Raw genomic sequence first — 72,089 nt, 5'->3', positions numbered from 1 at the left:
AAGCCACAATAGCGGCAAGAGTGGGGCCCCCCCCCTCCCAAAAACTTTTACTTCTGAAAAGCCCTCATTAGCATGGCATACCTTTGCTAAGCACCACACTAGCTACAACAAAGCACAATCACTGCCTGGATGACACTCCACTGCCACTTCTCCTGGGTTACATGCTGACCAACGGCCCCCCCTCCCCCCCACAGCGCACACCAAAGTGTCCCTGCGCAGCCTTCAGCTGCCCTAATGCCACACCACCCTCATGTCTATTTAGAAGTGCGTCTGCCATGAGGAGGAACCGCAGGCACACACTGCAGAGGGGTTGGCACAGCTAGGCAGCGACCCTCTTTAAAAGGGGCGGGGCGATAGCCCACAATGCTGTACAGAAGCAATGAGAAATAGAATCCTGTGCCACCGCCATCAGGAGCTGCACACGTGGGCATAGCAATGGGGAACCTATGTGCCACACACTATTCATTCTGTCAAGGTGTCTGCATGCCCCAGTCAGACTGGTAATATGTACCTTAACAGTAACCGCGTTGGTGGTAATGTGGTGGTGACTGCGGACCTAGTAGCGCGGTTTTATTTTGTTGGTTTTCGGAATGTGGCCAGGATTAAGTGGGCCGTGGCGGGGGGATGGTGGGGGGGCTCTCTTGTAGTGTCGGTAAAGGTGAAATTCTTGGACTGGCACCAGACGAACCAATGCAAAGGCATTTGCCAAGAATGTTTTCCCTGTTGGAGGAGGAGGGGGATGTTTTTGAGGCACTACGTGTCCTCTCCACGTGTCTGTGGTTATATGCACCTTAACAGTAACCGCGTTGGTGGTAATGTGGTGGTGACTGCGGACCTAGTAGCGCGGTTTTATTTTGTTGGTTTTCGGAATGTGGCCAGGATTAAGTGGGCCGTGGCGGGGGGATGGTGGGGGGGCTCTCTTGTAGTGTCGGTAAAGGTGAAATTCTTGGACTGGCACCAGACGAACCAATGCAAAGGCATTTGCCAAGAATGTTTTCCATGTTGGAGGAGGAGGGGGATGTTTTTGAGGCACTACGTGTCCTCTCCATGTGTCCGTGGTTATATGCAGCTTAACAGTAACCGCGTTGGTGGGAAATGGCCTCGCCGCCATCATGTCTTAGGGAAGCCTCTGTTTCCACACCCCAGAGACATACCATTAGCAGCGGTATAGGCAGAGCCCATAATTCGTAACATTTCAGCCGTAGCATTAGGACAGGCCCCACTAACATATCACTAGCAGCATTATAGCGGGAGCGCAGTCTTCGTTCAATGTCAGCAATAGTAGCACTCAAGACAGGCCCCAGTAACAATTCCGAAGCAGCAGTATAGCGGGAGCGCAGTCTTCGTTCCATGTCAGTAATAGTAGCACTCAAGACAGGCCCCAGTAACAATTCCGAAGCAGCAGTATAGTGGGAGCGCAGTCTTCGTTCCATGTCAGTAATAGTAGCACTCAAGACAGGCCCCAGTAACAGTTCCGAAGCAGCAGTATAGTGGGAACGCAGTCTTAGTTCCATTTCAGTAGCTGCAGTATAGCCAAGGCCCAAGTTACATTTATGTAGCTAAAGTGTAGGCCAACCCCATACACACTTCTGTACCATGAGTGCAGCCGAAGAACATACAAATTGCTATGATTACACTGTAGGTAAGGGCCCCAAAAAATTGGTGTACCAACTGTACTAATGTACCTCAGTAAAAATTGGCCATGCCCAACAAAGATGGCAGGTGAAACCCATTAATCGCTTTGGTTAATGTGGCTTAAGTGGTAACTAGGCCTGGAGGCAGCCCAGTTTAACGAAAAATTGGTTCAAGTTAAAGTTTCAACGCTTTTAAGAGCATTGAAACATATAAAAATAGTTTCGAAAAATTAGATGAGTGAGCCTTGTGGCCCTAAAAAAAATTGCCCGTTCAGCGTGATTACGTGAGGTTTCAGGAGGAGGAGCAGGAGGAGGAGGAGGAATATTAGACACAGATTGATGAAGCAGAAATGTCCCCGTTTTGGATGGTGAGAGAGAACGTAGCTTCCATCCGCGGGTGCAGCCTACGTATTGCTTACGTATCGCTGCTGTCCGCTGGTGGAGAAGAGAAGTCTGGGGAAATCCAGGCTTTGTTCATCTTGATGAGTGTTAGCCTGTCGGCACTGTCGGTTGACAGCGGGTACGCTTATCTGTGATGATTCCCCCAGCCGCACTAAACACCCTTTCCGTCAAGACGCTAGCCGCAGGACAAGCAAGCACTTCCAGGGCATACAGCGCGAGTTCAGGCCACGTGTCCAGCTTCGACACCCAGTAGTTGTAGGTGGCAGAGGCGTCACAGAACACGGTCATGCGATCCGCTACGTACTCCCTCACCATCCTTTTACAGTGCTCCCGCCGACTCAGCCTTGACTGGGGAGCGGTGACACAGTCTTGCTGGGGAGCCATAAAGCTGTCCAGGCCCTTAAAGACTGTTGCACTGCCTGGGCTGTACATGCTGCTCGATCTCCGCACCTCCCCTGCTACCTGGCCCTCGGAACTGCGCCTTCTGCCACTAGCGCTGTCGGATGGGAATTTTACCATCAGCTTGTCCGCCAGGGTCCTGTGGTATAGCAACACTCTCGAACCCCTTTCCTCTTCGGGAATGAGATTGGGAAGGTTCTCCTTATAGCGTGGGTCGAGCAGTGTGTACACCCAGTAATCCGTAGTGGCCAGAATGCGTGCAACGCAAGGGTCACGAGAAAGGCATCCTAACATGAAGTCAGCCATGTGTGCCAGGGTACCCGTACGCAACACATGGCTGTCTTCACTAGGAAGATCACTTTCAGGATCCTTCTCCTCCTCCTCCTCCTCATCCTCCTCAGGCCATACACGCTGAAAGGATGACAGGCAAGCAGCAGGGGCACCGTCAGCAGTGGGCCAAGCTGTCTCTTCCCCCTCCTCCTCATCCTCCGCATGCTCCTCCTCCTCCTCCTCCTGAATGCGCTGAGATATAGACAGGAGGGTGCTCTGACTATCCAGCGACATACTGTCTTCCCCCGCCTCCGTTTCCGAGCGCAAAGCGGCTGCCTTTATGGTTTGCAGGGAACTTCTCAAGATGCATAGCAGAGGAATAGTGATGCTAATGATTGCAGCATCGCCGCTCACCACCTGGGTAGACTGCTCAAAGTTTCCAAGGACCTGGCAGATGTCTGCCAACCAGGCCCACTCTTCTGAAAAGAATTGAGGAGGCTGACTCCCACTGCGCCGCCCATGTTGGAGTTTGTATTCCACGATAGCTCTACGCTGCTCATAGAGCCTGGCCAACATGTGGAGCGTAGAGTTCCACCGTGTGGGCACGTCGCACAGCAGTCGGTGCACTGGCAGATTAAACCGATGTTGCAGTGTCCGCAGGGTGGCAGCGTCCGTGTGGGACTTGCGGAAATGTGCGCAGAGCCGGCGCACCTTTACGAGCAGGTCTGACAAGCGTGGGTAGCTTTTCAGAAAGCGCTGAACCACCAAATTAAAGACATGGGCCAGGCATGGCACGTGCGTGAGGCTGCCGAGCTGCAGAGCCGCCACCAGGTTACGGCCGTTGTCACACACGACCATGCCCGGTTGGAGGCTCAGCGGCGCAAGCCAACGGTCGGTCTGCTCTGTCAGACCCTGCAGCAGTTCGTGGGCCGTGTGCCTCCTATCTCCTAAGCTGAGTAGTTTCAGCACGGCCTGCTGACGCTTGCCCACCGCTGTGCTGCCACGCCGCGCGACACCGACTGCTGGCGACGTCCTGCTGCTGCTGACACATCTAGATTGCGAGACAGAGGTTGAGGAGGAGGAGGAGGAGGAGGGTGCTTTAGTGGACGAAGCATACACCGCCGAACATACCAGCACCGAGCTGGGGCCCGCAATTCTGGGGGTGGGTAGGACGTGAGTGGTCCCAGGCTCTGACTATGTCCCAGCCTCCACTAAATTCACCCAATGTGCCGTCAGGGAGATGTAGTGGCCCTGGCCGCCTGTGCTTGTCCACGTGTCCGTAGTTAAGTGGACCTTGCCACTAACCGCATTGGTGAGGGCGCGTACAATGTTGCGGGAGACGTGGTCGTGCAGGGCTGGGACGGCACATCGGGAAAAGTAGTGGCGACTGGGAACTGAGTAGCGCGGGGCCGCCGCCGCCATCATAGCTTTGAAAGCCTCCGTTTCCACAACCCTATACGGCTGCATCTCAAGGCTGATAAATTTGGCGATGTGGACGGTTAACGATTGAGCGTGCGGGTGCGTGGCGACGTACTTGCGCTTGCGCTCCAACACTTGCGCTAGCGACGGCTGGACTGTGCGGTGCGAGACATTGGTGGATGGGGCCGAGGACAGCGGAGGTGAGGGTGTGGGTGCAGGCCATGAGACGGTTGTGCCTGTGTCCTGAGAGGGGGGTTGTATCTCAGTGGCAGGTTGGGGCACAGGGGGAGAGGCAGCGGTGCAAACCGGAGGCGGTGAACGGCCTTCGTCCCACCTTGCGGGGTGCTTGGCCATCATATGTCTGCGCATGCTGGTGGTGGTGAGGCTGTTGGTGGTGGCTCCCCGGCTGATCTTGGCGCTACAAAGGTTGCACACCACTGTTCGTCGGTCCTCAGGCGTCTCTGTGAAAAACTGCCAGACCTTTGAGCACCTCGGCCTCTGCAGGGTGGCATGGCGCGAGTAGGCGCTTTGGGAAACAGTTGGTGGATTATTCAGTCTGGCCCTGCCTCTACCCCTGGACACCGCACTGCCTCTTGCAACCTGCCCTGCTGCTGCCTCCCCCTCTGAAGACCTGTCCTCAGTAGGCGTTGCACACCAGGTGGGGTCAGTCACCTCATCGTCCAGCTGCTCTTCCTCCGAATCCTCTGTGCGCTCCTCCCTCGCACTTACTGCCCTTACTACTACCTCACTGCAAGACAACTGTGTCTCATCGTCATCGTCCTCCTCACCCACTGAAAGGTCTTGAGACAGTTGGCAGAAGTCCCCAGCCTCATCCCCCGGACCCCGGGAACTTTCCAATGGTTGGGCATCAGTGACGATAAACTCCTCTGGTGGGAGAGGAACCACTGCTGCCCAATCTGAGCAGGGGCCCGAGAACAGTTCCTGAGAGTCTTCCCGCTCCTGAGCATGTGTCATTGTAGTGGAGTGAGGAGGCTGGGAGGAAGGAGGAGCAGCAGACAGAGGATTCGGATTTGCAGCACTGGACGGCGCAGAACTCTGGGTGGATGATAGCTTGCTGGAAGCACTTTCTGCCGTCCAGGACAGGACCTGCTCACACTGCTCATTTTCTAATAAAGGTCTCCCACGTGGACCCATTAATTGTGCGATGAATGTGGGGACGCCAGATACGTGCCTCTCTCCTAATCGCGCAGCAGTCAGCTGCGACACACCTGGATCAGGAGCTTGGCCTGTGCCCACACCCTCACTTGGGCCTACGCGTCCTCGGCCGCGTCCACGTCCTCTAGCCCTACCCCTACCCCTACCCCTCAGCATGCTGTATTACCAGTGATTTCACAGCCAGGAAATAAATTGGCGCAAGCCTGCAGGCCAAATAGAATTTTTTCCCTGGTTTTTACAAGGAACACCCACACTGCGTGTATTCAATGAATACTAAGTTTAATAACTGTGTTGTGGCCCTGCCAATTTGTCCCAGAACTGCAGTGATGCAAAGTAATTCGCTACCTACAGCAGATCAGGGATTTCCCATGCAGGAAAAAAATTGCCGCACGCCTGCGGTAAAATGTAGCTGACTGCGTCTGATTTTTTCTGAACGTTCAGCGCACAGCACACACGTACACAGAGCCCTGAGTACTGTCAGAGGCAGGCCAAATAGAATTTTTTGCCTGCTTTTTACAAGGAACACCCACACTGCGTGTATTCAATGAATACTAAGTTTAATAACTGTGTTGTGGCCCTGCCAATTTGTCCCAGAACTGCAGTGATGCAAAGTAATTCGCTACCTACAGCAGATCAGGGATTTCCCATGCAGGAAAAAAATTGCCGCACGCCTGCGGTAAAACGTAGCTGACTGCGTCTGATTTTTTCTGAACGTTCAGCGCACAGCACACACGTACACAGAGCCCTGAGGACTCTCAGAGGCAGGCCAAATAGAATTTTTTGCCTGCTTTTTACAAGGAACACCCACACTGCATGTATTCAATGAATAATGTATGTCTTCTGGCCCTGCCTACACAATTCTATCCCTGTAGTATTAATGCCGGGTGCAATGCTCTGCACAGCCGGTTTTGAGAAAAAAAAAAAATGCAACACTGCTAACAGCAGCCTGGACAGTACTGCACACGGATAGATGTGGCCCTAGAAAGGACCGTTGGGGTTCTTGAAGCCTACACTAACTCCTAACACTCTCCCTGCCTAACCCCCACTTCTGTCCCTATTGCAGGGCGCAATGCTCTGCAGATCCAATTTTGGAAAAAAAAAAAAAATACTGTGCTAACACAGTACTGCACACTAGTAGATGTGGCCCTAAGAAGGGCCGTTGGGGTTCTTGAAGCCTACACTAACTCCTAACGCTCTCCCTACAGCAGCTCCAGCACGATAGTACTTTCCCTCAGCTAAGTCACAAGGCATGTGTGGCGAGCCGCGGGAGGGGCCGACTTTTATACTCGGGTGACATCTGATCGCCCCAGCCACTCACAGCAGGGGGGTGGTATAGGGCTTGAACGTCACAGGGGGAAGTTGTAATGCCTTCCCTGTCTTTCAATTGGCCAGAAAAGCGCGCTAACGTCTCAGAGAGGAAACTGAAAGTAACCGGAACACCGCGTGGTACTCGTTACGAGTAACGAGCATCCCGAACACCCTAATATTCGCATGAATATCAAGCTCGGACGAGTACGTTCGCTCATCTCTAATTATTACACTTGGCGATGGCAGTGATGCAGAGATTTAAGGTGATCTCTAGAGCACTGTATATTGGGGCTTCATCGGGTATATTGAAACTCGCTGTTACGGTGGATGATCAACCTCCTAGATTTCTTCTACTCGCTATCACGGAAGCACCAAGGGAGCGGAAAGGAGAGCTCGCGCAACCTCAGGATGACGAAGGTGAACTCCTCTCTCTCCTGTCGGGATCTCCTCCTCTGCCGACACGACTGACTGCACTCTCTGACACTCTGACTGGCTGGAAGTCAGAAGCAAAAAGCCAAAAGCCCAAAAGCTTCTAACTGCTCACTCACTGCTGCTTTTATGTCCTCTTATCATTCCCGCACTTTTACTACTCCTCCCACTCTGCATAGGGACTTGCGGTGTTGTTTTCTTGCCCCTGGACTCTGCACCATTGAATTTGAGAGCTGAATGTCAGCCGATAGGGCACCAGCTGACGTCAAAGCTAAGCTCTAGGCTTAGTAGAGAAATGGGGAGAAACAGGATCTCTCCTATGGACAGCATCTTCTATGTCCAAGAATAGCACATATATAGGTGTTGCTGTGGGTGTACTGTAGGACCCGCTGGGCCACTACACTGAGAAGTGTTAAGGAATTATTGAATTGCTATGAGACGTGAACCAGATTGGGCTCTAGGAGCGACCCCTCTCCTATTTTGGCATGGACGACTCCTTTGCTTCCTCCGGTAGGTATGAACAGGGCCCCCTTTTTAGGGAGTGAAATAGTGGCAGATGTTCAGCAGATTGCTGGGGTAAGGGTACAGTGCAGATGGAGAAGGATGGTGACATAATACAATTAGATGATAAAGTGAAAGAGGAGGCCCCACTAGGAGTGCACTTTAAAAAGAGATCAAAAATAATATTTAGCAGGACAATTATGTGGAGACATTCTCTCTGCTCCCTTTGGAAAAATTTTATTTGGACAAAGGGAAGAGGACGGAATCAAAAAAGGAGGAGAAAAAAAGATGGCAAATAATCCTGCTGGCATTCCCCATTTTAGCCAGTGTTAGGGAAAAGGTGCCAGACAACTGATCACACCTTTTTTACTACATAGATGCAATAGAGGAGGCGTATGGAGTATATGGCAGGCAGACCTGGCTACGATATGACGAACAGTTCAGGCAAGAAAAGTGGTTCGCCAAAATATTAGATGGGACCGCAAGGACATTGGCCTGCGGTTGAAGATAATGCTCCCGGGAAGTTTTGGGCAGTCCTTTCAAGGGGAAGCTAGGTCATCTGGCTTGGACAGTACTTCCAATGCTTCCAGGCAGCCTGATCAGTCAGCAGGGCAAAAGACAAGCCTGTGGTGGCAATTTAATGAAGGCCAATGCATGTTTGCTGGGAACTGGAAATTTAAGCACATCTCTTCCCACCGTAGCAGGGAAAAGGAACATATAATATTGAGCAAGGGGACAACTCTGGTGAAACTTCCAGAGATGGTCCAATTTCTAAATAGGTTACCTGATAGGCTTAAGACACAACTTCTCTATTAGGGTTTTCACTATAGTATTAGGATTCCACTCCCTCTGCAATGAGTTCCTTGTTCCAATAGAAATCTTCGGTCTGTCCTTCTGCATCCGGACGTAGTAATGGACAAGGTGCAAAAAGAGGTGCTCTTGGGTCGCATGTCTGGGCCTTTTAGAGATTTCTGGATTTCATTGTTTCCCCTTTAGGTGTGGTCCCCAAAAAGGAGCTGAATACATTTTGGCTTATTCATCATTTATCACATTCAAAAGATGCATTGGTCAATAGCAGAATATATTCTGTGGTGCATATGTCATTTGATGCGGCAGTTACTTCAGTATGGAAGTATGGTAGGGGGGCACTATTGGCGAAGGCAGATATTGATTCAGCATTTAGGCTTCTGCCAGTTCTGGAGAGCATTTATTTGTTGGGGTGTTATTGGCAGGGGTCATATTTTGCTGATTGGTGTTTGCCTATGGGTTTCATGATAGGCAGACAAATTAGACTCCCTGTGCCAAGAGATTGGTTGGGCCCGTCACATTAATTAAATTAGGCTGAGGGAGTTACAATCCCTCTTGGGTAAATTTAATTTTGTGTGTCGGATTATGCCCATTGGATGGGTTTTTTGACATCATTTGGCAGTGGCCACAGCGGGAGTAAAATCGGCCTATCATTATATTCGTTTGAGAAGAGAACACAAGGCAAATTTGGAGGTTGTTAAAGACTGTGAGTGTAGACCCACCATGCCAACCTACAAGCTAGGCTTGGCAGCTGACCCTCAGTGGTCAGAGGGGAAATCTTGCCCTTTGATAGTCGGGAAGGTGGAGGCACCCCTGCCTAAAAGCGGGATAGGAGCCCTAACAAGGACTGTCCACAGTCTTTTTCTTGGACCTTACTATCCCTGATAGGACACAGGACAGGGTTATAGGAACCACAAAGAAAGGAACAGTGCAGGGACAGGAAGGCAATAAACAAGTGCACACAGACAAGGGCAAAAGATAGAGGGACAGACCATGAGAACAAAGGCAGGATCTGAACAAAGACAGGGAGGCAGTAAACAAACAAATACAGATATGAATCCAGAGTAAGTGCAGAAAAAGTAGTGGGAGAAAGGACCTATGCTGGGTGTCTGAGACAAGCACACACAAACACTGAGGCAATCAGGTAGGATTCCCAGCTCAGCTAAATAGTGAGGTAATTATTATCCATGCTCTACAGCTGAGCTGGAAGCACTGGAGAAAGTAACCTTTCACGTGCTGGCGAGAAGTGTGCAGCAGTTCATGTTATGGAGAAAGCAGAATGACACCCGCGTCTGCCAGAAACAGCAGAGGGAAGGCAAGTCTGAGAAACTGGCCTAATGGAGTTATGGATGTCTTTTCTTGAACAGTATAACAGGAAGTCCTTGATGATGGTGGAGACATTTGAAAATTTGAATGGAAATTATTTACTGATGCGACGGGCAGTTCTGGGTTCGACAGGTTTTGTCAAGGGGCAGTGGTGCGTTGCTCGATGGCCAGAGACTAGGGTTAAGTCAGAATTGGTCAAAAATTTTGTGCTTCTTGAGCTTTTCCCTGTTTTCACAGTGGCCGTGACACTATGGGGCGAATGGTTTTGCAATGAAAAAGTTAGATTTCACTGCAATAATTTAGAGGTGATGCAGGCCATTAGCAGCACAGCAGCGTTCTTTCTCCTGTAGTTCGTATGCTCCATCATTTAGCACTGCAATCTTTGTCTTTAAATGCTTGGGTGGTCGCTGTTGGTGTTCCGGTTATTGAGAATTCAATTACGGACTCTCTGTTTTGTTTTAAGTGGGAGCATTTTCAATACTTTGCTCCAGAGGCAGAAGAGAAAGGAAGGGTTTGCAAACTGGTCAATGAGCAGCTAGCCATCTGCTTCATTTATCGTTGTACATCGACAGCTTATGAGACAGTTTGGCATGAATGGGAAGCTTGGGTGGTCTTGTTGGGGACATACAGGCTGATGATGATAGTTGGGGCACTATTGTATTAGCTGGGCAACGCATCTACTGCGGGTTGGTCGAATTTAATCATTTAATAGTGGCTTTGTCTATTGGTTTTAAAGTTAGGGAGTTTAAGGACATGACAAATTGTTTTAGTAGGCCGGGCCCCGAAGGGTTTCTGATGGGGTTAGGTGCGAATAAACAAGCAAAGGCCCGTCTCTTTTTATGTGTTGGATCAGCTGGGAACTCCATTAGATGGTATGTATCACAAATGTTTATGAGGCGGTTTTATTTTGCCTAGCTTTTTTGTTAGCCTATTGCTTCTCATTCTTATTAGCTCCCTATTTGTTTCTCATTCCTTCCGGCTGAGGCAGCAACAGTAGTGGCAGGTTGTGGGCTGCGTCCGAAGGTGGTAAAATGGTTTGGTAATTGGAAATCGCACTGATATAAATCATATTCATCCGCACTTGCTATGAAGTTAAAGGAGTAAAAGGTGAAGCTTGTGAAATGGGCGTCAGTATTGGGAATTTTATTGCTGTTTTACGTTTTGTGGTATGTTGTTTTCTTATATTGCAGGTCAGGATTTGGCTCTAATTTGGATCTTTGGCCATTACTGTATTGGGGTAGGGAACAGGCAAAAATTTGTTCCAACGGTAGATAGCTGGGTTTTTCTTGGGACATCCCTTCGGTTCGCTGGTTAGGATTTCATGGCATGCTCTGGTGCAGTTTTATCTGAGGTACAATGCTTTGCTCATTTGGATAGGGCCCCAGACATTTTAGTGTTCCATGAAACGATTTAGGAAGACATCCTTTTTGGGAGTTGATGGCAGATATCTGATACGACATTTTGAGACTTTGGTCCATGTTCCCTGGTCTTGTAATACTATGGTCAGAAATTATTCCACGTAAAACATGGTGCAATGCTCAGTTGATTGAGAAGATTAACAAGGCCAAGGTGAAAATTAATTGAGCGATTATCCAACTTGTAATGGGGGAGTGGGAATGAGGCACCCGGATTTAGAGTCAGGACACGGGAACTACTGGCTCAACAATGGGATCCATTTAAATGCAGTGAGCATTGATATGTGGGCTTTGGTGATTCAGGAGGGTATTGAGAGAGCTTTATTATTGTGTGGAGCTTCATTGGCTTGAGGTTTCAAGTCATGCTCTCAGTGGTAAGTGGGGCGTCCTTGGAGTCAGTTGTAAATTGGTTGGAGGGAAGTCAGGGTGAGGATATCCTACCTCCCCTCTTTATTGGAATAAGTGTGGTAGAGTCTGGTGCTTTGCGGCTCTGAAGGGGAGGCTGAGGGGGGGAGAAGTCCCTCAGAGCTGGTGGACTTGTATCAATTAGCTCTACAGGGGCTAGTGGCGCCTCCAAACCTGTGGTGGTTGGCTGGGGGTAAATAGGATAATTCAATTGAAGTTGTGGTGCCAGATTTTGAGGCTCAGGGGTCCCCCCCTCATTGCATATAATGTTAATAATAATATAGATATTTTTAAAAATAATTATTTATGTTTACTGCTGCTTGTAGTAAAATGGCTGCTGTGTCCAAAATAATCTAACAGAAATAGTTTTTTTTTTTTTATTAGAGGGGTGCGCACGAATGTGAGGGATGTTAATCGTGGGCAATGACAGCAGTGGTTCCGCTGTTTTCCCACCTCACAGACGTGGTGGTGACAGTCAGAATAATAAAAGTCTCTAGTTTGGCATATAAAGGGTGCTACCCGTTTGTTTGGCAGGGTATGGTGGTAAAAATTAGTAATTAGTTTGTGACGCCAGCCCTTGTACCGGACCCCAACCGGCTCAGGGCAAAAATAAAATAAAAACTTGGGAATTGTCCATTTTCCCTGGAGGGTGGTGTATTACGCTTCAGTGCTGATGGTAAAGTGGTGAAAAGTAAACTCCAGGAGCCAGGTTAAACAATAAAACAAATTATTTTCTGAGAGGTCCTCAATTTATCAAAATCATACAGTGGACACTTCTGGGACTTTCTTAGTAACATAGACAGGCTTTACTTCTGCATTTCATCCTGAGGTGAGTAATTACAGGTATCACATCTTTACTTCACATTTATATTTTTTCTCTCTGTATATGTAGATCTCCTTTTACTGCTGTCCCTTTCTTTATTTATCGATTTATTATATATATATATATATATATAAATAAAAAAAATCCTTGTCTTTATAACTTTCATTTCTTAATACAACCCTTCTTTCTATATCCTTCTTCGTTATGCTGCCTTTCTACATTTTTTTCATGACAATCTTTTCCTGTTACTTAATACACCGTTTCTTTACCACTTTGTTTTCCACTTTGTTTCGCTTCTGTCTGCGCAATGGGCAATTCACGGATTGCTGCAGGGGATGACTCTCTACCCACGCATATGGCTGGAGTTGGGAGGGTGTAGTGAACCTGTCACGGTGGCACTTACCAACTCTTGGTCCCGGAGGAAGTTACCGCAACAGAGGGTAGGGCCAGTAGTCCTCAAGATGAGGTGGGTAGTAGTTGTTAGGTCCGGACGCCACCGTTCCACACACTGGCATTCATACATGGCAGATTAATAAACACTCGACAAGTGTATCGTACCTCGGGTTCTCAGGAATGGTAAAACTTACTTAGTTCAATTTTTCAAAACAAGTAATTACAGGTACATTCACAGCAGCAGTTACAGGCAGAAGCTCAGAGGTTGGGAGGCAAAAATGCACAGGAACAAATAGTCCACGTTATCTATATGTCACCGGTCATGGACATGAAATATACTCCGGAGGAGGTAAATAGACAAGATCCTCTCCACATATTCTCTGGCAAGACAAAATTACTTAGAAGAAGACTTAGCTTAAATGCACCCCGCGTAATCTCTGCGTGGGTGTCAAAATCACGTACCTCTGTGTGATGATCCTATTGGCAGATGGTCACACAGGAAAAATGAGTGCCTGTAGTTTGAACGGGTACCTGAATTGTATGAAGGAGGATGATGGGGGTTGTGCACTCTCTGTCTCTGTATTGGACTCACTCCGATTACATCCATTCTACATGCACTGCAGGTAGTCGTTCCTCTTCTTCCATCTTCACCAGCATGGAAGCTGATGGTGCTCCCATGCGAAGATCAGAACTCCGAACCCCTTCCCGCACTCAGACACTCACATTTATCACTTCACTTGTACCACATGACACAGTAAGAATAGATACATTCAGCAGCAAAGCTGACAGGCAATGATTTTATGTGTTAACCCTTCAGACGCTGTGCAACACACATACAGAAAATAGACATGACAACTTTGCAGAGTGCATCCACATAGGACAATACATGTATGACAATTATGGAGGGGACCAGGATGACGTTCTGGAACACTACAGTTCCCCCTACTTAAAAATAAGCTGACCCCGGCACCTCTAAAACAGAGTGTATACATTTGGAGATGTGCCATCTTAAGTGTATTACTTCACTATCACTGAGAAAAGTTTCTGTGCAGTCGCGGCTTGTGCAAGGCGACACCTGTAAACACAATTTCCATCCTCTGGTTCCCTATATCTAAGGCTTAACCAGTACTTCCAGTGTACTAGTGACTAAAGGAAGTGTCATTTTCGTGTAAGACTTTGCGTTTATGACAGCGTGTAAGAAAGTGACTTGCAAGTACTTTGTGAAAAATCTACCAGGGTGGACAGAATCCAAAACCTCAGGTATTGCTATGGAGCATCATGCATAACTCTTTTGCTCCAAGGACCAGTGAAAAATGAGATCAATGGAATGAACATCACTGTCCCGTTAAGAGAATGAAACACACTGTGGGACCTACGCAAAAAATTGAAGAGGTGACTGCCAGGGAAAGAACACAGGATGTTCCTGAAAAAAGAGAAAAAAAATCATCAGAACAGTCAGTAGCTTTAGACTATACCGCTGTCTGTGACTGAAAAAGTGGTCGATCAAAAAACAAAGGACCATGGCACTCACAAAGAACCCCTGCATAAAAAAAATTGCTTGTAGGGGGCGGAGACAAAAAGGACCGCAATTGGTCCACACACATGCAGAGCCAACTTCGGGGCTATGCACAAAGAACCCCCGCATAAAAAAATTGCTTGTAGGGGGCGGAGACTTTTCTCCATATAACTGAAAAAGTGGTAGGAATGCCCCGCCCCCTGAGACAGGCTGATGGCAGGCTGCAAACACAGAAGAGTGAACTAAGGGGTACACAAGAGACCTCCAGTCATACACATTGATCTTTCATTCCATGCATGCAGTCTCATAGACATGGTGACTATAATTGGGATTTGCATAAAATTATCATTAAAGGGGTTGTCCCGCGGCAGCAAGTGGGGTTATACACTTCTGTATGGCCATATTAATGCACTTTGTAATGTACATCGTGCATTAAATATGAGCCATACAGAAGTTATTCACTTACCCACTCCGTTGCTGGCGTCCCCGTCTCCATGGTGCCGTCTAATTTCTGTGACTTCTGGCTGCTTTAGACGTGCTTGCGCTGTGCGGTCTTCTGCCTGGTGAATGGGGCCGCTCCGGCGCACTCGCGTCGGAGAGCTGGTCTGCGCGTCGTCATCGTAGCTCCGCCTCCGTCACGTGGTGCCGATCAGCCAATGAGGTGGCTGTATCGGCAGTGGAATGCAAGAGAGATGAAGAAAATCCACGGTGCACCATGGGAGAAGACCCGCGGTGCATCGTGGGAGAAGACCAGCGGCGCCATCTTTAAAAGAAGAAAAGAAGAAGCTGCAGAACGTGGATGCAGGTAAGCAAAATGTTATTTTTAAAAATTAACAAATGCATTCTTTTTAACAGGGCATAATGCAGGGGTCTATTGAAAAAAAAATTTTTCGATTTCGCCGCGGGACAACCCCTTTAAATTGACTATATTGTACTAAACATGAATTAGGCATCAATATGCAATTATTTTAAATATGCAAAAGTGACTTTAAAAGAGAGCATAAGCACATAGACTTTTAACTGAATACGCCTTTACTAAACTCCACCAGCACATTTACTTAAACATTGCATAACTTTATGAAAACTTTTGAGTCCTTGCATTAAATGTCTCTGGTAAACATTAGCAATGTCTCTGGTACGTTAGAGTGTTTTTGGACAAAGCATGAAAAACAGGAAAAATATAAAAAACAAAATAGAGCAATGTCTCTTAAGCAAAGAGTTCTTTCAGTATACAAATCTGGTCTTGGATTTACTGAAGGTTTAAGAAACGTAAATCTCCCCAGTCTCAGATTCTGTAGAGCAGCCCGAGGGACATGGCAAACTTTCCCACAATGTGATCCCCATGGACGTCACTGAGGAAAGACTGTTGGGATCACTGCGTTGTCTCTGTGCCTTCTTGGACAGTGTGGCTGGCATGTCTTTTTGATTTCTGGAGGCCCAGACACTCACATTTATCACCTAATTTATACCACATGACACAGTAAGGATAGATACTGTAGCAGGGCGGTGTCAGACTAGCCTACAGAGTGTGCTAGATAGGCATTCTGACACCTGCAAAAGGAGAAGTAAGGGTTAACACCTGATGGGTGTGGCAGGAAATTTCTACAAAAGAGCGAGTTCCTGCCAGAACCAGAGAGACATTGGCTGAGAGAGTCAGAGAGGCAGTGAAGGGAGCCACATCAGGGACTTGAAGCCTGAGATCCGTTGCTGACCAGTTGGGTCTGTCACCCTGTCTGACGGAGGAAGACGCACTCCAGACGTCCCAGGAGGGATTAGTCATAGAGTTATAGTTACAAGAGCACTTCAAGTTTAACCCCAAGCTAGAGTCTTCTGCAAATATGGGGAAGGTGAATCCTGCACAGCCGTAATGAGAGTGAACTCCACACTTCTCGTCACACAGCGGAATAAGATACAGACGGCAGCAGAGTGGCTAAGATGCATAAAAACGTGCCTTTATTCGATCCTTAAAGCGATGCACACTGCGACGTTTCGACCACTCAGTGGTCTTTATCAAGCATACATCAATATACAACCCACCACCTTAAATACTAAAATGTATATGCTTACCAACCAATTAGTGGATTGTTCACAAACTCCACCCCGTTACCTATTAATGATTAATCAAATGCAGCTGTGATTTAATCACGGGCAGGTGTCCGGTTTCCATATAACAGAGTCTATGGAAGTCCCCTCCATACTCAGGCACGATACCTCATCCATTGTAACTGCACCGAGGCATATCTGCGGAACGTCATCACGCCACGCACGCTGCATCAACACATCATCCAGCCGTGACGTATGACGACATCACGCCACGCACGCTGCGCCAATGTATCATCACACAGTAATGCGTGCTGATCCCGCCGCATGACGTCATGACGTCACCATATGTCACCGCGCGCACCCGGCGTCTCAACATCATGTGACCCGCTGTGTCATAGCTCACATCTGAGTCTGCGCCCATCAACCTTTATTGCGCATGGGTGGAATGCCTCAACCCCATATAGGGACGTATCCTAGTCTCAAATCTATTATGTTATTCACACAATGCAGATAACCAATGCACTTTCAAATCTGATAGATCAAGCCCAATACACAGGTAATGATCAAAATTAAATAGAACAATACTGATCCACCATAATCTGTAAGTAGAGTAGACCAATGTTTAGAAAGTATAAATGTCTAGGGAACAGTAATCATCCTACAATCGGCCTCCTAAATTATTTTCTGCTCAAAAGCCAGGAGACAATCAATCTGATAGGTGAACCACCACATCAGATCTAGCCCATCCATAGCTCTGATTTCACCAGTGCATATAATTGCACATCCTTTCAATTTCTTCAAATGTCAGCAACTGTTTCTCATACAACATGATGCAAATAACAAATGTGTAACATGTCAACAAGAAATACACATTCCAATTTCAACCTGATAAGTCATTTTATTATGCAGTGAGAATATTCCAATCGCGTGACATCACAGACTAACTGAACCCGACATATATATCAGAGATACAAGCAAAAGTTGGTACATTGTCCACATCCGGGGTCAATAAGACATTGGTATAACTCTGCAATAGGGAACCCGATCAGCCACCAAACTGCAAAAAAACGAAAAACGTTTTTTAGAAAATTTTTTTTTCAAGTATAACAAGGTAAGCATATATACTTAAAAACATAACATTGACAGACCTGGCCTAAATATGCGGTAAATAACTGTACTCCACATTGAGCTCTATGCTGCATAGTATCTAGTGTGTAGATCCACCTGAGTTCCTTTCGTTTTAGTAAAAGGGCCCTATCCCCTCCCCTCTCTGAATCAGGGACATGATCTATAACCCTGAAACAGAGTTGATTGATGGAATGTCGAAACTCTAAAAAATGCTTAGGAACCTGCAGATCCTTCAATTTCGTGCAGATCGTGCTCTTGTGCTTCGAGATCCTCTTCTTGATCTCTTGGGTCGTCTCTCCCACATAACCCAGTCCACAGGGACAGATCAGTAGGTAGACCACAAAACTTTTACTGCACGTATATCTTCCCTTGATGTGAAATACCTGTCCTGAGTGGGGATGTCGAAAAGAATCCCCTTTAATCATATTTCCGCAACAGGCACATCCTAAACAGGGAAAGTTGCCCTTACGTAAGGGAGTCAACAAACCCTGCTTAGGACCACCATCTACTTCCACTACAGTACGTACTAGATTGTCTTTAAGATTCTTCCCACGTCTGTAGGCCAAATTCTTGAACTCCTCTACAACCAGTTTGAACCACGGGCCAATGTTTCCTGAGAATCCCTGCAAGTTTAGAACGCATATTACTATACGTTGAGACAAAAGGCATCCTTCTTGTTTCCGCTCTGACTCTTGGTAGCAACAAGTCATCTCTGTTTACCCTCTTCAGTTTCTCTTTCACCTCATCCAATATCCTTACAGGGTAACCTCTCACAACAAACTTGTGACACATTTGTTCGAGTCTTTTCTCTACTACGCTCTCATCTGTGATGCGTTTGACCCTCATCACTTTGCTCCACGATAAGGACATTAACATGGGTCTCGGGTGAAAATTCTCAAATCGTAGGATGTTGTTGCGATCTGTGGGTTTTGTATAGATGTCAGTGATAAAGCTGTTCTGTTTTTTTTCTACCTGGACATCTAAAAATTGGATCTCTGTTTCTGAGTGTGCGAGTGTAAATTTCAATTCAGGGCGGACTCTATTCAAAAAGCATTGGAACTGCATGAATTCCTCCACAGTTCCATCCCAGATGACGAAAATGTCATCGATAAAGCGCCTCCATGCTCTAATCAATGACCAAAAAGATGACGTACACACAAAATCCTCCTCAAACACCCTCATGTAGATGTTTGCATATGTTGGGGCTACGTGGGACCCCATAGCGGTGCCCTGTCGCTGCCGGTAATACACCCCACCAAAAACAAAGTACTTATTGGTGAGAATGTACTCCAGCAGCGACAGGGCGAAGGCCACGCAGCCCACTGCCATCTCAGATAGTTCAAGATAGCAACCAACTGCCTCTAGACCCTTTCTGTGTTCTATCGACGTGTAGAGAGCCACTACATCAAATGTGACAAGAATAGTTCTATCTGTTGCCTGTACACCCTTCAACCTCTCCAGAAAATGGTTGGTATCACGTATATACGAGTCTGCATGAGTAGCAAACTTATGCAAAATTTAATCTAAGAATTTAGAGATGTTAGAGAAAAGCGAGTCGCACCCCGATACTATGGGGCGACCCGGGGGGCGTTCCAAGCTTTTGTGTATCTTGGGAAGCGTGTAAATTATTGGCGTCCTGGGGTGCTCTATGTCAAAAAAATCTAACAATGCTTGATCTATTATGCCCTCAACTAAGGCTTCATTGAACAAGATTCTCAACTCATGCTGAAAAGCGGCCGTCGGAATCCTATCCAATTTTTCATAGATTTGTTCATCAGCCAATTGGCCAAGCAATTCTTGCATGTAGTATTCTGTGCTTAATACCACCACTACGCCACCTTTGTCCGCGCCCTTATAATTATATTTCTATCTTCCGACAATGATTTGATAGCCTCTCTTTCTCTTCTTGACCTGTTATCAGCTTGTATATTACCTCTTCCAGAGCTTCTAGACCTAAGTCTATTGACATCCTCCTCAACCAAGTTTACATACGTTTCAATTGAATGGTTTTTGGTGGGTGGTTGGAAACGGCTCTTGTTGCAGAGTCCAACACCCCGGAGGGGTTAGTGATAGGACCCTGTGGGTTGTGAACCCTAATGCTTATTTGGACTGTGTATGATTTGTTTGATGTGCTGTGAATAAAGGCTGGCAGGCGCCAGATTTAAAAGAAAACTTCTGACTGCTGGAGCATATTTGTGTGCAAGGTGTGCCACTTCCTGACCGTGTGGACGGCGATCCAGAGGCGAATGAACCCCCTTGTTACAAAACATTCAGCAGCAGAGCTGATAGGCAATGATTTTTGAGAGTTAACTAGAGATGAGCGAACGTACTCGTCCGAGCTAGATACTCGTTCGAGTATTAGCGTGTTCGAGATGCTCGTTACTAGAGGCGAGCACCACGCGATGTTCGAGTTACTTTCACTTTCATCTCTGAGACGTTAGCGCGCTTTTCTGGCCAATAGAAAGACAGGGAAGGCATTACAACTTCCCCCTGCGACGTTCAAGCCCTATACCACCCCCCTGCAGTGAGTGGCTGGCGAGATTAGGTGTCACACGAGTATATAAATCAGCCCCTCCCGCGGCTCGCCACAGATGCATTCTGACAGAGATCAGGGACAGTGCTGCTGATGCCGGAGCTGCTATAGGGAAAGCGTTAGGAGTTATTTTAGGCTTCAAGAACCCCAACGGTCCTTCTTACGGCCACATCTGACCGTGTGCAGTACTGTTGAGGCTGCTTTTAGCAGTGTTGCACAATTTTTTTTTTGTATATCGGGCGTGCAGAGCATGACGTCTGCAGTCTGCAGTCATTGTACAGAGTATAGGGCCAGTACTGGTGAGGCAGGGAAAGAGATATTCAGGCTATATAGGCAGTGGGCTTTTTCCAAAAAAATTGGGGAAAAATACTATATTTAGGCTGCCTGTGACCGTCTTGAGTGTACTGCGTCTCTGCTGGGGGTAGTAGTCCTAATTAATACGCAGCTAAGCGTTACAGCAGGCTTGCGCAAAATTGTTTCCTGGATCTGCTGTCTCTGTTACATGATCGCCGTCATCACGCCAGAGGGAAAGAGTATACATAATATTATACGCTGCCTACAGTATCTATCTGCTGGGGGTAGTAGTCCTAATTAATACGCAGCTAATCGTTACAGCAGGCTTGCGCAAAATTGTTTCCTGGATCTGCTGTTTCTGTTACATGATCGCCGTCATCCCGCCAGAGGGAAAGAGTATACATAATATTATACGCTGCCTACAGTAACTATCTGCTGGGGGTAGTAGTCCTAATTAATACGCAGCTAAGCGTTACAGCAGGCTTGCGCAAAATTGTTTCCTGGATCTGCTGTCTCTGTTACATGATCGCCGTCATCCCGCCAGAGGGAAAGAGTATACATAATATTATACGTTGCCTACAGTATCTATCTGCTGGGGGTAGTAGTCCTAATTAATACGCAGCTAAGCGTTACAGCAGGCTTGCGCAAAATTGTTTCCTGGATCTGCTGTCTCTGTTACATGATCGCCGTCATCCCGCCAGAGGGAAAGAGTATACATAATATTATACGCTGCCTACAGTATCTATCTGCTGGGGGTAGTAGTCCTAATTAATACGCAGCTAAGCGTTACAGCAGGCTTGCGCAAAATTGTTTCCTGGATCTGCTGTCTCTGTTACATGATCGCCGTCATCCCGCCAGAGTGAAAGAGTATACATAATATTATACGCTGCCTACAGTATCTATCGGCTGGGGGTAGTAGTCCTGATTAATACGCAGCTAAGCGTTACAGCAGGCTTGCGCAAAATTGTTTCCTGGATTTGCTGTCTCTGTTACATGATCGCCGTCATCCCGCCAGAGGGAAAGAGTATACATAATATTATACGCTGCCTACAGTATCTGTCTGCTGTATCAGCTCAGCATTTAAAAAAAATAGAAGCAAAATACTTAAGGCCTACTACTGTCCTTTGGCCATTTGACTGCTTCTGCGCTGTGAATTCCACTAGCTCAGTCATACGCACCTGCGTCTCACTACAGGCGTGCGCAAAATTGTTTCCTGGCTCTGCTGTGCGTTCCGTAAGGGAAGTCAGCCTCCAACCACAGGCCAATAAGCGGCACATTTAATTACAGCGTTCTGTTTCTGCACTACTGGTAATACAGCATGCTGAGGGGTAGGGGTAGGCCTAGAGGACGTGGACGCGGGGCGAGGACGCGGAGGCTCAAGTCAGGGTGTGGGCACAGGCCGAGCTCCTGATCCAGGTGTATCGCAGCCGACAGCTGCGGGATTAGGAGAGAGGCACGTTTCTGGCGTCCCCACATTCATCTCACAATTAATGGGTCCACGCGGTAGACCTTTATTAGAAAATGAGCAGTGTGAGCAGGTCCTGTCGTGGATGGCAGAAAGTGCATCGAGCAATCTATCGACCACCCAGAATTCTGCGCCGTCCACTGCTGCAACTCTGAATTCTCTGGCTGCTGCTCCTCCTTCCTCCCAGCCTCCTCACACCATTACAATGACACATTCTGAGGAACAGGCAGACTCCCAGGAACTGTTCTCGGGCCCCTGCCCAGAATGGGCAGCAATGGTTCCGAATCCTCTCCCACTGGAGGAGTTTGTCCTGACCGATGCCCAACCTTTGGAAAGTTCCCGGGGTCCGAGGGATGAGGCTGGGGACTTCCGGCAACTGTCTCAAGAGCTTTCAGTGGGTGAGGAGGACGATGACGATGAGACACAGTTGTCTCACTCAGGTAGTAGTAATTGGAGTAAGTCCGAGGGAGGAGCGCACAGAGGATTCGGAGGAAGAGCAGCAGGACGATGAGGTGACTGACCCCACCTGGGCAGGTTGGAAGAGGCAGTGCGGTGGCCAGGGGTAGAGGCAGGGCCAGACCGAATAATCCACCAACTGTTTCCCAAAGCGCCCCCTCTCGCCATGCCACCCTGCAGAGGCCGAGGTGCTCAAAGGTCTGGCAGTTTTTCACTGAGAGTGCAGACAACCGACGAACAGTGGTGTGTAACCTTTGTCGCGCCAAGATTAGCCGGGGAGCCACCACCACCAGCCTCACCACCACCAGCATGCGCAGACATATGATGGCCAAGCACCCCACAAGGTGGGACGAAGGCCGTTCACCGCCTCCGGTTTGCACCGCTGCCTCTCCCCCTGTGCCCCAACCTGCCACTGAGATCCAACCCCCCTCTCAGGACACAGGCACTACCGTCTCCTGGCCTGCACCCACACCCTCACCTCCGCTATGCTCGGCCCCATCCACCAATGTCACTCAGCGCACCGTCCAGCCGTCGCTAGCGCAAGTGTTGGAGCGCAAGCGCAAGTACACTGCCACGCACCCGCACGCTCAAGCGTTAAACGTGCACATAGCCAAATTTATCAGCCTGGAGATGCTGCCATATAGGGTGGTGGAAACAGAGGCTTTCAAAGGTATGATGGCGGCGGCGGCCCCGCGCTACTCAGTTCCCAGTCGCCACTACTTTTCCCGATGTGCCGTCCCAGCCCTGCACGACCACGTCTCCCGCAACATTGTACGCACACTCACCAACGCGGTTACTGGCAAGGTCCACTTAACAACGGACACGTGGACAAGCACAGGCGGACAGGGCCACTATATCTCCCTGACGGCACATTGGGTGAATTTAGTGGAGGCTGGGACAGAGTCAGAGCCTGGGACCACTCACGTCCTACCCACCTCCAGAATTGCGGGCCCCAGCTCGGTGGTGGTATCTGCGGTGGTGTATGCTTCCTCCACTCAACCACCCTCCTCCTCCTCCTCCTCCTCCTCCTACGCAACCTCTGTCTCGCAATCCAGATGTGTCAGCAGCAGCACGTCGCCAGCAGTCGGTGTCGCGCGTCGTGGCAGCACAGCGGTGGGCAAGCGTCAGCAGGCTGTGCTGAAACTACTCAGCTTAGGAGAGAAGAGGCACACGGCCCACGAACTGCTGCAGGGTCTGACGGAGCAGACCGACCGCTGGCTTGCACCGCTGAGCCTCCAACCGGGCATGGTCGTGTGTGACAACGGCCGTAACCTGGTGGCGGCTCTGCAGCTCAGCAGCCTCACGCACGTGCCATGCCTGGCCCACGTCTTTAATTTGGTGGTTCAGCGCTTTCTGAAAAGCTACCCACGCTTGTCAGACCTGCTCGGAAAGGTGCGCCGGCTCTGCGCACATTTCCGCAAATCCCACATGGATGCTGCCACCCTGCGCACCCTGCAACATCGGTTTCATCTGCCAGTGCACCGACTGCTGTGCGACGTGCCCACATGGTGGAACTCTACGCTCCACATGTTGGCCAGGCTCTATGAGCAGCGTAGAGCTATAGTGGAATACCAACTCCAACATGGGCGGCGCAGTGGGAGTCAGCCTCCTCAATTCTTTTCAGAAGAGTGGGCCTGGTTGGCAGACATCTGCCACGTCCTTGGAAACTTTGAGGAGTCTACCCAGATGGTGAGCGGCGATGCTGCAATCATTAGCGTCACCATTCCTCTGCTATGCCTCTTGAGAAGTTCCCTGCAAAGCATAAAGGCAGACGCTTTGCGCTCGGAAACGGGGGCGGGGGAAGACAGTATGTCGCTGGATAGTCAGAGCACCCTCCTGTCTATATCTCAGCGTGTTGAGGAGGAGGAGGAGCATGAGGAGGATGAGGAGAAGGGGGAAGAGACAGCTTGGCCCACCGCTGAGGGTACCCATGCTGCTTGCCTGTCATCCTTTCAGCGTGTATGGCCTGAGGAGGAGGAGGAGGAGGAGGATCCTGAAAGTGATCTTCCTAGTGCGGACAGCCATGTGTTGCGTACAGGTACCCTGGCACACATGGCTGATTTCATGTTAGGATGCCTTTCTCGTGACCCTCGCGTTACACGCATTCTGGCCACTACGGATTACTGGGTGTACACACTGCTCGACCCACGGTATAAGGAGAACCTTTCCACTCTCATACCCGAAGAGGAAAGGGGTTCGAGAGTGATGCTATACCACAGGACCCTGGTGGACAAACTGATGGTAAAATTCCCATCCGACAGCGCTAGTGGCCGAAGGCGCAGTTCCGAGGGCCAGGTAGCAGGGGAAGCGCAGAGATCAGGCAGCATGTACAGCACAGGCAGGGGAACACTCTCTAAGGCCTTTGACAGCTTTCTGGCTCCCCAGCAAGACTGTGTCACCGCTCCCCAGTCAAGGCTGAGTCGGCGGGAGCACTGTAAAAGGATGGTGAGGGAGTACGTAGCCGATCGCACGACCGTCCTCCGTGACGCCTCTGCCCCCTACAACTACTGGGTGTCGAAGCTGGACACGTGGCCTGAACTCGCGCTGTATGCCCTGGAGGTGCTTGCTTGTCCTGCGGCTAGCGTCTTGTCAGAGAGGGTGTTTAGTGCGGCTGGGGGAATCATCACAGATAAGCGTACCCACCTGCCAACCGACAGTGCCGACAGGCTTACACTTATCAAGATGAACAAAGCCTGGATTTCCCCAGACTTCACTTCTCCACCAGCGGACAGCAGCGATACCTAAACGATACGTAGGCTGTACCCGCGGATGAAAGCATTGTTCTCTATCACCATCAAAAACGTGGACCTTTTAGCTTCATCAATCTGTGTATAATATTCATCCTTCTCCTCCTGCTCCTCCTCCTGAAACCTGACGTAATCACGCCGAACGGGCAATTTTTCTTAGGCCCACAAGGCTCAGTCATATAATTTTTGTAAACAATTTTTATACGTTTCAATGCTCATTAAAGCATTGAAACTTTCACCTGAACCAATTTTTATTTTAACTGGTCTGCCTCCAGGCCTAGTTACAAATTAAGCCACATTAACCAAAGCGATTAATGGGTTTCACCTGCCCTCTTGGTTAGGCATGGGCAATTTTTCTGACGTACATTAGTACAGTTGGTACACCAATTTTTTGGGCCCTCGCCTACAGTGTAATCCAATTAATTTTTTGCCCACCTGCATTAAAGCTGACATTACATCACCTGTGCTGGGCACTGCAATGGGATATATTTATGTACCGCCGGTGGGTTCCAGGGAGCCACCCATGCTGTGGGTCCACAGGGAGTTGTAACTGCATGTGTCTACTTCTAAAGAACCCCAGTCTGACTGGGGCATGCAGTGTGGGCCGAAGCCCACCTGCATTAAACATGACATTACCTCAGCTGTGATGGGCAATGCAATGGGATATATTTATGTACCGCCGGTGGCTTCCTGGGACCCACCCATGCTGTCGGTCCACACGGAGTTGTAACTGCATGTGTCCACTTCTAAAGAACCCCAGTCTGACTGGGGCATGCAGTGTGGGCCGAAGCCCACCAGCATTTAATCGGACGTTAGCTCTGCTGTCCAGGGCACTGCAATGGGATACATTTATGTACAGCCGGTGGGTTCCAGGGAGCCACCCATGCTGTGGGTGCACACGGAATTCCCATTGCGGAGTTGTACCTGCCTGTGACTATTTATAAAAAAACGTGGTCTGACTGGGGCATGCAGACACCTTGACAGAATGAATAGTGTGTGGCACATAGGTTCCCCATTGCTATGCCCACGTGTGCAGCTCCTGATGGCGGTGGCACAGGATTATATTTCTCATTGCTTCTGTACAGCATTGTGGGCTATCGCCCCGCCCCTTTTAAAGAGGGTTGCTGCCTAGCCGTGCCAACCCTCTGCAGTGTGTGCCTGCGGTTCCTCCTCATGGCAGACGCACTTATAAATAGACATGAGGGTGGTGTGGCATGAGTGCAGCTGAAGGCTGCGCTGGGACACTTTGGTGTGCGCTGTGGACACTGCGTCGTGCGGGGGTGGGGTGGGGGGTTGGGCAGCATGTAACCCAGGAGAAGTGGCAGCGGAGTGTCATGCAGGCAGTGATTGTGCTTTGTTCGAGGTAGTGTGGTGCTTAGCTAAGGTATGCATTGCTATTGAGGGCTTTTCAGAAGTAAAAGTTGTTGGGAGGGTGGGGGCACTCTTGCCGCTATTGTGGCTTAATAGTGGGACCTGGGAACTTGAGATGCAGCCCAACATGTAGCCCCTCGCCTGCCCTATCCGCTGATGTGTCGTTCCCATCACTTTCTTGAATTGCCCAGATTTTCACAAATGGAAACCTTAGCGAGCATCGGCGATATACAAAAATGCTTGAGTCGCCCATTGACTTCAATGGGGTTCGTTACTCAAAACGAACCCTCGAGCATCGCGATAATTTCATCCCGAGTAACGAGCACCCGAGCATTTTGGTGCTCGCTCATCTCTAGAGTTAACCCTTCAGAAACTGCAGCTGTGCAACACACATACAGAAAATAGATATGACACCTTTGCACAGTGCATCCACATAGGACAATACATGTAAGACAAATATGGAGGGGACCAGAATGATGTTCTGGGAGACTACATTTGCTTTTGTCCTTTCTCTTCGCTGATCTTTTTTTAACTGACTGCTGCCTCTTACGGCTGCTTGAAATTATCCTCCTATGCGGGCTCTAGCACTGCTAAGCAATCAACACACCAATCACAGGCTGTCCTTCTTCTCACTACCTTGACATCCTATTCCTGAGCTGTTGCTGGGCGATGAAATGCCCAATGGAAATCGACCGAATGGCAGCCAATGGAATGTAGTTGTGGTTGTCAGGCAAACTTCCCTGTGGGTAACAACAGTCGTTTAAATCATATTTAAACACTAGCTGATATACCCGGCTTTGCCCGAGTTAATTTGGTACTGGTGTTTATCTGGTGTTCACATGGAAAATCTTATGAAGTCGTGGTTACTTTAGAGATACCGAGGAAAAAAATATGTTCACCATTTTGCATGGTTCTTTGCGTTACCCAGGAAACACCACATGGAGGTAACCATGCGACATTTCCTTTATATAAAATTACATCAGGAAGTGAGAGAATTAAATAACGTACGTAAAATTTGGACGCTAATTCTTTGGCGCATAGAATTGAATGATCGAGTTGGGACCCATTAGCGTTTCCTATTTATGACATATTCAATGCCCGTGGCAAATTTCAAGTTTCTATGTGAGAAAATTACATTCCGTACGTAAAATTTGGACGCTAATTCTTTTGCGCATAGAATTGAATAAGCGAGTTGGGACCCATTAGCTTTTCCTATATATGACATAATCAATGCTCGTGCCAAATTTCACGTTTCTATGACACTGGAAAGTGAGAGAATTAGATTACGTACGTAAAATTTGGACGCTAATTCTTTGGCGCATAGAATTGAATAATCGAGTTGGGACCCATTAGCGTTTCCTATTTGACATAATCAATGCCTGTGCCAAATTTCAAGTTTCTATGACATTGGGAAGTGAGAGAATTAGATTTAGATTTATATTTCAAGCCCTCCCTCCCCCCACTGAAAATCCTGGCAAAATAGCACTACAAAGTCACGTGACTTTGTAGTCTCATGTGCGATTTTGTAGCCACATAAAATTGCGATATCGCACAGACCATGGATGCAATATCGCTGTGATTTTCTTGCGGCCATGCCACTGGCGCCCATGTGAAAGAGGCATAACTGAAGCTCAGCGTGTCCCAAATGTACTGTACATAGTCTACACCTTATTCGTATTCACTAATCTATATATATATATATATAAAGACAAAAGCCCTCACTGACTCACTCACTGACTCGCCAAAAGTTCTCCAACTTCCCGATGTCGTAGAAACATGAAATTCGGCACAAGCATAGATTATCTCCAAAATAGGAAATTAATTGGGTCCCAACTCGATTATTCAATTCTGGCACAAAAGAATTGTCATTGAAATTTTACGTACATAATCTAAATCTCTCACTTCCCAATGTCATAGAAACTTAAAATTTGTCACGAGCATTGATTATGTCATAAATAGGAAAAGTTAATAGGTCCCAACTTGATCATTCAATTCTATGCGCAAAAGAATTAGTGTTCAAATTTTACGTATGGAATGTAATTTTCTCACTTCCCGGTGTCATAGAAACTCGAATTTTGGCACGAGCATTGATTATGTCATAAATAGGAAAAGTTAATAGGTTCCAACTTGATCATTCAATTCTATGCGCAAAAGAATTAGCGTCCAAATTTTACGTACGGAATCTAATTCTCTCACTTCCCGGTGTCATAGAAACTCGAATTTTGGCACGAGCATTGATTATGTCATAAATAGGAAAAGCTAATGGGTCCCAACTCGATTATTCAATTCTATGTGCAAAAGAATTAGCGTCCAAATTTTACGTACGGAATGTAATTTTCTCACTTTCCGGTGTTATAGAAACGTGAAATTGGGCACGAGCATTGATTGTGTCACAAATAGGAAAAGCTAATGGGTCTCAACTCGATTATTCAATTCTATGCGCAAAAGAATTAGCGTCCAAATTTTACGTACGTAATCTAATTCTCTCACTTCCTGATGTAATTTTATATAAAGGAAACGTCGCATGTTTACCTCCATGGGTAACGCAAAGAACCATGCAAAATGGTGAACATATTTTTTTCCTCGGTATCTCTAAAGTAACCACGACTTCAAAAGATTTTCATGTGAACACCAGGTAAACACCAGTACCAAATTAACTCAGGCGAAGCCGGGTATATCAGCTAGTATAATCATAGAATCATAGAATGGTAGAGTTGGAAGGGACCTCCAGGGTCATTGGGTCCAACCCCCTGCTCAGTGCAGGATTTACTACATCATCCCAGACAGATATTTGTCTAGCCTTTGTTTGAACACCTTCATTGAAGGAGAACTCACCACCTCCCGTGGAAACCTGTTCCACTCATTGATCACCCTCACTGTCAGAAAGTTTTTTCTAATATCTAATTTCTGCCTCCTCCCTTTCAGTTTCATTCCATTGCTTATAGTCTTTCCTTGTGTAAATGAGAATAGGGCTGATCCCTCTGCACTGTGACAGCTTCAGATATTTGTAGACATCTATTAAAGGGGTTGTCCCACGAAACAAAGTGGGGGTAAGCACTTCTGTATGGCCATATTAATGCACTTTGTAATGTACATTGTGCATTAAATATGAGCCATACAGAAGTTATTCACTTACCTGTTCCGTTGCTGGCGTCCCCGTCTCCATGGTGCCGTCTAGTCTTCAGCGTCTAATCGCCCGACTAGACGCGCTTGCGCAGTCCGGTCTTCTCCTTTGCTGAATGGGGCCGCTCGTGCTGGAGAGCGGCTCCTCGTAGCTCCGCCCCGTCACGTGTGCCGATTCCAGCCAATCAGGAGGCTGGAATCGGCAATGGACCGCACAGAAGCCCTGCGGTCCACCGAGGGTGAAGATCCCGGCGGCCATCTTCACAAGGTAAGTATGAAGACGCCGGACCGTGGGGATTCGGGTAAGTACTATATGTTTTGTTTTTTTTTTATCCCTGCATCGGGTTTGTCTCGCGCCGAACGGGGGGGCTATTGAAAAAAAAAAGACCCGTTTCGGCGCGGGACAACCCCTTTAAGTCTTCTCTCAGCCTTTTTTTTTTTGCAAGCTAAACATTCCCAGATCCTTTAACCTTTCTTTATAGGACATGATTTGCAGACCGCTCACCATCTTGGTAACTCTTCTCTGAACTTGCTCCAATTTGTCTATGTCTTTTTTAAAGTGCGGTGCCCAGAACTGGACACAGTATTCCAGATGAGTTCTGACTAAGGAAGAGTAGAGGGGGATAATGACCTCAAATGATCTAGACTCTATGCTTCTCTTACTACATCCCAGAATTGTGTTTGCATTTTGGCTGCTGCATTACATTGTTGACTCATGTTCAGTCTATGATCTATTAGTATACCCATGTCCTTTCCACATGTGCTGCTGCTTAGCTCATTTCCTCCCATTCTGTATGTGCTTACTTCATTTTTCTTGCCCCTATGGAAAAAAAATGAATTCTAATAGTATCAGTGGTCTTCACATTAGGTAAAGTTGCCTTATAGGGGATAATGGTGATAGTAAATCCTAGCATAACACAGAAATGAAAAGAAAACGTTAGAAATGTATTGAAACTGAAGACCTCAAATTTCAGTTTTTTAGTCTGCATTCCAGTTGAAAAAGCAAAATGAGTTGTGACAGATCAGTTTTTTTTAAATATTGTTGTCAATGGAAATCAGGAGTAAACTTAAAACGGTTTATTTCAATTTTTCATTTCAGCTAAGTTGTTCCCACAACAGAACAGTTAGATGGAAACAAAAAGTGCTAGTGTGAACTTAGCCTTCGTCAGGACGTAACTGTAGAGGATGCAGTTGCTCCCGAGCCCACAAGGCTTAGGGGGCCCAGTTGTCTCCATATAGTAAGCCTAGTAGTATGAATAAAGCATTATAGTTGGGGACCCTGTTACAGATTTTGCATTGGTGCTCAGAAGCTTCAAGTTACTCCTCTGGCCTTCATGTATTGCTTGCCTGCGCTGCTCCCAGATTCTGCAGACCACCATCACCCACTTTGAACTGTCTTCCTCTTTACGCCCTAAAACTAACTCCACATGTCCCCTGTAGGTGAGAACAAGCTGAAACTTCTGCAAAAATCTTTGCGCTCTCATAAGAAGAAAAACCAAGTAGTCAAAAGTGAAAGCAAAAATAGTTTGCTTAACTTCCGTGAACTCTGAGTTTGCATCTTTGCATTCTGTAGAAACATGTTTAGAGACATTAATAAGAGTTGACAGTTTCATGATGCTGCACACCTTCTGAATTGCATCAGAAGTCGCTTGTTGTTTTCTTCATAATTTACACTGGCTTCAGTAACAACCAAAATGAGAGAAGGCCGTATTTTCATGGGAAAGTGCAATATTGGTTTGAGAAACTCAGATTGTCATAGCCCTCGTAAAGCTGCAATTTTACTCACGGTTATGATACGTTTTTGCAAAAAACACATCAAATCTCCGCATATGTGATTTCACATGTGTAAAGTTCGCATGTTATGTCAAAACTAAATATGGGACTGTAATGTGAGTGTAATGCAGTTTTTTGGGGATCCCATTCAAATAATGGGTGTTTCCTGAACACAATTGCCCAAAAAGAGGATATACTGCAATTTTTCAAACCAGCACTATTGGTGCAAGTGAAAAATTGTTCATCTAAATTAACCCATAAAAAAACAATGAGTTATTCTCACTTGCGATTTGTGTGCGTCTCACAATGCGCGGTAATTGCATGTGAAACTCTCCAGTGTAAAAACAGCCTCCTAATGAACTGGCCACTGTGCAGGTAGCTTAAGGTAAATTTTACCAACTTAGATACTAAAGGTACCTTTACTGGGGCCATTTATCAACCGAATAATTTCTGGGAACAGTGATTTTCAAAGATAGTTGTCCCATGTACACACAGCCACTGAACGAAAAATCGTTCATTTGTTGGTTTTGCTTGGATTTTAGTTCACCATGTAAGCAGGCAGTCATTCATATATGGGCGAATGAAGGTGGTCAGCCTGAAGAGATCTCCAGTCAGTTCTGCCTCCATTCACTGCATGACTATCTCTCCTGTGTGAAAGCATAGGCACTGGGATTACTGTTGGGCGCTTTGCACCTGACAGTTGTCCTGTGTAACGCTACCTAATGGCTCCCCATACATTTTAGATGGCTGTTGCCTGAACGCTCTTTTAACCCCTTGAGTGGCAGGTTTCCTACAACCCTGTCGTGCCCACCAGGGCAGGTTTTTTTAAATGGTCTAATCATTGAATTTCAACTAGTTTTGCAGTTGCGTCTCAAGAGCCATAACTTTTTCATTTTTCCATTGACATGGCCATATAAGGGCTTGTTTTTTGCAGGACAAGTTGTGATTTTTTTAAACAGGGGGGAGGAAAAAAAGAAATGGGGAAAAAAGAAAAAAAGGGGCCATGTCATTAAGGGGTTAAATAATGTATTAACTTCCTTCTCTGGGTCATTACGACGCACACGGATACCACATGTGTGATTGTATTTTTGATTTTTTACAAAGTAAAGGGAGACAAGTGTTTTTTTTATTTTTTTAATAATTTTTTTACTTTTTTTTTTTTTAATTAAAAAAAATTTTTTTTTTTGTCCCTTTAGGGGACTTCCACAGGGACCCATCAGGACCCCTGATCACATTCCGGGGGTCCGATGGTGACAGCCCTTTACATGCTGCAGTGACAACCCTTTACATGCTGCAGTCACATAGACTGCAGCATGTAAAGGGTTAACACAGCAGAGATCGGAGGTTTTCTCTGATCTCTGCTGTAAGAGCTAGTACCTAGCTGTCCTCTGACAGCTAACAACCAGCTCTCCCTGCCACAGAGACCATTGGCTTGCTTCTGACAAGCCGATGGTCTCTATGGCAACTTGTAAACAAAGCAGGAGGTTGCCGACATGTCGGCAATATCTTCTGCTGGTTTTTCAAAGCCCTTGCACTGCTCTGTGTGGGTCTGTGCAGGCAGAGCACAATGTCACAGCTTGTGGCATTGTGCTCTGCAGCTCCCATAGTGATACATAGCCCGGAAATCTTCCGGGCTATGTTGCTATGAGCAGTGGAGCTCGTCCCCGGAAATTTTCCGGGCGTGCCACTCAAGGGGTTAACTGACAGCTATCTTGCTCTGCAGCCCCATACATGTAAGAACTCTATCTAGTACTTTCAGCAACAAGGATACGGCCTGTGGCAAAGTTTTCATTTTTGCATTATATTCCTTCTACATACCGTGCTGGAGGAAAACTCTATTGCAGGGTTCTGTGACATCCTTCTTTCAGAAGTTAAACAACACAGAACAACGATCCTGGGGTTTTGGAAACAGTAAAAATAATGTATGATAAAATAATAAAATCAAATAAAATGTAATTCGCTTTATAGGGGGCCCCTAGATAGAGAACCCCCCCTAAAATCCAGGTGCGCCTTAAACTGAATGTCGGCATGGAATGAAGTTCAAAGCCACGATTCTAGTCTTAACTGGTATGCCACGCATTTTGGGGATTCTACCTCCTTTATTAAAATGTGATTGTTGTCAGCAAGAGAAACCAAGTAATTTTGTAGATATGATACCTTTTAATGGCTAACTGAAAAAAATGTGATGTTAGCGAGCTTTCGAACCTACTCAGGGTTCTTCCCCAAGCATAATGGAATAGATCCAAAGAGTCATACATTTATACACATATACATATGACAAGGCACAGACGGTGTGATTAGTTTGCCCTTAGAAAAATCAGAACATAATAATAAGTTTCATATGTCGCCACACAATTAAAGAATAAAGGACAGAATTTCCTGTGGCTGAGCATTTTTCTAGTCACGGACACAATATATGAAAGTTATTATATTAAAAGGCCACTTCACATCTCTACATCACAGAAGAATTTGGGAGTACAAATTTATTATAATCTTTCAACACAGGCCTAAATTCCTCAAGAGGGTTAATGTGTGACTGGAGATTATGAGAAATCTATATCACAGATAACATAAAGGCCTGGTGACCCCCTAACACCAATTTAGGGACCATAAAACTGTCACATCCTTATAAGTGGCCTAGTTAAGTATTTACTCCTTTTCTCATCCTGTTCAGATTTTTTTGAGTGCAAATTAATCACACCATGTCTGTGCCTCGTCATGTGTATATAAATGTATGCCTCTTTGGATCTATTCCATTATGCTTGAGAAAGAATCCTGAGTAGGTTCGAAAGCTTGCTATAACATTGTGGTTTTTTTTTTGTTAGCCATTAAAAGGTATCATGGCTACAAGATTATTTTGTTTCTCTTGCTGAGAACAATCACATTTTGCTCCACTGGCTAACACCGTACCAAACTTTTTTCTTTTTACCTAATGGAGGACCTTCTTTATCAATCATGCTTCGGACTTCATTCCACGCTGACAGTCAGTATAAGGCACACTCCAAACATCCATGACGTAACTGTACTTAAGCTAAAACTATTTTGGCAACAACATAATACACTAATAAAAAAAACCTCCCCTTACATACACATACATACAGTGTTTGGCTGAGCAGGCATGTGTTCTGAATGTAGAGAGGGGAGAAAGATGATGCCAGACACTTTTGTGCAACAATAAGATTCATTCATAACATGAAAGGGAGTTTTCTGCTCACTAGCCCATTACAGTAATCTGTCAACCCAATCCCTGATATGTTGAACTCAAGCACCAAGAAGACAACACACTGAGTATCCCAATGCCCTCATTGAGGACTGCATAAAGTAGTCTGTCATATATGGGCCAATGATTTGTAGTCTTTAGGCACTCACATACTCCTCTTGCAAGGCCCATTAAAAGATAGGTGTGGCTCATTCGTTAGGCACCGGTAATCTTGCACATCTACAGGGATTGACAGTTTTCGCAGTATGCAGTGTATATGTAAGGAGTTTCCTTTAAAAGGCTAATTGGTTACTATGAGAATGGGAGGGTATGCAACAAAATCTGTGACGAAATGGTCATATGCGACAATCTGAACTGGGTATGCCCAGAAGGAAATTCACTGATTGGCTGTTGCTAGGCTGATAAAAGGAGTTATAGTTGTGCTATCACAGGAGCACAGAGACTGTGAGAGAGTGGGGTGCTGCACAGTAGACAGACAGGCTGCTTGTGCCTGCAAGAATGTAGCTGTGTACTGGACACAGAGGTGTTGTGTGGTGCAGAGAATCGCTTGGTGGGATAACCTGTAGAGCAGCCAGAGAGCAGTAGGTGCTGCTGTAGAACACAGGGACCATAAATTGCACTGCTTAGATCTGCTGTTGGACTGCAACTGAGAGTGCCAAAACCCACACAATTGCCAACCGAGGGGGGACAATCGGTGAGAGTTCAAAGCTGCACTACGCAACAAGACCCTCAGGAAGACATTGAGCAGTTCATTAGCATCTGGTTGTAAGTGAGGCTGGCCTCATTAAAAGCTGAACAGTGTGCACACTGATGGTGCCTTCTTAGGTACTAAGCAGACCTGCTTGTAGTGTATATGACAAACTCTATACTTTTTTTTTTTTTTTAAAGTTTTTATTGAACAATCAAGATACATTTTCCATATTATTACAGATATACGGTCATTCTTGATCATATTGCGGTTGTCTCTCAGCAGATTATGACAGATGAATTCTCGATCTGCATTTTATGCTTATTTTTTATAACTAATAATCAAAAAAAATTTAAAACAAAAAAAACCCCACACATATAAAAACAAACTTAGACCTGGTATGACCTCAAAATTATATGCCGTCCCCCTCCTTTTCATTTATTGTTCTTTGGACAGTGAGTAGTTATTTTCAGGGTCTGTCCTCAGCGTGTCCACACACCTAAGATACATCCCCAATTAGCAAGGTGGAAAACTGGCCTAGAGTCCTGGAGTTCCCCCCCCCCCCCCGCGGCACCAGCACGACAATCATGACACCCTAAAGGGGAGGATCTCCCAATACCATTTGTTCTTGGTACCAACACGTGTGGTAGAAACAGTCCCTCAATTTCTCCCTTATTCTCTGTTGAAGCATTCTGACAAAACTCTCCCAAGTCTCAAAGAATGACTGCACCATCTGTTCTTTAAACAACGATGTTTCAGCCCAGTCCATCTGGAACAGAAATGCCAGCTTATCCAAGAACATTCTAAATGGAGGGGCTGTCGGTTTTTTCCACATCTGTAGGATAGCTTTTAGTCCTGCTGCTGCCACAAAGTGTAAGAGCTTGCGCACCCCTTTTGAGCAGTGATATACATTTGGGTCCAAGCACCCAAAAATTGCCCATGCTGGCTCCTGTGGACAGAAATTCATTAGTTTTGTGCTGGTATATTCGTGATTTCCTGTCTAAAAAGCTTATATTGCAGGGCATGCCCATAAACTGGAGCTTTACATTTAAAACAATTCGACATGGAATATATTCCCATCTGATACCCCTTAACCGGGGTTAAATACGATCTGTGTGCGATCTGGAGTCGCATCTCTAGAAACCTAGTTGAAGGCAGATGTTTATGAGCCGATGACATTGACTTTATAATTAGTTCTGGTGTGAGGCCTGGGTCGTCCAGAGACCATTTGCCAACCCCCGTGTCCACATCATCCTGTTCCCGCATATTCCGTATTGCTCTATATATTTTAGAGATCATACCCTTCATGCTTCCCGATCTAGAGATCTATGCACCACCCGCCTGCAATGAGTCAAATTTTCCAAAATGTGGCAGGAGTTGTTGGATATAATGTCTTGCATGCAAATAGGAGAATAGTGGAATTGGGAGCTCAGGATATGTCTGTCTCATCTCCTCAAATGACAAGATGTGTTTCTCTTTTTTGTGTAATAGTTTGTCTATGGAGTCGACCCCCTGTCCGCGCCAAACTGAAAAAATCGTGGGAGGATTGTTGTCCTGGAAATTGGGGTTATTCGTGAAAGACAGGTATGGGGGACACACACAAGGACGCCCGACTGTCTCTGCGGAGTCTGTCCCATGCTCTCCAGGCCACAAGGATCAGGGGGTTACGTTTGGTAGTCTCCGGCAGTGACGCGTATGGGAGATGGAGAATACTTTGTAGTTGTATTGGGCCAGACATATCCTGTTCCAGTTGTTTGATTGGGAATGGATCCAGTCATGTATTATACGAGCCTGTGCTGCTAGATTGTAATCTTTTATGTGGGGTAGGTTAGTTCCACCGTTGTCTTTCTGTTTATGTAATGTTTTAAGTGCTATGCGCGGCCGTTTTCCTCCCCACGCAAAATTTCGGTAAAGTTAATTTATCTTTTTTATATCTTTTAGTTTTAGAAAAATGGGTAGGGAATGTAAAATATATAGTAGTCGTGGAAATTCCATCATTTTTAATAGATTGGCTCTTCACAGGAAAGATATTGTAAAGGTTTTCCAGGTATTTAAGGTCGTTTCTAGTTTTCTAACATGGGGTTCTATGTTTGTGGCATATAATTTAGAGGGATTCCTCATAACTTTAACTCCCAAATACTGTATGGGGTGTGTTTCCCAATGAAAAGGATACTGTTCTGTCCATGGGGGTTTGGTAGGACCTTTAATAATAAAGCCTCAGTTTTGTCTAGATTTAGTGTGTACCCTGAGAGCCTTCCCAAGATTTTTATGTCTTGTAGTAGTGCTGTTAAGGACTCTTTAGGGTTGTCAACTACCAGTAGGACGTCGTCCGCAAACGCCTCCACTCTGACTTCCAGATTTTTGCAGCGAGCTCCTGTGAAAAGTGTGGTTTTTCTTAAATGTCTAAGTAATGGTTCTATTGATATATTAAAGAGTAGAGGAGAGAGTGGACAACCTTGGCAGGCCCCCCTGAATAGGTCGACAATCGCCGTATTTAGACCATTAATTGTAAGGGTGGTGGTGGTGTTCGCTTGGGTTACGCTTATGTAGTTTACAAATGTCTGTCCAAAATTTTGACTCCCCAAGACCGCATTTAAAAATGGCCAAGGTATTTTATCAAAGGCCTTTTCGACATCCAGACTCAAGAGCATCATGCGGCTCTGATATTTTTTAGAGCGCTTCTGCCCTGCGTGAAGCCTTTATGTGATGTATCGAGCACAGAAGGAAGGATAGACTGAAGGCTGTCGGCCAGTATTTTTTATAGGAATTTGTAATCGCAATTTAGTAGCGCTATTGGTCTGTATGAGCTTGGGTTGCTTAGGTCTTTATTAGGTTTAGGTAGTAAAATGGTTCTCGACACCCGAAAACCTCGATTTGGGTCCCGTCTATATATAGTGTATTGTAAAGTTGGGTTAGTGTAGGCACTAAATCTGCTGAGAGTATTTTGTAATATTCTGCTGAGAGTCCGTCTGGGCCTGGTGATTTTCCCCCTGCTGCTGATGCTATTACCTCTTTTACCTCCTCCTCCCGTATGGCTGTATCTAGTAAGGATGTCTGTTCCTCTGTAATTCCAGGTAAGCCTACTGAGTCCAAAAAGGCATATATGTTCCCCATGTTGGATGCTTCTGCTCTATAGAGATCCTCGAAATACTCGTAAAATATTTGTGCTATCTCCTCTCTGTTAGTTGTTATCTTTCCAGTGCTAGGATGTTTTAAAGCTAATATCGGCTTGTGGGGCTGGTTTTGTCTAGTTAAATTGGCTAACAGACGGCCCGTTTTGTTACCCCATCCATAGAACTTGTTCCTGGGTCAGCTGGGTTTGCAAGTGCGCGTGGGTATGTACAAATGCATCCAGTAGGTGTTTTGCAGTTAAGAAGGTATGAGCGGTCGTTAGGAGAATCAATATGTTCTTTCTGCGCCAACAGCAGAGAGATGTGTAGCTTCGCGAATTCTGTCTGGAATTTTTTCAGTCTATGGAAAATATAACTTATAATGTGGCCTCTCATTACCGCCTTCGATTCCTGCCAGAATAACGCTACGTCACCCTCATGTTCTCTGTTATCATCTGCATAATTGTTCCATTGGATTCTCAAATATTCTCTAAAATCCTCCGAGTCCCGCAAAATAGCAGGGAATTGCCACAGTCGTGTTAATCGCTGGGGAGAGACCGAATGCAGTTCTAATGTGATTGTTGCATGGTCTGAGAGAGCTATGAGGTGAATCACAGATCGGCGGTGTTGGTCAAGAAGACTGTTAGTCATTAAAAAAAAAAATTAATGTGAGAAAATGAGCGATGTGTATTGGAGCAGTGTATTCTCTGCTGGTGGTGCTGTGCACTCACCATGGATCACACACCTGTAGCTGATCTTTCAATGTCAGTAGTGCATGTGTAGTCATGGCTGGTTGCGTGGAGGGGCCCGTTCTGTCTAGGGAATCGTCCTGTACACTATTAAAGTTGCCGCCAATTATTAAGTAGTCATTCAGATATGGTTGCAGCGACTCTACTAGTGCAGCATAGAATATTGGTTGGTCTGTATTGGGGGCGTAAATATTCACTAGGCAGTACATTGATGAGTTTATGCATATTCTCAGTATTAGATATCTTCCCTGCGGGTCAGCTATGGTGTCATGTAGTGCATATGGTGTGTTTTTTTTTATTAAGGTGGCTACTCCCCTGGATGCTGATGTGTGTGAGGCCGAGTAGCAAGAGTCAATCCATTGGGCTTTCGGGTCCCCTCCTCCCCCCTTTTTCCAGTTGATTTCCTGTAAGAATATGATATCTGGTTTGTATCATTTTAAATGTGTAATGCCTTTTTTTCCACTTAACGGGTGTATTAAGTCCTGCCACATTCCAGGAGAGAAACTTCAAAATTGCAGATGTTTCAAGTGTATCTGTTTCTATATCTGTGGGCATCAGAGTGTGCATGTTCTAGATGTAAATGCCTTGAGACGTATCTCTTTTTCATTGTCTCCCTCGGTCCCAGAAAGTTGTGGACGCAACCATATAGAAGTCGCGCCGTGCCAGGGGGGTTCCCCAGTTCCCACGTAAAAATATTTTCTGAAAGTCAAACAGGTCAAATTAACATACAAGAAAAAAAAACACATTAACGATCAACATAAACAGTAGGCTGTGCTAGATATGAGTGGCCACATCCATGTTATATGGAGCCTGGACTAAATTTGAGTCAAGATCAGAGTTCTTCCTGTATGTTAACCCCATTCCCCAGCCTCCCCTAAACTCATATGTCTTCTGGCTTACTCTGGAGAATTAAATGGAAGGGATTTGTTGGCTTTTTGAACTCTAAGTTTTGCTGGGTATAATAGCTGGAGACGAGTGTCACTTTCATGTAGAGCTTGGCAGATTGGGGCGAACAGCTTCCTTTTTTGTTGGACTATAGCAGAAAAGTCCTGAAACAGTAGGATTTTTGTCCCTTGAATTCTCAACTCTCCCTTACGCCTATAGGCTTGTAGAATGGTTTCTTTTGTCGTCCAGTGTAGGTATTTAGCTATTACCGGGCATGGTTGTGCCCTGTCATTGTTTCGCCCCTCTCTGGGTGGCCCGATACAGTGGGCCCTTTCTATTATCAGTGGGTCATTGGGCATGTCAAGCTGGAGGGATCGTGGAAGATCTCTGGTCAGGTATGTTATTAGTTGGCTGTTGGTTACTGATTCTGGTATCCCGATGAAACGCAGGTTATTTCGACGGTGTCTGTTCTCCAAATCATCGTCTTTGTCCCGGACTAGTGCAGTCTCTGATTGGCTTCTTAGTAGTGAGATTTCTAGAGTTGCGATGGTCTGTTCCACACTTTGGGTTCTTGTCTCCAGCTCTGTTACCCATTGGGCGTTTTCTGTGATCTGCGATAAGGCTGAATTGATTGATTTATGCAATGCCTCTAGCTTACTGTCGAACAGAGGGAGGAGTATCTTTGATACCTCTTGTGCCACCAAAGCTGCCTGTGCCACCTCTGTCATACCAGCAGCTTCATTTAAAGGTGAAGAGGTCTGTGGAATGGGGCCAACCATATCTTTTGGAAGGGAGTCGAACATAACTGACGTTTGCGGTTGAGCGGGTGTTTGGGGGGATGTTGGTTGCTGAGTTCCTTTGTGTTCTTTGGATTTGTCCGCTTTTTTTTTTTGTTTCCCATTTAGTGATGTTCTCTCGGATTCCAGTTAGCGCGTTGTTCGTCTCGGGATGCCAAACTGCGTTCGCTTAAATATCTGTCCATACTCGTCTTTAGCAAATTTTGTATACAGAAGTTGGAATTGCTGTCCAGCTCTTTATTCCTGTGCCGGGTTAATGATATGGATGTGGCTTCTCATCTGAAACGTATTCAAATTCCATCCATATATGTTGTTTTCCATCTGACTGTTTCATAACTGGGGATTTTGTCTGTTAAGACCAGTGTCTTCTTCCGTTTCTCCACCAGATGGCAGCAGTTCTGATATTTAGTTGGTGATTAGCTTTTATTTTATTATTTATTATATATTATCAATTTTGTGGCTAACAAGGTAAGAAAAATGGCTGCTGTGGCACCCGATATCAGGCTGTATAGCGTAGCCTGTGTTCCGTGCCACTACACAGACTGCCAGCTGCCCGAGCCAGAAATAGTGATGGGGGCGGAATCACCCGCAGGTTCTATACATTCCTATAGAGCACCTAGGGTGTGCAGGGAGTCGTACGTCAAACAGCCGGAGCAAGTCTCCCACCTCTGCTCCGCTGCACCAGGATGATGGTCGCTGCCGCCGTCGGTTTCCCCAACGCTCCTCCTGCACTGCTCTGGTAGCAGTCAGGTCCGCCGGCAGGCTCCCCGGGGTCCAGACACCAGATGTGATGCCTCGGTGCAGAGTGCTCAGCTCCCCGCTGCACCTACTTTCCGCGTGCGACATCTCGGGCAAGAGGGGCCTCACTGGCAGTTCGGTGGTGCCGCGTGTCACTCTCTCACTCCCGCGGCGTCTAGCAAGCATCCTGGCTGAAACTTTAGGCCGCAGCTTTGAGCGCCACTAGGCCGCGCTGCGCCGGCGGCCGCTGTAGTGGGGTGTGGGTGGGAAGCCGCGGCCAGATGGAGCACACCAGGACTTCTTGTCTGTGTTGAGGCTCTTGGAGATGTTCTGTCCCAGCCTCCGGGTAAGTCCTGCGTTTGGGTTCCCACGTTCCGGCTCCAGGCCTGGATATGTCACGTCTGGGAGGGCCAGGAAATGCCACAGACTTCTTTCTGGTGGCACGGAGGGCTTCCACACAGAAAGTAGAGAGGGATGGCTGTCCCTACAGCTGCTGTTAGAGCGCCAGAGAGGTCCCGATGTGTCCGGGGATCGTGTTATAGCAGGAGCTCTGCAAGGCACGTCCTGCTCTCTCGGCATCCAGGGCGGAAGTCCAAACTCTATACTTTAGGTCACTTAATTGTAAGGGATGAATATGTAGCAGAGAACTACGACTGAGACTCTAACTTGAATCTGCAATCAAGGCAGGCAGCGTATACTTCAACACAAAACACAGTCCAGAGGTCAAATCACAGAGAGCAGGAACAGAATTGTACAAACAGGCCAGAAGTTGGAACAGGAGAATTGTCAATACATGTGTGTGTGTGATTGAGAGTGAGGTGGGGTCATCTATCTGCTTCAACGGTTGAGAGAGGAGTGAGAGTGCCCGCCACATGAGGGTACCTTCAACCCTCATGTGGTGAAGAGATGGAAGCAGAGAAAAGCTATCCTTACATTCACCATTCCAGGAACCACCTCGGAGGAGTGAGAGAGAAGAAAGGAGTCTGCCGTGCAATCGTTAATCTACTGAGTTCAAGTGAGTGTCTGCAGAGTGTTGTATCCCCCTCTTCTGCATCCCAGAGTGTGTGTGTCCAGGAGTGGAGCTATACAGATAACCAGACTGCCTGGAACAGGCCTGGCGGTGTCTTGGCTGAAGTTCCGTGCGTCCCTCCGGGGAGGAGTCTGGTAGAGCCATGATGACAAGTGCCATCTCTACCCCGCTAGCTCCTCAGCATTGGCCTCGTGTCTTGGTCGCTGCATGTGGCATGCAAACAGAGTGTTGTTGCTGCAGTGGTGGAGTGTTTAAGCAAGTACAAGAGGTCTGATGTAAGTTGGGTGCAATCTGTAGTCATCAGATACAAGAGAAACCCTAGAACCTGCTGAAAGGTTGGGTGCAGCTGAGAACACTGCGCTGTGTGAAAGTCATCATGATCACAGATTTTACAAGGACACATTCTGCAAGATGAACACAACATTTAAGCACGGGCCTACTCCAAGGAACAGCTGTAGAGCTGCCAAAAACTTCACTAGCAGGTGTGCTGCTTATTTTAAAAGCAATGTCATAAAGTTTGCAAAGGACAAATTCTGACAGGTGAACAGAACAGCCAAGCACCGGCCTGCTCCAAGGAAAAGCTACACAACTACAGCTGTTTCTTGTGCTTTATAAAATTTTCATTTTGGGAGAAGGAAGAATTAACATAGCAGTAGAAGGAGAGCAGCAGCAGTTCCACCAGCACCTGGAAGGCACAGTGTGCTCCTCATGGAAACTTGAGAACCGTACCTCATGGTGGAATCAGGAGAAGAAAAGCAGCAGCAACAACTCAAGACCTGGATGGTACAGTGTTGTCTTTGATATAAATCTATGCTCAGTCATATGTGAGTAAAAATTGCCAGCATTCTAACTAATCAGTGAATTCTGCCATAGGGGAGCAGAAGTTGGGTGAAATCAACTCCTAGTTCATTTTTATAAACATCAAGTGATCCACATTGTTTGTGGACAGGCAGATGCATCTATCAGTTATCACAGCCCCAACTGTGTTGAACACGCTTTCTGGTAGCACACTGGCAGCGGGGCAGGCAAACACCTCTAAAGCATGTTGTGCAAGCTCTGTCCACTCATCCAGCTTAGACTCCTAGAAGTCAATGGGGCCAACGCCTTGTCTGAGTATATTCACACGAGAGCTGTGGAGCATCATGGATAATTACTGTCTGTGACTGTGAGTCCTACCCTGTGCTTTTGGTTTAGGCTGCAACAGGCTGAAAAAACTATGCCACACCTCAGCTTCCTCTGCCATTAGTGATTGTGCTGCTGCAGCAGCTTTCTACTCATCCACCATGAGCCACAGAGCTGCAATCCATTGTGGATGCATCCCCATGGCCACGGGGAAATGCCCTGCTCAAGCTGATTAACAATCTGTCCTGATAGTGCTGCATTTTGAGGTCCATCTCCACTGCCAGAATGAGATTTGTCATTTTTACCTTGTAGCCAGGATCACGGAGGGTGGCCACTTAGTAATAATCTGATGCTTTGATGTTGGCTATGCAATGATCCTTCTGCAAGAATTGCAGCATAAAAGCACCCATATGCCTCTAAGAGCCTAAGGGTGATTTCCCTCATTCTTTGGGGTCAGGCCTAAGAGTGTCCTCCAGCTGATCCGACCACCCATATAGAATAGCTGAAGGAACATTCTGTAGCCTACCCCTGCCTCTGGACCTATATTATCCCCCTCCTCTATACTTCAGCAATGGGTGGAGAAACATGTTGGAGAAGATACCTCCTTTTCTTGTCCAAAGTCACCCTGCAATATTGAGTAATGGCAGACTGGCTAGACAGTTCAGAGATTGGTATCCATTCCTCCTGTGATAACAATACATAATCGTCCCTCAGGTCCTGGAGCATCTATTCCAGTAGGCAGACAGCAGGAATGGTTATACTGATCAGTGTGTCATCATGACTGACCATTTTGGTCACTGTCCTCCAAAGCAGGCTAAAAAAGCACACACGTCTTTGATCTGCAGCCACTCTAAAGGCATCAAGGGACCAACCTCCATATAGTGTCTGCTAATGGCGTACAATATCTAGTACTCATTGCTGCTGGCTTAGCATCTGCAACATATGCAACGTGGAATTTCACCATGTAGGCACATCACAGGTGAGACAATTGGGTGGTAACACAAACTGTTGTTGCATCTCCGCTGACAAGAAGCAGTTGGGTATAAATTTGGGTAATTGTTTAGGAAGCTCTGCACTACCAGGTTCATCACATGGGCCAGGCAAGGTACATGTATGACATTGTTGTTGGGCTGCCATCAGGTTTGCCCAATTGTTACACACAACCTTGCCTGGCTTCAGATTGTGCAGGGTCAGCCTGGGCCTGCAGAGCTGTCAACAGCTCTTTGGTCATCTGTCTGCGCTACTCTAGACATTGTTTTTAGGAAAGCATTTTGGCATTCACCACATGCACCGCTGTATGGAGGGCAGATTTTGTCACATATGGTTATCTGTGCCAATGTGGAAGGTGTTGACAGGTGATATGAAGAGATAACAGGAGAAAAGAGGAAGGACGGGGGTGAGTAGGGGACAGACAAGGATGAATGTCCCACAACTCTTGGGGGTACCATGAAACGTGGACCACCACTTTTAGTTTCATGACCCACCTGCAGGACCTTGTCCCAGAGTACTGTTAATGATATTTAACGCCCCGGCCATGTTCTCTGAACCATGTTACTGACAGCATGTGACTGTTCATACACGTTTAGTGATCTTACAGAGGACCACTCTTCTGTCTTCACGTGTGATTTCAAAAAATGTCCAGGCAACACTAGTTCTGCAAAGAGACTTAGCTGTGGGCCTGATATTGGTGCTGCTGTGACTAGTAGTAGCTGATTAAAGTATTGTCGAGGGCAGCATAAATCGGTGCAATTTAAATACATCTGTGTCTCTCTAAGAAGGTCGCGGCAAAATTGCGTCTTTGTTCACTGCAATTTTTGAGCATCATCAATGCTTTTTTAGAGAGTAATCCCACATTACATCGCTGCCGCCTGCGATACAACTGCACAATTTTTTATCGCAAAAGTTAATGGGACTTTCTAATGTTAAAATCACAACATGTTTGTTGCGTTGTGATGCAAAAAATGCAGGGTTCATAGGGAAACATCGCAGAAAGATAGAGCATGCTGTGATTTTGTTTATCTCTCAACATCGCATTAGTGAAAACATTGCAGATGGGAAGGAAACCATTGTAAATTATTGGTTTCCTAAACTGCTTTTTTACTGCACCACCCCAGCATGCAGGCAGCCGAATGCCAAATGGGGGAGCCATTTATACCTGTGAAGGACATCGATGAGAGAGCCACTCACAGAACGTCCTAGTATAGAGGGGGGGTGGCTACTTAGTGTATACTCCTACACAGAGTAGCAAATACAGGGTGCCAGAGGATTCTGATACATGTAGTGTACTATGCAGGCTAGCAACCTATTAATGATGCCATATCTGTTTGGTGGGTTGCCCTGCATGTTAAAAAGTGAACCACATTAGTACTGTCACCACGGGCTCCCCGGCATCTAAAGGCTGCACTGTATGTGAATAATAAATAATAAATGTGAGTTATTAGATGGATTTTGGCCAAAATACTTGCGCTAACAAGCCAATGTCAAGGCTCTTTGCTTTTTGTGAGTCCACACACTAATATAAATATATCACAGAAAAGAAAATATAAAAGCAATCAATCATCGAAAATGACCATATACTTACTGATACAGATGGGCAGATATCTGCACCACCTTAAGCATGCAGGCAGCCAAATGAGGGATCCAATTACACCTGGGAAGGACACTGATGAGGCAGCCACTCACACAGCCTCCTAATATAGAGCGGGTTGGCTGCTTAGTGTATATTCCTACACAGAGTAGTAGATACAGTTTGCCTGTGTTTTTAATATAAGACTGTGCACCAGTTGCATAGTCTCTCAGAACCCGATCCAGAAAGCATGATGAATTGTTGGAGATATATCTTGTACTCGACACAATTGGTCTACCTGCTGGATTATCAAGTTTCTTGTTTATCTTGGGGAGCATGTAAATACACAGTGTCACTGGGTGTTTCACATACAGAAAATCCGCTAGTGCTTGATCAATGATCCCTAACAATAGGGCTTCATCAATAATACTCTTCAGTTGAATTTGAAGGCAAGATGTAGGGTCCCCCCTCAGCAATTTATATATCTCTGCATCATTTAATGTCTCATAACCTCTGAATTGTAACTTTATGTAACCACATGTATTCACAACTGGTGCACAGTCTTATATTAAAGACACAGGTGACTTTTTGGTAAAATTAAATGATGTGACCATCTTTGATGACACTATATTGGCCACACTGGATGTAACATCTTTGTATATTAACAATACACACCTTAAAGGCCTGGAAGCAGTCCATGAGCATCTTGATTGTCCAATTCTGCATACAGTTCACCCTGATGCTGCTTGAGTTTGTACTAGATAACTTTTTTGTGTATGAAGATAGGTTCTATAGACAGCATTGGGGGACTGCAATGGGGTCCAACATGGCCCCAACTTATGCAAATATTTACATGCACTACATTGAAAGATCAAGCTTCTAGACGTCTCTACTTTGGCACTTTGTGTTATGTTGTGTTATTTTTGCTGTCTAATGGGTCAGCTGCTGATTTAATAACTTTTCATCACTCACTTGACAACATCCTTACAGAACTCAAATTTACATTATCTTATTCACCTAATAAGATTGATTTCTTGGATGTTAGGATCATTAAGAGAGGTAGGTTGCTTGAAACAGACCTGTTTTTTTAGAAGGCAACCAATAGGAACCTTAGTGATGGCGCCAAATTTTGGACATGTGTCACTTTAACATAGAATAACTTCGTCAAGGTTTTCCAAGTGATTCTGACATTGTTTTATCAATAATATAATAAATATAATTATAAAAATATACAAATATATATATATATATATATATATACACACACACATATATATATATATATATATATATATATATATATATATATATATATATATATTGCTTATAACTAAAACATATAGCAAGAATACCAATCATCAAGTATATCAAATATTTTTTTTTAAATTAATAGTTATATACAAAAATTAATACTGTGTGGTGGCGCAGATCGTTACTATTGTATCCTCATATAAATATTAATATAAATATTAATTACAATATAATTCTCTACACACAATGCTTTACTTTAGTTCCATTGCACAGTCATGAATTTAGCTTATGTCCTGTGATATCTTCTGTGAAACCACTTTGTTTAGACATATGCGCATATCTCAGATCGACTTGTCTAAAGTGTGTGACTAGTCAATGTTTCTTCACTTCAAACACACTTTAGACGAGAGGTCCGGCAGGAGTAAGAACTCCTGGATCCTGGATCTCTTCAGCGGATGAATTGGAGGTAGTTATTGTGTTAAAACAAATGCCATTACAAATGATCAGACACATCTGGGTTTGAATTCACAGTGTGGTGATTGGGTAGTAGTAGGTTTTTTGCTAGACTATATATTGCAGTCATGGTTTGATATGTGATTGAGCTTGACAAACATCACAAGAGGTTGAAACGTTGCCTTTTAAAGGATATGGAGGAATAAAATTTTTTTTTGCACCATATATAAACTGCCCAATTCTTCATTATCTTCTGTCTATCCATCCTGATCCATTTATTATGTCCAAGTTGGTGCTTACTAGAGATGAGCGAACACCAAAATGTTCGGGTGTTCGTTATTCGTAACGAACTTCCCGTGATGCTCGAGGGTTCGTTTCGAACAACGAACCCCATTGAAGTCAATGGGCGACCAGAACATTTTTGTATTTTGCCGATGCTCGCTAAGGTTTTCATGTGTGAAAATCTGGGCAATTCAGGAAAGTGATGGGAATGACACAGTGACGGATAGGGCAGGCGAGGGGCTACATGTTGGGCTGCATCCTAAGTTCACAGGTCCCACTATTAAGCCACAATAGCGGCAAGAGTGGGCCCCCCCCCCTCCCAACAACTTTTACTTCTGAAAAGCGCTCATTAGCATGGCATACCTTTGCTAAGCACCACACTACCTCCAACAAAGCACAATCACTGCCTGCATGACACTCCACTGCCACTTCTCCTGAGTTACATGCTGCCCAACCGCACCCCCTCCCCCCCACAGCGCACACCAAAGTGTCCCTGCGCAGCCTTCAGCTGCCCTCATGCCACACCACGCTCATGTCTATTTAGAATTGCGTCTGCCATGACGAGGGACCGCAGGCATACACTGCAGAGGTTGGCACGGCTAGGCAGCGACCCTCTTTAAAAGTGGCGGAGCGATAGCCCACAATGCTGTACAGAAGCAATGAGAAATAGAATCCTGTGCCACCGCCATCTGGAGCTGCACACGTGGGCATAGCAATGGGGAACCTATGTGCCACACACTATTCATTCTGTCAAGGTGTCTGCATGCCCCAGTCAGACCGGGCTTTTTAATTCATAGACACAGGCAGGTACAACTCCCTATTGTGAAGTCCCTGTCGACCCACAGCATGGGTGGCTCCCTGGAACCCACCGGCGGTACACAAAAATATCCCATTGCATTGCCCAACACAGCTGAGGTAGTAATGTTGTGCGTAATACAGGTGTGCTTCGGCCCACACTGCATGCCCCAGTCAGACTGGGATTCTTTACAAGTGGACACATGTAGGTTTAACTCCCTGTGGACCCACTGCCTGGGTGGGTGCCAGGAAGCCACCGGCGGTACATAGAAATATCCCATTGCATTGCCCAACACAGCTGAGGTAGTAATGTCGTGCGTAATACAGGTGGGCTTCGGCCCACACTGCATGCCCCAGTCAGACTGGGATTCTTTACAAGTGGACACATGTAGGTTTAACTCCCTGTGGACCCACAGCATGGGTGGCTCCCTGGAACCCACCGGCGGTACACAAAAATATCCCATTGCATTGCCCAACACAGCTGAGGTAGTAATGTCGTGCGTAATACAGGTGGGCTTCGGCCCACACTGCATGCCCCAGTCAGACTGGGATTCTTTACAAGTGGACACATGTAGGTTTAACTCCCTGTGGACCCACAGCATGGGTGGCTCCCTGGAACCCACCGGCGGTACACAAAAATATCCCATTGCATTGCCCAACACAGCTGAGGTAGTAATGTCGTGCGTAATACAGGTGGGCTTCGGCCCACACTGCATGCCCCAGTCAGACTGGGATTCTTTACAAGTGGACACATGTAGGTTTAACTCCCTGTGGACCCACTGCCTGGGTGGGTGCCAGGAAGCCACCGGCGGTACATAGAAATATCCCATTGCATTGCCCAACACAGCTGAGGTAGTAATGTCGTGCGTAATACAGGTGGGCTTCGGCCCACACTGCATGCCCCAGTCAGACTGGGATTCTTTACAAGTGGACACATGTAGGTTTAACTCCCTGTGGACCCACAGCATGGGTGGCTCCCTGGAACCCACCGGCGGTACACAAAAATATCCCATTGCATTGCCCAACACAGCTGAGGTAGTAATGTCGTGCGTAATACAGGTGGGCTTCGGCCCACACTGCATGCCCCAGTCAGACTGGGATTCTTTACAAGTGGACACATGTAGGTTTAACTCCCTGTGGACCCACAGCATGGGTGGCTCCCTGGAACCCACCGGCGGTACATAGAAATATCCCATTGCATTGCCCAACACAGCTGAGGTAGTAATGTCGTGCGTAATACAGGTGGGCTTCGGCCCACACTGCATGCCCCAGTCAGACTGGGATTCTTTACAAGTGGACACATGTAGGTTTAACTCCCTGTGGACCCACAGCATGGGTGGCTCCCTGGAACCCACCGGCGGTACACAAAAATATCCCATTGCATTGCCCAACACAGCTGAGGTAACGTCAGCTGTAATGCAGGTGGGCTAAAAATTAATTTGATTACACTGTAGGCGAGGGCCCACACAAATTGCTGTATCAACAGTACTAATGTACATCCCAAAAATTGGCCATGGCCAGCCAAGAGGGCAGGTGAAACCCATTAATCGCTTTGGTTAATGTGGCTTAAGTGGTAACTAGGCCTGGAGGCAGCCCAGTGTAACGAAAAATTGGTTCAAGTTAAAGTTCCAATGCTTTTAAGCGCATTGAAACTTATAAAAATTGTTCTGAAAAATTATTTGAGTGAGCCTTGTGGCCCTAAGAAAAATTGCCCGTTCAGCGTGATTACGTGAGGTTTCAGGAGGTGGAGCAGGAGGAGGAGGAGGAGGAATATTAGACACAGATTGATGAAGCAGAAATGTCCCCGTTTTGGATGGTGAGAGAGAACGTAGCTTCCATCCGCGGGTGCAGCCTACGTATTGCTTACGTATCGCTGCTGTCCGCTGGTGGAGAACAGAAGTCTGGGGAAATCCAGCCTTTGTTCATCTTGATGAGTGTTAGCCTGTCGGCACTGTCGGTTGACAAGCGGCTACGCTTATCTGTGATGATTCCCCCAGCCGCACTAAACACCCTCTCCGACAACACGCTAGCCGCAGGACAAGCAAGCACCTCAAGGGCATACAGGGCTAGTTCAGGCCACGTGTCCAGCTTCGACACCCAGTAGTTGTAGGGGGCAGAGGCGTCACCAAGGATGGTCGTGCGATCCGCTACGTACTCCCTCACCATCCTTTTGCAGTGCTCCCGCCGACTCAGCCGTGACTGGGGAGCGGTGACACAGTCTTGGTGGGGAGCCATAAAGCTGGCCAGGCCCTTAAAGACTGTTGCACTGCCTGGGATGTACATGCTGCTCGATCTACGCACATCCCCTGCAACATGGCCCTCGGAACTGCGCCTTCTGCCACTAGCGCTGTCGGCTGGGAATTTTACCATCAGCTTGTCCGCAAGGGTCCTGTGGTATAGCAACACTCTCGAACCCCTTTCCTCTTCGGGAATCAGAGTGGGCAGGTTCTCCTTATACCGTGGATCGAGCAGTGTGTACACCCAGTAATCCGTCGTGGCCAGAATGCGTGCAACGCGAGGGTCACGAGAAAGGCATCCTAACATGAAGTCAGCCATGTGTGCCAGGGTACCTGTACGCAACACATGGCTGTCTTCACTAGGAAGATCACTTTCAGGATCCTCCTCCTCCTCCTCCTCAGGCCATACACGCTGAAAGGATGACAGGCAATCAGCCGGTGTACCGTCAGCAGCGGGCCAAGCTGTCTCTTCCCCCTCCTCCTCATCCTCCTCATGCTCCTCCTCCTCCTCCTGTACGCGCTGAGAAATAGACAGGAGGGTGCCCTGACTATCCAGCGGCATACTGTCTTCCCCCGCCCCCGTTTCCGAGCGCAAAGCAGCTGCCTTTATGGTTTGCAGGGAATTTCTCAAGATGCATAGCAGAGGAATGGTGACGCTAATGATTGTAGCATCGCCGCTCACCACCTGGGTAGACTCCTCAAAATTACCAAGGACATGGCAGATGTCTGCCAACCAGGCCCACTCTTCTGAAAGGAATTGAGGAGGCTGACTCCCACTGCGCCGCCCATGTTGGAGTTGGTATTCGACTATAGCTCTCCGTTGTTCATAGAGCCTGGCCAACATGTGGAGCGTAGAGTTCCACCGTGTGGGCACGTCGCACAGCAGTCGGTGCACTGGCAGCTTAAAGTGATGTTGCAGGGTGCGCAGGGTGGCAGCGTCCGTGTGGGACTTGCGGAAATGTGCGCAGAGCCGGCGCGCCTTTACGAGCAGGTCTGACAAGCGTGGGTAGCTTTTCAGAAAGCGCTGAACCACCAAATTAAAGACGTGGGCCAGGCATGGCACGTGCGTGAGGCTGCCAAGCTGCAGAGCCGCCACCAGGTTACGGCCGTTGTCACACACGACCATGCCCGGTTGGAGGCTCAGCGGCGCAAGCCAGCGGTCGGTCTGCTGTGTCAGACCCTGCAGCAGTTCGTGGGCCGTGTGCCTCTTATCGCCTAAGCTGAGTAGTTTCAGCACGGCCTGCTGACGCTTGCCCACCGCTGTGCTGCCACACCGCGCGACACCGACTGCTGGCGACATGCTGCTGCTAACACATCTTGATTGTGAGACAGAGGAGGAGGAGGAGGAGGGTGCTTTAGTGGAGGAAGCATACACCTCCGCAGATACCAGCACCGAGCTGGGGCCCGCAATTCTGGGGGTGGGTAGGACGTGAGCGGTCCCAGGCTCTGACTCTGTCCCAGCCTCCACTAAATTCACCCAATGTGCCGTCAGGGAGATGTAGTGGCCCTGCCCGCCTGTGCTTGTCCACGTGTCCGTAGTTAAGTGGACCGTGGCAGTAACCGCGTTGGTGAGGGCGCGCACAATGTTGCGGGAGACGTGGTCGTGCAGGGCTGGGACGGCACATCGGGAAAAGTAGTGGCGACTGGGAACTGAGTAGCGCGGGGCCGCCGCCTCCATGATACTTTTGAAGGACTCCGTTTCCACAACCCTATACGGCAGCATCTCAAGGCTGATGAATTTTGCGATGCGGACGGTTAACGTTTGAGCGTGCGGGTGCGTGGCGGCGTACTTGCGCTTGCGATCGAACACTTGCGCAAGCGACGGCTGAACGGTGCGCTGAACTACACTGCTGGATGGGGCCGAGGACAGCGGAGATGAGGGTGTGGGTGCAGGCCATGAGGCGGTAGTGCCTGTGTCCTGAGAGGGGGGTTGCATCTCAGTGGCAGGTTGGGGCACAGGGGGAGAGGCAGGGGTGCAAACCGGAGACGGTGAACGGCCTTTGTCCCACCTTGCGGGGTGCTTGGCCATCATATGTCTGCGCATGGTGGTGGTGGTGAGGCTGTTGGTGTTGGCTCCCCGGCTGAGCTTTGCGCGACAAAGGTTGCACACCACTGTTCGTCGGTCGTCAGGCGTCTCTGTGAAAAACTGCCAGACCTTAGAGCACCTCGGCCTACGCAGGGTGGCATGGCGCGAGGGGGCGCTTTGGGAAACACTTGGTGGATTATTCGGTCTGGCCCTGCCTCTACCCCTGGCCACCGCACTGCCTCTTGCAACCTGCCCTGCTGATGCCCTTGACTCCCCCTCTGAAGACCTGTCCTCCTGAGTAAGCGTTGCACACCAGGTGGGGTCAGTCACCTCATCGTCCTGCTGCTCTTCCTCCGAATCCTCTGTGCGCTGCTCCCTGGGACTTACTGCCCTTACTACTACCTCACTGCAAGACAACTGTGTCTGATCGTCATCGTCCTCCTCACCCACAGAAAGTTGTTGAGACAGTTGGCGGAAGTCCCCAGCCTCTTCCCCCGGACCCCGGGAACTTTCGAATGGTTGGGCATCAGTGACGATAAACTCCTCTGGTGGGAGAGGAACCGCTGCTGCCCAATCTAAGCAGGGGCCCGAGAACAGTTCCTGGGAGTGTTCCCGCTCCTGAGCAGGTGTCATTGTAGTGGAGTGAGGAGGCTGGGAGGAAGGAGGAGCAGCAGACAGAGGATTCGGATTGGCAGCAGTGGACGGCGCAGAACTGCGGGTAGACGATAGGTTGCTCGAAGAACTTTCTGCCATCCAGGACAGGACCTGCTCACACTGCTCATTTTCTAATAACCGTCTCCCGCGTGGACCCATTAATTGGGCGATGAATGTGGGGACGCCAGAAACGTGCCTCTCTCCTAATCGCGCAGCAGACAGCTGCGACACACCTGGATCAGGAGCTTGGCCTGTGCCCACACCCTCACTTGGCCCTCCGCGTCCTCTGCCACGTCCACGTCCACGTCCTCTAGGCTTACCCCTACCCCTCAGCATGCTGTATTACCAGTGATTAGATTTCCCAGGCAGGAAATAAATTGGCGCAAGACTGCAGGCCAAATATAATTTTTGCCCTTTTTGGAAAACGAAAGGCCCCACTGCCTCTAGTGAATGAATTATCAAAGTTTAATAACTGTGCTGTGTCCCTGCTTATGTGTCACAGAACGTGAGGGTAGCAGAGTTATTATAACTCTTGGAGAGCAGGTATTTTTTTTCCCAATTAAGGAAAGCAAATGGCGAACACAGCAGTAAAGCGTAGCTGGCTGCGTATGATTTAGCAATGTTTTTCACGCAGCTCACACGTGTCCACCGCCCTTAGGACGGACAGAGGCTGGACAAATAGATTTGTTTTCAGTTTTTTCCCACCAACAGGCAGCACTGCGTATATTCAATGAACCTGCGAAGTTTAATAACTGCGCTGTGTCCCTGCTTATGTGTCACAGAACGTGAGGGTAGCAGAGTTATTATAACTCTTGGAGAGCAGGTATTTTTTTTCCCAATTAAGGAAAGCAAATGGCGAACACAGCAGTAAAGCGTAGCTGGCTGCGTATGATTTAGCAATGTTTTTCACGCAGCTCACACGTGTCCACCGCCCTTAGGACGGACAGAGGCTGGACAAATAGATTTGTTTTCAGTTTTTTCCCACCAACAGGCAGCACTGCGTATATTCAATGAACCTGCGAAGTTTAATAACTGCGCTGTGTCCCTGCTTATGTGTCACAGAACGTGAGGGTAGCAGAGTTATTATAACTCTTGGAGAGCAGGTATTTTTTTTCCCCAATTAAGGAAAGCAAATGGCGAACCCAGCAGTAAAGCGTAGCTGGCTGCGTATGATTTAGCAATGTTTTTCACGCAGCTCACACGTCTCCACAGGCGTAAGGACGGACACAGGCTGGACAAATAGATTTCTTTTCAGTTTTTTCCCACCAACAGGCAGCACTGCGTATATTCAATGAACCTGCGAAGTTTAATAACTGCGCTGTGTCCCTGCTTATGTGTCACAGAACGTGAGGGTAGCAGAGTTATTATAACTCTTGGAGAGCAGGTATTTTTTTTCCCAATTAAGGAAAGCAAATGGCGAACCCAGCAGTAAAGCGTAGCTGGCTGCGTATGATTTAGCAATGTTTTTCACGCAGCTCACACGTCTCCACAGGCGTAAGGACGGACACAGGCTGGACAAATAGATTTCTTTTCAGTTTTTTCCCACCAACAGGCAGCACTGCGTATATTCAATGAACCTGCGAAGTTTAATAACTGCGCTGTGTCCCTGCTTATGTGTCACAGAACGTGAGGGTAGCAGAGTTATTATAACTCTTGGAGAGCAGGTATTTTTTTTCCCAATTAAGGAAAGCAAATGGCGAACACAGCAGTAAAGCGTAGCTGGCTGCGTATGATTTAGCAATGTTTTTCACGCAGCTCACACGTGTCCACCGCCCTTAGGACGGACAGAGGCTGGACAAATAGATTTGTTTTCAGTTTTTTCCCACCAACAGGCAGCACTGCGTATATTCAATGAACCTGCGAAGTTTAATAACTGCGCTGTGTCCCTGCTTATGTGTCACAGAACGTGAGGGTAGCAGAGTTATTATAACTCTTGGAGAGCAGGTATTTTTTTTCCCCAATTAAGGAAAGCAAATGGCGAACCCAGCAGTAAAGCGTAGCTGGCTGCGTATGATTTAGCAATGTTTTTCACGCAGCTCACACGTCTACACAGGCGTAAGGACGGACACAGGCTGGACAAATAGATTTCTTTTCAGTTTTTTCCCACCAACAGGCAGCACTGCGTATATTCAATGAACCTGCGAAGTTTAATAACTGCGCTGTGTCCCTGCTTATGTGTCACAGAACGTGAGGGTAGCAGAGTTATTATAACTCTTGGAGAGCAGGTATTTTTTTTCCCAATTAAGGAAAGCAAATGGCGAACCCAGCAGTAAAGCGTAGCTGGCTGCGTATGATTTAGCAATGTTTTTCACGCAGCTCACACGTCTCCACAGGCGTAAGGACGGACACAGGCTGGACAAATAGATTTCTTTTCAGTTTTTTCCCACCAACAGGCAGCACTGCGTATATTCAATGAACCTGCGAAGTTTAATAACTGCGCTGTGTCCCTGCTTATGTGTCACAGAACGTGAGGGTAGCAGAGTTATTATAACTCTTGGAGAGCAGGTATTTTTTTTCCCAATTAAGGAAAGCAAATGGCGAACCCAGCAGTAAAGCGTAGCTGGCTGCGTATGATTTAGCAATGTTTTTCACGCAGCTCACACGTCTACACAGGCGTAAGGACGGACACAGGCTGGACAAATAGATTTGTTTTCAGTTTTTTCCCACCAACAGGCAGCACTGCGTATATTCTATGAATAATAACTGTGTTGTGGCCCTGCCTATACAATTCTTTCCCTGCAGTATCAATGGAGGGTGCAATGCTCTGCAGAGGCGATTTTGAGAAGCCCAAAAAAAATGCAGCACAGCCAACAGCAGCCTGGACAGTACTGCACACGGATAAATATGGCCCTAGAAAGGACCGTTGAGGTTCTTGAAGGCTACACTCACTCCTAACACTCTCCCTGCCTATGCAGCACTTCTGTCCCTAATGCCAGGTGCAACGGTCTGCAGAGGCGATTTTGAGAAAAAAAAAAAAATCCCACTGCTAACAGCAGCCAACACACAGCTATCAGTGGCCCTAATAAGGACCTTTGGGGGGTCTTGAAGCCTACACTAACTACCAATTCTTTCCCTACAGCAGCTCCGGTATAAACAGCACTGTCCCTCATCTAACTCACACCGCATCTGAGGCGAGCCGCGGGAGGGGCCGACTTTTATATTAGGCGAACACCTGATCTCGCCAGCCACTCACAGCAGGGGGGTGGTATAGGGCTTAAACGTTGCAGGGGGAAGTTGTAATGCCTTCCCTGTCTTTCAATTGGCCAGAAAAGCGCGCTAACGTCTCAGGGAAGGAAGTGAAAGTAACCAGAACACCGCATGGTGTTCGTCACGAATAACGAACATCCCGAACACCCTAATATTCGCACGAATATCAAGCTCGGACGAACGCGTTCGCTCATCTCTAGTGCTTACACTTTATTACCTGGGTTATGATTTATACAATGATGCTGGTACTGGTCCTGTCTTCCCTTATGAATATTTAGTTTTCATCCTATTCCCCCCCTTCTTGGTGTGATTGTATTGCTAAATAAAACATTTTTTCTTCTTTTAGTTACATAAGGTATCCCTGTTTTTGTAGTTCATACAGGCAAATTGTATATTATGTATTTTTTTATAATAATGCAGTTTTGACACCTGTTCCAGCACTAAGACAAACTATTGACTTTAATTAATTATTACTAGAGATGAGCGAACGTGTTCTTCCGAGCTTGATATTCGTGCGAATATTAGGGTGTTCGGGATGTTCGTTATTCGTAACGAACACCATGCGGTGTTCTGGTTACTTTCACTTCCTTCCCTGAGACGTTAGCGCGCTTTTTTTGGCCAATTGAAAGACAGGGAAGGCATTACAACTTCCCCCTGTGACGTTCAAGCCCTATACCACCCCCCTGCTGTGAGTGGCTGGGAAGATCAGGTGTCACCCGAACATAAAAGTCGGCCCCTCCCGCGGTTCGCCTCAGATGCCGTGTGAGTTAGATGAGGGACAGTGCTGTTTGTACCGGAGCTGCTGTAGGGAAAGAATTGGTAGTTAGTGTAGGCTTCAAGACCCCCCAAAGGTCCTTATTAGGGCCACTGATAGCTGTGTGTTGGCTGCTGTTAGCAGTGGCAATTTTTTTTTTCTCAAAATCGGCTCTGCAGAGCGTTGCACCCGGCATTAGGGACAGAAGTGCTGCATAGGCAGGGAGAGTGTTAGGAGTGAGTGTAGCCTTCAAGAACCTCAACGGTCCTTTCTAGGGCCATATTTATCCTGTGCAGTACTGTCCAGGCTGCTGTTAGCTGTGCTGCATTTTTTTTTGCTTCTCAAAATCGCCTCTGCAGAGCATTCCACCCTCCATTGATACTGCAGGGAAAGAATTGTATAGGCAGGGCCACAACACAGTTATTATTCATAGAATATACGCAGTGCTGCCTTTTGCTTGTAAAACAAGTGAAAATAATTCTATTTGTCCTGCCTCTGTCCGTCCTAACGCCGGTGGACACGTGTCGGCTGCGTGTGCAACCTGTAAAAATCATATGCACCCAGCTACGTTTTACTCCTGGCTTCGCCATTTGCTTTCCTTAATTGGGAAAAAAAATACCTGCTCTGCCACAGTTAATAACTCTGCTACCCTCACGTTCTGTGACACATTAGCAGGAAAACAGCACAGTTATTAAACTTCTCATGTTCATAGAATATACGCAGTGCTGCCTTTTGGTGCAAAAAAACGGAAAATAATTCTATTTGTCCTGCCTCTGTCCGTCCTAACGCCGGTGGACACGTGTCGGCTGCGTGTGCAACCTGTAAAAATCATACGCACCCAGCTACGTTTTACTCCTGGCTTCGCCATTTGCTTTCCTTAATTGGGAAAAAAAATACCTGCTCTGCCACAGTTAATAACTCTGCTACCCTCACGTTCTATGACACATTAGCAGGAAAACAGCACAGTTATTAAACTTCTCATGTTCATAGAATATACGCAGTGCTGCCTTTTGGTGCAAAAAAACGGAAAATAATTCTATTTGTCCTGCCTCTGTCCGTCCTAACGCCGGTGGACACGTGTCGGCTGCGTGTGCAACCTGTAAAAATCATACGCACCCAGCTACGTTTTACTCCTGGCTTCGCCATTTGCTTTCCTTAATTGGGAAAAAAAATACCTGCTCTGCCACAGTTAATAACTCTGCTACCCTCACGTTCTGTGACACATTAGCAGGAAAACAGCACAGTTATTAAACTTAGATTATTCATTCACTAGAGGCAGTGGGGCCTTTCGTTTTCAAAAAAGGGAAAAAATTATATTTGGCCTGCAGTCTTGCGCCAATTTATTAGCTGCCTGTGAAATCAAATCACTGGTAATACAGCATGCTGAGGGGTAGGGGTAGGCCTAGAGGACATGGACGCGGCCGAGGACGCGGAGGGCCAAGTCAGGGTGTGGGCACAGGCCAAGCTCCTGATCCAGGTGTGTCGCAGCCGACTGCTGCGCGATTAGGAGAGAGGCACGTTTCTGGTGTCCCCACATTCATCGCCCAATTAATGGGTCCACGCGGGAGACGGTTATTAGAAAATGAGCAGTGTGAGCAGGTCCTGTCCTGGATGGCAGAAAGTGCTTCGAGCAACCTATCGTCTACCCGCAGTTCTGCGCCGTCCACTGCTGCCAATCCGAATCCTCTGTCTGCTGCTCCTCCTTCCTCCCAGCCTCCTCACTCCACTACAATAACACCTGCTCAGGAGCGGGAACACTCCCAGGAACTGTTCTCGGGCCCCTGCTTAGATTGGGCAGCAGCAGTTCCTCTCCCACCAGAGGAGTTTATCGTCACTGATGCCCAACCATTCGAAAGTTCCCGGGGTCCGGGGGAAGAGGCTGGGGACTTCCGCCAACTGTCTCAACAACTTTCTGTGGGTGAGGAGGACGATGACGATCAGACACAGTTGTCTTGCAGTGAGGTAGTAGTAAGGGCAGTAAGTCCGAGGGAGCAGCGCACAGACGATTCGGAGGAAGAGCAGCAGGACGATGAGGTGACTGACCCCACCTGGTGTGCAACGCTTACTCAGGAGGACAGGTCTTCAGAGGGGGAGTCAAGGGCATCAGCAGGGCAGGTTGCAAGAGGCAGTGCGGTGGCCAGGGGTAGAGGCAGGGCTAGACCGAATAATCCACCAAGTGTTTCCCAAAGCGCCCCCTCGCGCCATGCCACCCTGCAGAGGCCGAGGTGCTCTAAGGTCTGGCAGTTTTTCACAGAGACGCCTGACGACCGACGAACAGTGGTGTGCAACCTTTGTCGCGCAAAGCTCAGCCGGGGAGCCAACACCAACAGCCTCACCACCACCACCATGCGCAGACATATGATGGCCAAGCACCCCGCAAGGTGGGACGAAGGCCGTTCAGCGCCTCCGGTTTGCACCCCTGCCTCTCCCCCTGTGCCCCAACCTGCCACTGAGATGCAACCCCCCTCTCAGGACACAGGCACTACCGTCTCCTGGCCTGCACCCACACCCTCACCTCCGCTGTCCTCGGCCCCATCCAGCAGTGTAGTTCAGCGCACCGTCCAGCCGTCGCTTGCGCAACTGTTGGAGCGCAAGCGCAAGTACGCCGCCACGCACCCACACGCTCAAACGTTAACCGTCCGCATAGCAAAATTCATCAGCCTTGAGATGCTGCCTTATAGGGTTGTGGAAACGGAGTCCTTCAAAAGTATCATGGAGGCGGCGGCCCCGCGCTACTCAGTTCCCAGTCGCCACTACTTTTCCCGATGTGCCGTCCCAGCCCTGCACGACCACGTCTCCCGCAACATTGTACGCGCCCTCACCAACGCGGTTACTGCCACGGTCCACTTAACAACGGACACGTGGACAAGCACAGGCGGGCAGGGCCACTACATCTCCCTGACGGCACATTGGGTGAATTTAGTGGAGGCTGGGACAGAGTCAGAGCCTGGGACCGCTCATGTCCTACCCACCCCCAGAATTGCGGGCCCCAGCTCGGTGGTGGTATCTGCGGAGGTGTATGCTTCCTCCACTAAAGCACCCTCCTCCTCCTCCTCCTCCTCCTCTGTCTCGCAATCAAGATGTGTTAGCAGCAGCATGTCGCCAGCAGTCGGTGTCGCGCGGTGTGGCAGCACAGCGGTGGGCAAGCGTCAGCAGGCCGTGCTGAAACTACTCAGCTTAGGCGATAAGAGGCACACGGCCCACGAACTGCTGCAGGGTCTGACACAGCAGACCGACCGCTGGCTTGCGCCGCTGAGCCTCCAACCGGGCATGGTCGTGTGTGACAACGGCCGTAACCTGGTGGCGGCTCTGCAGCTCGGCAGCCTCACGCACATGCCATGCCTGGCCCACGTCTTTAATTTGGTGGTTCAGCGCTTTCTGAAAAGCTACCCACGCTTGTCAGACCTGCTCGTAAAGGCGCGCCGGCTCTGCGCACATTTTCGCAAGTCCCACACGGACGCTGCCACCCTGCGCACCCTGCAACATCACTTTAAGCTGCCAGTGCACCGACTGCTGTGCGACGTGCCCACACGGTGGAACTCTACACTCCACATGTTGGCCAGGCTCTATGAACAACGTAGAGCTATAGTCGAATACCAACTCCAACATGGGCGGCGCAGTGGGAGTCAGCCTCCTCAATTCCTTTCAGAAGAGTGGGCCTGGTTGGCAGACATCTGCCATGTCCTTGGTAATTTTGAGGAGTCTACCCAGGTGGTGAGCGGCGATGCTACAATTATTAGCGTCACCATTCCTCTGCTATGCATCTTGAGAAATTCCCTGCAAACCATAAAGGCAGCTGCTTTGCGCTCGGAAACGGGGGCGGGGGAAGACAGTATGCCGCTGGATAGTCAGGGCACCCTCCTGTCTATTTCTCAGCGCGTACAGGAGGAGGAGGAGGAGCATGAGGAGGATGAGGAGGAGGGGGAAGAGACAGCTTGGGCCGCTGCTGACGGTACACCGGCTGATTGCCTGTCATCCTTTCAGCGTGTATGGCCTGAGGAGGAGGAGGAGGAGGATCCTGAAAGTGATCTTCCTAGTGAAGACAGCCATGTGTTGCGTACAGGTACCCTCTCACACATGGCTGACTTCATGTTAGGATGCCTTTCTCGTGACCCTCGCGTTGCACGCATTCTGGCCACGACGGATTACTGGGTGTACATACTGCTCGATCCACGGTATAAGGAGAACCTGCCCACTCTGATTCCCGAAGAGGAAAGGGGTTCGAGAGTGTTGCTATACCACAGGACCCTTGCGGACAAGCTGATGGTAAAATTCCCAGCCGACAGCGCTAGTGGCAGAAGGCGCAGTACCGAGGGCAAGGTAGCAGGGGATGTGCGTAGATCGAGCAGCATGTACATCCCAGGCAGTGCAACAGTCTTTAAGGGCCTGGCCAGCTTTATGGCTCCCCACCAAGACTGTGTCACTGCTCCCCAGTCACGGCTGAGTCGGCGGGAGCACTGTAAAAGGATGGTGAGGGAGTACGTAGCGGATCGCACGACCATCCTTGGTGACGCCTCTGCCCCCTACAACTACTGGGTGTCGAAGCTGGACACGTGGCCTGAACTAGCGCTGTATGCCCTGGAGGTGCTTGCTTGTCCTGCGGCTAGCGTCTTGTCGGAGAGGGTGTTTAGTGCGGCTGGGGAAATCATCACAGATAAGCGTAGCCGCTTGTCAACCGACAGTGCCGACAGGCTAACACTCATCAAGATGAACAAAGGCTGGATTTCCCCAGACTTCTGTTCTCCACCAGCGGACAGCAGCGATACGTAAGCAATACGTAGGCTGCACCCGCGGATGGAAGCTACGTTCTCTCTCACCATCCAAAACGGGGACATTTCTGCTTCATCAATCTGTGTCTAATATTCCTCCTCCTCCTCCTGCTCCTCCTCCTGAAACCTCACGTAATCACGCTGAACGGGCAATTTTTCTTAGGGCCACAAGGCTCACTCAAATAATTTTTCTGAACAATTTTTATAAGTTTCAATGCGCTTAAAAGCGTTGGAACTTTAACTTGAACCAATTTTCCGTTACACTGGGCTGCCTCCAGGCCTAGTTACCACTTAAGCCACATTAACCAAAGCGATTAATGGGTTTCACCTGCCCTCTTGGCTGGCCATGGCCAATTTTTGGGATGTACATTAGTACTGTTGATACAGCAATTTTTGTGGGCCCTCGCCTACAGTGTAATCAAATTAATTTTTAGCCCACCTGCATTACAGCTGACATTACCTCAGCTGTGTTGGGCAATGCAATGGGATATTTTTGTGTACCGCCGGTGGGTTCCAGGGAGCCACCCATGCTGTAGGTGCACACGGAGTTTTTAACACATCTGTACACTTGTAAAGAACCCCAGTCTGACTGGGGCATGCAGTGTGGGCCGAAGCCCACCTGTATTACACACAACATTACTACCTCAGCTGTGTTGGGCAATGCAATGGGATATTTCTATGTACCGCTGGTGGCTTCCTGGCACCCACCCAGGCAGTGGGTCCACAGGGAGTTTAACCTACATGTGTCCACTTCTAAAGAACCCCAGTCTGACTGGGGCATGCAGTGTGGGCCGAAGCCCACCTGCATTATGCACGACATTACTACCTCAGCTGTGTTGGGCAATGCAATGGGATATTTTTGTGTACCGCCGGTGGGTTCCAGGGAGCCACCCATGCTGTAGGTGCACACGGAGTTTTTAACACATCTGTACACTTGTAAAGAACCCCAGTCTGACTGGGGCATGCAGTGTGGGCCGAAGCCCACCTGTATTACACACAACATTACTACCTCAGCTGTGTTGGGCAATGCAATGGGATATTTCTATGTACCGCCGATGGCTTCCTGGCACCCACCCAGGCAGTGGGTCCACAGGGAGTTTAACCTACATGTGTCCACTTCTAAAGAACCCCAGTCTGACTGGGGCATGCAGTGTGGGCCGAAGCCCACATGCATTATGCACGACATTACTACCTCAACTGTGTTGGGCAATGCAATGGGATATTTTTGTGTACCGCCGGTGGGTTCCAGTCAGCCACCCATGCTGTAGGTGCACACGGAGTTTTTAACACATCTGTACACTTGTAAAGAACCCCAGTCTGACTGGGGCATGCAGTGTGGGCCGAAGCCCACCTGTATTACACACAACATTACTACCTCAGCTGTGTTGGGCAATGCAATGGGATATTTCTATGTACCGCCGGTGGCTTCCTGGCACCCACCCAGGCAGTGGGTCTACAGGGAGTTTAACCTACATGTGTCCACTTCTAAAGAACCCCAGTCTGACTGGGGCATGCAGTGTGGGCCGAAGCCCACCTGCATTATGCACGACATTACTACCTCAGCTGTGTTGGGCAATGCAATGGGATATTTTTGTGTACCGCCGGTGGGTTCCAGGGAGCCACCCATGCTGTAGGTGCACACGGAGTTTTTAATACATCTGTACACTTGTAAAGAACCCCAGTCTGACTGGGGAATGCAGTGTGGGCCGAAGCCCACCTGTATTACGCACGACATTACTACCTCAGCTGTGTTGGGCAATGCAATGGGATATTTCTATGTACCGCCGGTGGCTTCCTGGCACCCACCCATGCTGTCGGTCCACAGGGACTTCACAATAGGGAGTTGTACCTGCCTGTGTCTATGAATTAAAAAGCCCGGTCTAACTGGGGCATGCAGACACCTTGACAGAATGAATAGTGTGTGGCACATAGGTTCCCCATTGCTATGCCTACGTGTGCAGCTCCTGATGGCGGTGGCACAGGATTCTATTTCTCATTGCTTCTGTACAGCATTGTGGGCTATCGACCCGCCCCTTTTAAAGAGGGTCGCTGCCTAGCCGTGCCAACCCTCTGCAGTGGGTGCCTGTGGTTCCTCCTCATGGCAGACGCACTTCTAAATAGACATGAGGGTGGTGTGGCATGAGGGCAGCTGAAGGCTGCGCAGGGACAGTTTGGTGTGTGCTGTGGGGGGGAGGGGGGGCGGTTGGTCAGCATGTAACCCAGGAGAAGTGGCAGCGGAGTGTCATCCAGGCAGTGATTGTGCTTTGTTGTAGCTAGTGTGGTGCTTAGCAAAGGTATGCCATGCTAATGAGGGCTTTTCAGAAGTAAAAGTTGTTGGGAGGGGGGGGGCCCACTCTTGCCGGTATTGTGGCTTAATAGTGGGACCTGTGAACTTGAGATGCAGCCCAACATGTAGCCCCTCGCCTGCCCTATCCGTTTCTGTGTCATTCCCATCACTTTCTTGAATTGCCCAGATTTTCACACATGAAAACCTTAGCGAGCATCGGCGAAATACAAAAATGCTCTGGTCGCCCATTGACTTCAATGGGGTTCGTTGTTCGAAACGAACCCTCGAGCATCGCGGGAAGTTCGTTCCGAATAACGAGCACCCGAACATTTTGGTGTTCGCTCATCTCTAATTATTACTATTGTATTATTATTGTTTATAGAGATTATTTATTTCCCTCAAATTAGGTAAATGAAAAGCCTAGGATTGTGTCATTATGACAATCCTCGTTTGTCTATATGCCACATGGAAATGCATCATGTAATCGATACAGCACATGCGATATCTCTATGCGATTGCATTGTGCTTCAAGAGACACATTATGAGATAGCTACTATAGATACTCCCGCAATGAGGGGAACACACGCGAGAGGTTTGGGGTTCAGTGCATGCGCAATTCATACCAAAGGACGAGATAGACGTTAAATCGCAATGAGAGGAACATACACGAGAGGATCGGGATCCTGCGCAACCCTGATGCATGCCAAGAGATGCCACTATGGAAGATTATGGTGGAGTGATATGATGGATGCCATTGCCTCACATCTGCATGGATTGGAGGATAATTGTGATACACCTTACTGGAGGAAGTGCCTTATTAATTGTTTGTATGTGATCGGTTAAAGATTTTTATTTAATATGTGATGTAGTTGAATATTGCCAGCTTGATAAAGACTTTATTGCTAAGTCGAAACGTTGCTGTCAGTGTTTCAAGGAGGAATAAAATGCATCTTGCTTGATGTTTTTTGCACCATTTATGCTGCCCACCTACTATTTCTGCTTAAACAAAAGGAAGTATCACTCTCCTCTCTGTATTGTTTGTAGTGGTTCCAATTGTATATAGTTAGCATGCATTAGATAAAGAATGTAGTAACAAATTCATAAGGTATCATGGGATTGTATCCAGAATAAGAAATTTGTCAGATTGTTGGATATGCTCTCATGCCCCTGTGTCTGCTAAAGCAATGCAATATTTTGCATCCCATTAACAGAACAAAAATTGTTTATAACTGTTGGAATTTTCCTCTTATATCCCTGCCTGAAGAGCAGAGTAGAACAGCTATAGCATTGCCTGGGACCGGATGGACTAAGCATCCTTGGTGGCAGAATAATATAACTACCAGAATCAATAAACTTTTTGAGTTAAACGATGAAAATGGGAGATGGCATAATAAAGCCCTTAAGATGCTTCAAATGGGTAATGTACCAGCTGATGAGATGCAGATCGGTTTTTCTGTCCAGGATAAATTAGAGATCATACAATCTGAAACTAACCTAGGAACTAGTGTGATTAAAAAGGTTCCTCCAATCCTTCTCCAGGAGTTACATAATTCTTCCAATGGCAGATACCACGCAGTGCAAAGAATTAGGAGGGTATTATAGATCAGAGAGCAGGCAAGTGACGGGATAAGACATGGAGTACAGGGTCTCACTGAAGATGGTCAGCCTACAGTCATGTGTAGCACTAAAGCTTACTATGATGAAATTACTGCCGGTAAAGATTTTTCTTGGTGTTTATTTCCTGATACTGTGTTATTAGCATATATTACAGATGCCATCATGCATGCAAAACAAATCAAGTTTCCTGATGGGATCTATGAGTGTGTGGAGCCAGCAACAAGGGTGTGGAAAAATGATGAATTTTCCTATCGACACATCCCTTCTCACATGTTGTATAAACAGGATGCACCAGATAAGAAGGTATAGTTTATTCAAATGTAAAAAAAGAGGTAAGTAGGCTTCTACATCAAAAGTCTTCTTTATTTCATGGAACAGACATCATGAAAGACAAGTTGTCAAGGAGCTGGACACGTTTCGGCTCGTCCTGCAGCCTTTCTCAACAGCGATATACACACTGACAAACACGGTCTTATATAACACACAAATCTAAAAACAAACAGATGCGTGACTTGATTACTTGTGCTGAATTCAGACTGATTGGTTGTAGGGTGGATCTACAATCCATTCATTCCCGCCCAGGTTTGCTGCAGGTTTTCAATGGGTTATTCACTGAATGTATTCCTAAAACGTAGCTTTTAATAAACAATATTTTAAAACCTCAAGGTGCCTCACTGACACAACGTGACATAGACAAACATACATGTACAAGAACAGCTCTATGTTGAGCTAGTAATAAAAGATGCTAGGAGAAAAAAAGCCCCATATGAGTGAATGGCTCATATAGCGAGAGGAAGGTACCTATACACGAAATTAGTATACGTTGGTGCCAACCAACAATGGTACAAGGCTAATGACCAAAACTGCGGTCAAGCAACTCATGGGTATAACGAGTCTCTCAAAAGAGAATTCTGGACCAATGCCAGAAGTGGATGAGTTGATTCACGAATGAAATTTAATTCGTATTTGGTTCTTGGTTCGACGCGTTTCCGTCAGAATACTGACTTCATCAGGAACCTATTATTGTAGAAGAGTTGTACTAAGAATGGGTACGATAACCCTAGCTGATATGGGAAAACAAGGCTGCCGTAGCTTGGCATAGAACGAGTGCAACGATACCGCAAGGCCTGATGATGGTAGTATGCGGGCCCTTGGACCGTGCACCCCTCTCAAAAACTCCTAAAGGGTGGACAATTACCACCAAGGACAGTAGCCTAGAAGCACAACCAGTGCAGACAGACGGTCGCCCAAAAATAGTGGTTAGCCAGCGAGCCTTAAATAAAGCCAAAAAGTAGATACTTGTAACCAATCTATTCTAAAGCCACGAGATTCAATGCTGTTACTAGTAGGGCAAAATACCCAGTAAAGATAGATCAAGTAGGAGCGAGAGAGCTATGCAGCAGCACCTCCAGTCTGGATGGTAGACTGGAGGATAATGAGGTCTATGAGAGAATGTGTCTCCTTATAAAGCAGCTCAGAGGTTGACGCCCCAAGAGGGGTGTGATCCCATTAGCCAATAGATGCGCGAGGGTAGAGTTAGGGTACGCCCCCTTGGGAGGATAATCGACACCTGTAGTTAAAAAAAAAAGAGAAAGAAACAGTACTGAAGCCACCTTTCGGTGGGGATACATAAGTTTGCTCCAGTATGTGGACGAGCGGTGTATGCCTTTATTCAGCACAAAGTCCGATCGGTAATGATGCCATATTCCGGAGCCGATGATGGCCAGTGGTGATTATAAGAAAGATCAATATATATGATTCTAAAAAATATTCCATGATGCTGGACCCATTTTGGGGAATGCAGAGTCTCACAACACTACCCTTGTCAGTATTAGTAATAAATATACTATTGCTGGTGCTGGTGAGACCGACCTACCAAAAATGTTAAACAGATGATAGCCTAGGTAATGGGATAGGTATAGAAGGTAGGATAAAACCAAATTGTGAAATGCTCACTCCCATGATGGAGTTAATGGTAACACAAGCAGTCATAAGAAACAGCCAAACGGAAGGGTTTCATTAAGGCCATTTGGGGAAACTGAGTCCAGACGGAAGATCCACTGAGATTCCTTTTGTAATACTTTTCGGTTGGTGTCGCCTCTCCTTCCGAAACTGCGGATGCATTCGACGCCCTGAAATTTGATGTTAAACATATCGTCAGAGTGGATTTGGCGCATGTGGTTAGCCAGCGGGGTACTTTCCCCCCTCCTGATGTTGCCCACGTGCCCCAAGATACGTCTACGGAATTCCTGTATGGTCTTGCCGACGTAGTTCTTGGGGCACGGGCAGGTAGCAACGTAGACCAGATGTGATAATCTACAGTTGACGAAGTCTCTTGTCTCGTATGAGGCACCAGTCGTGGCACAACAGAATTTCTTCCCTTTCTGAATGAAGGGACATGCTTCACAATCATTACATGGGAAGGTACCGTTGGGTCGAGCTGACCCCAGCCATGTGCGTCTACTCTGGTCTGTGTCAAGATGACTTTTGATGATGTGATCTCTAAGGTTCCTACCCCTTCGGAATGTGAAGAGTTGAACATCCGGGATAGCATCTTTAATATCAGGGTCATCTTTCAAGATATGCCAATATTTCTGCAATAATTCTTGCATGAAGGGTACTCCATCGTCATAGGTGCCGATCACCCTTGCCGTCTTGGTAGATGTTTTTGCCCGTGGTTTCAATAAGGTTATTCGATCTTGTTTTTTTGCAAAATCAAAGGCTTGATCGATAATTTTAGAGGGGTATCCCCTCTGGAGAAATCTCTCCTTTAATTTGATGCCCTCATTCAAAAATGTGGTCTCTGATGAGCAATTCCTCTTTAGCCTTAAAAATTGCCCTTTAGGGATCCCATGGCGTAGGGGGTAGGGGTGACAGCTCTGCCAGGACAGCAAGCTATTAGTGGCTGTCTTTTTTCTATATAGTATGGTGGATAGGTACCCTTGAGCGGTTTTTGAAATACAGATGTCCAAGAAGGCCAAGGACTGTTCCTGTATTTCAGAAGTGATCTTAAGATTGATGTCGTTGACATTTAAATGTAGGACAGAAGATTGGAACTCTGCCATTGTCCCCGACCAGAGGAGGAAGACGTCGTCGATGTAGCGGTGCCAGGTTAGAATTTTCTCGGTCCACATACTGTTACCCTCGGAAAAGACAAGATGCTCCTCCCACCAGCCCAGGAACAGATTTGCGTAAGATGGGGCAGCTGGGCTCCCCATCGCGGAGCCCCTGAGCTGGTGGAGGATCCTGCCGTTAAATAAGAAATAATTGTGGGTGAGTATGAATTCAAGGAGGTCAAGTACAAACTGGTTGTGTCTAATATAGTCGCAACCGCGCTGCTTGAGGAAATGATGTACCTCTCTTATGCCGATGTGATGCAGTATAGAGCTATATAGAGCCTCAATATCAAGGGAGGCTAGGTACACCCCCTTTTCCACATGAATACCCTCCAGATGTCGTAAGATATCCGGAGTGTCCTGGACGAAGGATGGAAGCAATTGTACGAATGGCCGTAAAATTTTGTCAAAATAGATCCCGCTGTTTTGAACCCACCAGCGGTACATAAATATATCCCATTGCACTGCCCAACACAGCTGATGTAACATCAGCTTTAATGCAGGTGGAAAAAAAATTTATTGGATTACACTGTAGGCGAGGGTCCCAAAAAATTGGTGTACCAACAGTACTAATGTACCTCAGAAAAATTGCCCATGCCCAACCAAGAGGGCAGGTGAAACCCATTAATCGCTTTGGTTAATGTGGCTTAATTTGTAACTAGGCCTGGAGGCAGCCCAGTTAAAATAAAAATTGGTTCAGGTGAAAGTTTCAACGCTTTAATGAGCATTGAAACGTATAAAAATTGTTTACAAAAATTATATGACTGAGCCTTGTGGGCCTAAGAAAAATTGCCTGTTCGGCGTGATTACGTCAGGTTTCAGGAGGAGGAGCAGGAGGAGGAGGATGAATATTATACACAGATTGATGAAGCTAAAAGGTCCACGTTTTTGATGGTGATAGAGAACAGTGCTTCCATCCGCAGGTGCAGCCTACGTATTGTTTAGGTATCGCTGCTGTCCGCTGGTGGAGAAGAGAAGTCTGGGGAAATCCAGGCTTTGTTCATCTTGATGAGTGTAAGCCTGTCGGCACTGTCGGTTGACAGGCGGGTACGCTTATGTGTGATGATTCCCCCAGCCGCACTAAACACCCTCTCTGACAAGACGCTAGCCGCAGGACAAGCAAGCACCTCCAGGACATACAGCGCGAGTTCAGGCCACGTGTCCAGCTTCGACACCCAGTAGTTGTAGGGGGCAGAGGCGTCACGGAGGACGGTCGTGCGATCGGCTACGTACTCCCTCACCATCCTTTTACAGTGCTCCCGCCGACTCAGCCTTGACTGGGGAGCGGTGACACAGTCTTGCTGGGGAGCCAGAAAGCTGTCAAAGGCCTTAGAGAGTGTTCCCCTGCCTGTGCTGTAGATGCTGCCTGATCTCTGCGCTTCCCCTGCTACCTAGCCCTTGGAACTGCGCCTTCGGCCACTAGCGCTGTCGGATGGGAATTTTACCATCAGCTTGTCAGCCAGGGTCCTGTGGTATAGCATCACTCTCGAACCCCTTTCCTCTTCGGGTATGAGAGTGGAAACGTTCTCCTTATACCGTGGGTCGAGCAGTGTGTACACCCAGTAATCCGTAGTGGCCAGAATGCGTGTAACGCGAGGGTCACGAGAAAGGCATCCTAACATGAAGTCAGCCATGTGTGCCAGGGTACTTGTACGCAACACATGGCTGTCCGCACTAGGAAGATCACTTTCAGGATCCTCCTCCTCCTCAGGCCATACACGCTGAAAGGATGACAGGCAAGCAGCATGGGTACCCTCAGCAGTGGGCCAAGCTGTCTCTTCCCTCTCCTCCTCATCTTCCTCCTCCTCCTCACCGCGCTGAGATATAGACAGGAGGGTGCTCTGACTATCCAGCGACATACTGTCTTCCCCCGGCTGTTTCCGAGCGCAACTGTCTGCCTTTATGCTTTGCAGGGAACTTCTCAAGAGGCATAGCAGAGGAATGGTGACACTAATGATTGCAGCATCGCCGCTCACCACCTGGGTAGACTCCTCAGACTTTAGGAGTGTTAGGATTGATTTTAGGCTTCAAGAACCCCAACGGTCCTTCTTAGGGCCACATCTGACCGTGTGCAGTACTGTTGAGGCTGCTTTTTGCAGTGTTGCACATTTTTATTTTTTTTTGTATATCGGCCGTGCAGAGCATTGCGTCCAGAACATTGCATCCTGCAGTAATTTTACATAGTCCAGGGCCAGTAGTGCTGGTGAGGCAGGGACAGTGAAAGACATATACAGTCTATATAGGCAGTGGGCTTTTCCAAAAAAATCTGGGAAAAAAAATCTATTTGGGCTGCCTGTGACCGTCCTGACTGTACTGCGTCTCTGCTGGGGGTAGTTGTCCTAATTCATACGCAGCCAGCTAAGTGTTACAGCAGGCTTGCGCAAAATTCTTTCCTGCCTCTGCTGTGCGTTCCGTAAGCGAAGTCAGCCTCCAACCACAGGCCAATAAGCGGCACATTTAATTACAGCGTTCTGTTTCTGCACTACTGGTAATACAGCATGCTGAGGGGTAGGGGTAGGCCTAGAGGACGTGAACGCGGGCGAGGACGCGGAGGCCCAAGTCAGGGTGTGGGCACAGGCC

This window comes from Eleutherodactylus coqui, chromosome 10 (assembly GCF_035609145.1).
Source record: "Eleutherodactylus coqui strain aEleCoq1 chromosome 10, aEleCoq1.hap1, whole genome shotgun sequence".
Taxonomy (NCBI): domain Eukaryota; kingdom Metazoa; phylum Chordata; class Amphibia; order Anura; family Eleutherodactylidae; genus Eleutherodactylus; species Eleutherodactylus coqui.
Note: the sequence above shows the minus strand (reverse complement) of the source record.